This window comes from Tamandua tetradactyla, chromosome 2 (assembly GCF_023851605.1).
Source record: "Tamandua tetradactyla isolate mTamTet1 chromosome 2, mTamTet1.pri, whole genome shotgun sequence".
Lineage (NCBI taxonomy): Eukaryota > Metazoa > Chordata > Mammalia > Pilosa > Myrmecophagidae > Tamandua > Tamandua tetradactyla.
Window position 1 is genome coordinate 181,543,566 of NC_135328.1, and position 72,089 is coordinate 181,615,654.

A 72,089-nucleotide genomic window follows, 5' to 3' on the forward strand; every position below is an offset into this window, starting at 1 on the left:
TCTATACTACTGCATCTCTTAGAGTCCTCTTTAAAGTCTTTTACTAGTTAACAATTCATTCCATTGAAATAAGCCTGTTCAAAGTACTGGTGTGTTCTATCTCTTGACTGGATCCTAACTAATATGGATGCTAAGTCTATGAAGACTGAGTTTGATGAGAAACAGAATATTTACATGGTTACTAAAAATCTACCAGCAAATTACTCATTAACTAAAAAAAGAAAAAATAACAGCTATACAGTGGAAAGACTAGATGACATATTATCTGAGTGAACACAAATAATATTAAGAATAAGGAGCAAATTGACATGACCTGTTCTCCAGATGTGATATCTTAAGAACACATCACCTATGTATACTTCAGCCAAAAATGTAAAACGTGAATCTAATACTGAGGAAATGACAGCGAAACCCAAACTGAGAAATATTCTTTATGATAAACAACTTCTAATCTTCAAACATATTACTATCCTCAAAGACAAAGAAATGCTGAGGATCTATAATAGACACAAGTAGACTAAAAAGACAGCAACTAATGAACCATGCAATCCTGGAGGGTGGTATAAATGACATCATTGTGACAACTGATAAAACAGGACTAAGGATCAGATTAAAGCATTGCATCCTTATAATTTTTCTTTAATTTGATAACTACTGTGTAAGAGAATACCCTTGTTAGAAAATATCACTGAAATATCAAGGGGTAAAGGAACATGATATATGTAAAGTATTCTCCAGTGACACAGAGCATTATGACAACAATAATAGGTTTAGAGAGAGAGAAAGGATGATAAATAAAGAAATCAACAAGACAACAAAGAATGATCCCTAGAATAACAGGAAGATAACCACAAAAGAGACCATCTAAATGGTCATTAAGCAAGTGAAAAGATGTTCAACATCATTCTTCATTCAACAATTGCAAATTAAAACCACAAGGCAGCACCACTACATACCCACCAGAATGACTGAAATGAGCAATACCTAGTGTTGACAAGAGCAACCAGAACTTTCCTACACTGCTGAAGGTATTGTACATTGTACAATTCCCTTGGGAAAATGGCAGTCATATCCTAAAGCCGAACATATGCATGCCCCATTACCCAGAAATTATATTCTGAACTATATCATGCACATTCATATATTCAAAAAAAGACATTACAGGAATGTTACCAACACTATGAAAAATACTCATAATAGGAAACTACTCAACCATCGATTAACACTACAATGGATGAAACATTGTGGTCCATCTATACGGTAGAATGTTATATGGGAATTCATGAGAATGAATGAACCACAACCACAGGCAACAATATTGATGAATCACACAAACAAAATGTTGAGGGAAGAAAAAAAGCAAAACACCCAAATGATGTATGGTTTCACTTATATAAAGTTCAAAACAGGCAAAACTAACTTAATACGTTAGAAGCCAGAATAGAAGTCAGTTTTGGTTGGGATAGATTTGAAGGAGACTTCTGATCATTCCTGATCTTCACTCCCTTGACCAGTCTACCACCTACATATCTCTCAGAGCCATACCTTCTCTGTCAGTCAGGAGTCTATCATTTCTGCATCAGCCTCTGCCTGGTCTCCCAGCCTCTGGGTTCTCCTCCTTTAGTGCTTTCTGCATATAGACTTGTTCAAGCGATTGTTCCAAAATGCAACATTTTTCTGCCCTTTGTTTAAACACTTTACAGATGCCCATTGTCCCATCACTTGAGCTAGATGTATAGAAACCATTGTAAATGTTATCTACTTGCAGACTTCTTCAGCCTCAGCACCCAACTCTCTCTCCTCATTCCCAATCCCATTGCATACAGACATAATTCACCATACAACCACTCCCTGTTCCCTGTATGTCCTCTCTCATATCTCCAGGACTTTTCCTAAGTTATTTCCCCAGAATGGATGAGCACGATCCCCCACACCTCATCATCCACCCAGACTTCGTTGAGAGTCCATCTTTGATTCTTGAATTAGGACTCAGCTCAAGTGTCATGTCACCCAGGAAGCCTCTCCTGACCTGTCTCATTACCTCTTACTACCTAGCCTGGATTAGATGCATCTATTTCTCACAGCCCCTGTGCTTACTGGCAAGGTATTATGTTAACAATCTTAGCAGTCAATATAACTTAAATTGAAAAAAGTTCAAGAACATGGTAAAATGTTCTTCCCCTCCTGGTAATTTAATTCCCAGCTGTTGGAGTTAGAATATCTGTAGTAAAGTATGGATATTTGGGTGAGTTTTTAACTTCCCTTGAAATCATAGTAATAGCTTATATTTAATAAGTAATTTATTTGTGTCAGACATTGTTAAACTATCTTTATCTCATCCTCACAAAAACTCATTAAGGTAAGTAATATTGCATGGATTTTACAGATTTATAAAAACACACTTAAACTTGGGCTTAGTGTAAATGATTTGCTCTAGATGACATGGTTGGTAAGTTGTGGGTCTGGGCTTTAACAAGGCAGCATGACTCCAGAGGCCACTCTTAATCACTACCTTCTCTTGCTTCCAGTAAACAGGCTTTAAATGAAAAACTTGAAGACTTAGAACTTCCCACCATTGACACATCAATTTGAGCTTCTTGAGGTGTGTCACAAGATGCCATGAAATCATGTCATAGCCTATCTGGAATTTAGAGGATGAGCTAAGGCCACCAGACAAATAGGATGCAAATCCTACTAGGAAAAAGGGCTACAGTAACAGCCACAAACTATTTCTCATGACAAGGTTTCCTCTGCATTTTCCCAATGATTTGGATATAGAAGGCCATGGTTGTGTTGGAGGAAAGAAGAGCCAGTTTTTAAAAAATTTGGATATTGTTATCCTTTTGGATCTGTTAAATCTTTGTGAAAGCTCCCCATTCTGTGTCAGCCTTGAAACCTATGGAATGGAAGGCATTATTTAGTCATTAAAATACCACACACATACCCACCCACACACACACACAGTCTTGGAGATTCTGCCAGGCCAGGCCATGTCTTAAATTCTAAAGGTTAGGAGGGTAGAGTCGTGTTTGGCAGAGGCAGGGAGATAGCCCTAATTATCCTCATAATCCCTACAGTCATCACAGGCTTCTCACAGCATGACCATCATTGTCCTGCCCCAAATATATCTTTCCAGCAAGATAAGGAAATACCTGAGATCAGGAGATTGTATTTTAATCATGCCTCAATTTCTAGTGACCCACTGACCATCTCACCTTTCAGATATCCACAGAAACAATTCACTGAAATGCCATCAGTAGATATTAAAGAACAAGAGTTGTACAAGAAAACCCTTGAGTAACTGAGTCCTGTGAGGTGAAATTCCAGGCTACTCAGTCTCCAGAAAATTTCTAGGTTTCCAAGGATTTGAGAGCTAGAGCTCTGACCTTTACTCCATGGTATGGCTCTCTACACTTATATAGGCCAGTCTTGGCTCCTGTAGACCATTCCTTTTGGGTCCCTCCACATAGATAGAGGGACAGGGATCCCCTGCCACCCCAATCTCCTCCAGTAAACCAAGTTGCCAAGGCTTTGTGGTCCTGCTTCCTTACAAGATATTTCTAGGAGAGCTGAGGAGGGGTTTTCTCCCACATCTGGGGATTATGCATCCTTCCTCCACAGTGTCTGTCCCCAGTGGGAATGCCAAGATGGAATTCCCTGAACATTGTCAATAAGAGCTCTATTAGGTAGAAGACCTTGGGGACAGGGCAGGAGAAAGCAACACCCAAGAATGGAGAGAAAGAGTATAAGGACCTGTTTCCTTTTCCAGCCTTCTCTAGGGCTGTAATCAGCCCCTGGGGAGAAGGGAGTGGGACCTGGGCCCATGGTAGAAATGCTAAGAATTGAAGCCTTCATTCTCATTGCCTTTACCTATCAAACCCCTGTGCTCTGACTTATCAGTTAGACCCATGTTTGAGTCACATTTCTATTCCTTACTGAGCTACCTTGGGCAAGTGAAAATACTCCTACATTCCCCAAAAGTAAAATACTCTGGGAAAGTTACTCAGCCTCTTTGATGATAATTAAGAGTTGACCAGATTGGATTGTATGATGTGCAAATAAATCTGTTTAAAAATGAACAATGCTGGAGAAAATGTGGAGGACGAGATGTGTACCTATTCACTGTCAGTAGGCAAGCAGAGTGGTGCAGCTCCTCTGGAGAGCAGTGTGGGATTTCCACAGGAGGCTGGGGGAACCGGGAGTGGGGGCAGGGATTGCCATATGATCCTACAACCTCATTGCTAGGTATCTACTTGGAGGAACTGAGAGTGGAGACACTAATGGACATTTGCACAATGTTACTTATAATGGCAGTGCTTACAATTTGCAGTGGATGAAGGTAGCCTAAGGTACATTGAACCCAAACCTACGTTGACAGAGGAATGACTGAGTGGCTGCAAGAAGGAATGAAGTTGTGAGGCATGCAACTAGGTGAATGAAACTTGAGGACAGTATGTTGAATGAAATGTCAGAAACTAAAGGCAAATGCTATCATGTCTCACTCATGTGGACTAACGATAATATACAAACTCAGAGAATTAAAGTCAAGAAGATGGGTTATCAAGTTGGGACCTATTTATAAAGGTTCCTACACTGTAAACTCTAACAGGAACCATATCTCTTCTGGAGTTGTAACTATTTCTAAATTCTGAGGTATTGAACTACTTGTGTATAACCTGGCCATTCCAGGAAACTTTAGGTATTTATGTAACACCTGAGACTCAGGAGTTAGAGCTCTGAAGCTGTGAAAGTCAGCATTACCCATACAGCAACTGTTTAAAAAGTCAAAAATGTGATCAGACTTTAATTAGAGATAGGAATGAAGCTGATCTGGATAAGACTAAGGTAAATCAAAATACAGGGTAAAGGATGAGGTAGTCTCTATTTTAAAATTCAAACTTCTGTGTGAGACCAAAGGAAGGGATATTTATTTGGTACAAAATTTATATTTTTGGTAGCGCATTAGCTAATTTAATGTGTAGGGCCAATTTATTCAAACACTATAATTACAATGAAACCTTGAATATGGAGTGAGATCTTGTTGGTTTATACAAGTTAGTGTGATGCCCTGATACATCCCAGAGTAATTGGGGCAGAGAATAAAAATGTACTTGCAAAGTCACCTTGGGGGACAGGAGAGAAAGGAGGTAATAATAAACTTCCCCATCTGGGGAATTCCTGAGACTTTCACAAGTTCAGACAACCAATTCATTAGGCTGAGCCCTCGATCTTGGGTTTAGCCCCTATGAAACTTATTCCTGCAAAGGAGAAGCTACGCCTACTTATGATTATGCCTTGATGGTTTGAAAGTACTGTGTACCCCAAAAAGTCATGGTTTAATGCTGATCTAATCTTGTGAGACAGCCATTTCTTCCAATCTTGACTCAATACTGTATACTGTTCCCAGACTCAAGTCCTAAGATTCTAGACATATTAGGACAAGCAAGGGAGAATCCGTGAGGAGGAAGAACTGGAGGCAGTGGCAGCCCTAACAACCTGGGGAGCCTGGAGCCTGGGACTCCCTAATTAGTCCCAAGCTAGGAATGCCTCTGGGAGGGAACTGTGGGAATTACCTCTCATTTGGTAAAACAGGTACTCCAGAAAGTTTTCTGGGTTTGTCCCTGAAGAAGGGAGCTAAAGGGAATAGTAGGCATTGGTAATGATACTAATTATCAAAATCATCTTAGTGGTCCTTGAAGCCTCCTCACAGAACTTTACAGTTTACCAAGTACTTTCCTGTGTGTGTCCTCACATTCGCGGATTTTCCCAGCACTCCTGCGAAGGTGGCGTTTTTGCTGCCATTAGGTAGAGGAGGAGGAGGGGGAGGACGAGGACAGTCATGTTGAAGACGATGATGAGGACAGATACCTACTGGACACCTGTCATCGACCTAGCCCTACAGGAGTCTTGAGTTGGAAGGGCCTTTCAAAGTCAATATGCTCAGCTCCCCCTTTCTCTCCCTTTTTATAGCCAGGAAAAACGGACGCCCAGAAAAGGAAAGTCATTAACCTAAATGAGCACATGTGAAGCTCTCTCTGTAACAGGAGGAGGCAGACAATGAGGAGCCTTTACATCATGTAACGGGGTGGGGCGTGTGTGTGTGTGTGTGTGTGTGTGTGTGTGTGATCATCACACAGGGTAGGGGATGGTCAGGTCCGGCAGCTTGAAAGAGACCAAGATGCCAACACGGAACCTGAGCAGGCACAGGTAGTGGCTGGGTCCCACTGAGAGAACATGGCAGTGAACCTGTACTCGACATCAGTGACCAGTGATAACCTAAGTCGACATGATGTGCTGGCTACATCACCGAGTTTCTGCAGTTGAATTTGACAAAGATTGAAATTGTGCACAGGGACTACCTGTTATTAGTTTATAGACATGCTGTCCCCTGTCTCCACCGCCTTGAAGAAAGTGAAATTCCAAGCCAAGTTAGAACATGAATACATCCAGAACTTCAAAATACTGCCAGTAGGTTTTGAGAGAAATGGGTATTGACAAAATAGTTCCTGTGGACAGATTAATGAAAGGAAAGTTTCAGGGTAATTTTGAATTCGTTCAGTGGTTCAAGAAGTTTTTTGACACAAACTTTGATGGAAAAGACTATCTATGATCCTGTATCTAGGCAATTGGCTCCCTCCCTGTTGCTCCAGCTCTGAATAAACCAAAGAAACCTCTCGGTTCCAGCAGGGCAGCTCCACAGAGGCCCATTTCAACACAGAGAGCTACTGCCAACTCCGAAAGCTGGCCCAGGTGTGGTGACACCTGGAGTGGGTGATGGGAATGATGAAGCTGCTGAAGTGATGCAGCAGGTCAATGTATTGAATGTATTGAAACTTGCCGTCAAAGACTTGGAGAAGAAGAGATTTCTACTTTGGAAAACTAAGGAACATTGAATTGATTTGTCAGGAGAAGGAGGGAGAAAATGACACTGTATTACAGAGGCTTCTGGACATACTCTATGCCAGAGCTTAACTGGAGAAACAAGCAAAGATGAGGATACTGACACAGAGAATCAACATCTCAAGTCTCTCGGGCTCCCCCACACTCCCATGATAAACCCTTGTGCATAAACATCTGCCCTGCGGCTTTACGACCTTACAGCATTCTTAGGATAAGACCCTTTGCCCCAACATTTCCCCTCCCGCGGTTACAATCTTGCAGAACTAAGGCAGTGTTTTCACCAGTGGAAGTTGGCCAAACTTCCAAGGACCCACCGGTGAGAAATTTGCCTAACTCTACCTACAACTCCCTTTAAAACCTCTGCTTGAATCCAGGCAGGCGGGTGTTGCTTCTACGTTGGAGCCGAGCGCAAAGGATATTAAGGAATGACAAGCTAGACAGATGGGATCAGGGGGTCTGAAGCTCAGTGACAACAAGACAACTTTATTCTTAACTAGTTCCTGCTTATATACTGTAGGGTTCATGTGACGAAGAGCATTCATGCACCTGGTGAGAATACATTGTGCTTACTCTAAGATGACTGTAAAGAACCTGGGGCTAAGACAAAACAAACATTCTCTGTCTCCCAGACTGTTCTCCATTAAGCAAATAAGAATCTCCACAGATTACTACTGCCACCACTCTGATACCAGCTGTTCTCAACAAATTCTGCAGGTCTTGTTTTAACCCTTGCTTCTACATTTCCCCCTTTTTATTTTATTAGCCAAGGTGACTTGCCTGTCTTAGGTTGCACTTAAGCTCTGAAGAAAGGGTCTTAACTGTCATTGGCTGCCAGTCAAGCTCTCTGACTTTGATTCAGGAGAGAGCCAGGGGTCTTTACCAGGATTATACTGTTAGTGTGGCTTTACTTAGTGTTGCAGCTTTCTGCTTTGAACATTTGTTGTTTAACGCAGCTGAGGAGGAAGAGAAACAGTATAAACAGCCCCAAACCTAAGCCTATAGTAGTCAAAAAGTGATGTAAATTATACATTTGATCTTCAATAGGAACTAATGCTATTTCTGTATCATTTAATCTAATATTAATTTGTTCATCAATATGAGATTGACTATGCCACAGTTCACTGGCATTTCTATGCCAGTCTCTAACTTAATTCTGTGTCTGTATAGTTTGATGTAATGCAGATCCATCAACCGCAGCCACAATGATAATTCCAATGATTCCAATGACAGCTGCAACAATGAGTCCAGTTAGTCTCTTAGTCCTTTTTAGATATTCCATTGTCAAATGGGTTAGGATTCATGTTTCTGGAGAGGATCGCCAAGGTCTTGATATGTGCACCAGCAGCCAAATACCTCTTCTTCTCCTTGCTGCTTTAATCGTCTTATTTCCTGTAACATAAATGCTTAGAGACAAGTGAATAGAGAATAATTCTTGCAATTCTCAGGAAAACTTTATATAAATTTCTCTGACTAATGTTGTATTTATCATCCCATGGATTTGGTATAATCATCTTCTTTGTATTAAACTCTGATTTAACTTGCCTGTCCATATAGTCTCAGTTATCTCTGAGTTAGAGATGGGAGGCTCCACAGGGGGTGCATCTCTTGCAATTCCATAGGAATCATTAATTATGATAACTGCTCAATCCATATGACATAACTGCCATCCATTCCAACTTTCTTTCCCATCTAATAGGCAAGTATCATTTGATTCTGTAGAGTTTAAAGAAGTATATACATAAAGGTAATTATGAGAATCATTCTTAAACTTAAACCACGTAATTCAAATACTTATTGTTATACACGGTAGTTCATTATCTATGCATATGGGTCTTTCTCTAAAAATGGAAGACATAAATTTGACACCATTCTTCCCTCTTCCTTAAGTAGTTTTGGAAGCCTTGAATCTACTGGACCTGGGAATCTTAAACTAGTATTCAGATATATTGGTAAAGTTGGATCTGTCCATGTTAGGGCCTCCAGCAGAGGTCGGTTAGGAATATAAACCCAATAAGTATAATTATGTCCTATAATGTACATTACCCATTTAGTTATTTTCATCAGAGTCAGCATGTCTGGGTTTTATTCTTTTTGAGGGAATCCAAACCGAGTTTCCATCATCTGTAATGGTAAGAGCTAATCTTCTTCCCCACACCTTTATCATGCCTGGTTTCCATAAATCATCCTTAACATCTTTCCAATAGATTGGCTGCAGCTGTAGTTCTGTTTGAGTCATATCAATTTTTTTCCAAATTACTAAAATGTTTTTCTGCAGGAGTCTGTGATGAATTATCATAAATGTTTTAAAAATTTGAAGTAAATAGTGCTTTTGCTAATTGATCTGTAGGTGTACTTATTTTCACAACATCATCCTCCCTATCATCATCTTCCCCTTTTTGTTACATGAGCATAGAATTTAGTGTCCAGTTTGCTTGTTCAATCATTCCTTGCCCAGAGGGATTATGTGGAATTCCTGTGATATGAGTAATATGAAAAGTAGTACAAAATTTATGAAATTGCTTTCCTGTATAAGCAGGACCATTGTCCGTTTTAATAGATTGAGGGCATCTCATAACAGCAAAAGCATTAAGTAAATGTGATCAAACATGTCAGAAACATTCTCCGGATTTTGCAGTAGCCCAGATGAAATGAGAAAAGGTGTCTATGATAATATGTACGTATTGCATTTTACCAAAATGTGAAATATGAGTTACATCCATTTGCCACAATTCATTTGCCTTTTGACCTCAAGGGGATTAACCCCTGATGCGAATGGGAGTGCACAGCCCTTTACTATTAATATGAGTTAACTTGTGAAATGTTGTGGAATCTTGAAATATCCCCACAAGACAAGCGACCAGAGGAACCATAACTGATTTAATGAATTTTGAATCTTTTCTGGAGCTATTTGCATCCCATATTGAGGTGAAATTTTTGTAATTATGTATCCCAACTTAAGTTATTTATTTACTGTCCTTTTCCCTTGCCTCAGATTCACACTTCTGTATTTCTATTTTAAAGATTTCTTCGGATCTTCTAACATAGTCTCCATATCCTCGTTTTGTCTGTCCTTTCTCTACTTTAATTACTCCAAATATTCCCTCAATCTTTCTATCTTGTTTTTTGAGAAATAGCTCCTTTTTTGAAGAAGCTTTTTTAGCCTCTTTTTCCCAACTAGAGTTACCTTTTCCCTGGCTGTATTTCCTGACTGTGTCATCCTTGTGTTATTAACTATTTCCCTTTACTATTTTCTTCCTAACAATAAAACCTACTTTCTTTATTTTTCCTAAACTCCCTTCTGTTGTTGCCCCATGTGGCCTCTGTATTGTTATGGAAAAATGTTTTCAGCTCAGAACTTTATTCACTCCTTTTCCCTCAATGTCTCTCGTCTCACTATAGGGAGTCTGCCTTAGGCTCTTCTCTGCTTTATCCACAAAGCCTTTTTCTTCAAAATACAAATAACTCTTGAATGTCATCAAAACATTATTTTTGTAATGGCACCCTAACAATGTTTTCAACACACAAACATAAAAACATACTCCTCCAGCCACTTATTATGATTACCCGTTACCCTGATGCTACAAGGAAAATGCCTACTTTACCAATCTGGCTTATGTTACCAATATAACACAGGTCCTCTTCTATTCTGGACACATGTACCTCTAACAGAGACTTTTGCTTGATTCCTTAATATTGTTTTAGAGTCTTCTTCTTTGTACCCACGTTGGGTGCCAGATGTTGCTTCCACGTTGGAGCAGAACGCAAAGGATATTATGGAATGATGAGCAAGACAGATGAGATCAGGGGGTCTGAAGCTCAGTGACAACAAGACAACTTTATTCTTAACTAGTTCCTGCTTATGTACTGTAGGGTTCACGTGACAAAGAGCATGCATGTACCTGGCAAAAATACAGTGTGCTTACTTTAGGAAGACCATAAAGAACCTGGGGCTAAGACAAAACAAACATCTCTCTCTCCCAGACTGTTCTCCATTAAGCAAATAAGAATCTCCACAGATTACTACGGCCACCACTCTGATACCAGCTTTTCTCAACAAATTCTGCAGTTCTTGTTTTAACCCTTGCTCCTACAGGTGGGAGTTGATTTCTTGAGTCAACTCTCCATGCTGCCCCTCTGCTAATGAATCTTCCTTCCCCAACTGCCGATGTCATGTCTCTGTCTCTGCTGTGTGTCTCTGACCTCCACCCAGGCTGTCACTTTCACTCTATGCCAAAGAGGAAGGCTTTGTGATAATCTGATGAACCAGGTCCAGCGGAGTAACGAGAAGAGTATTAGCTGCCTGGACCAGCAGAGCAACAGCTGGATTCTTCACTTAAAATCATGCACTTATATAATTTAGGAATGCCTAGAATGTATAATGATAGTGACTAAATGTACAAATTTTAAAAATGCTTTTGCATGAGGAAGAACAAAGGAATGCCATTACTGCAGGGTGCTGAAAATAGATGGTAGTTAATATTTTAAAATTTTGCCTTCTGTGTGAGACTAGAGCAAGAAATGTTTATTTGGTACAAAATTTATATTTTGATCAGTGCATTTCCTAATAGAACTTATGTAGACAGCTTAACTGAACACCATAAATTCATGGAACCTTGGGTAGGACATGAGATTTTGTTGTTTTGTCCACAGTAATGCCCCTATAAATCCCAGAGTGATTTGAACAGTGAATAAAGGGGTATTTGCAAAGTCCCCTTTGGGGAATGGTGAGAAAGGGGGAAAATTCAACTTCCCCAAGTTGAATTCTTGATATTCTCACAAGCAGTGTGGACAATCAAAGCTATAGGCTGAGCCCCCAATTTTGGGGTTTGTAACCCCACAAAGGATAGATCAAGCCTAATTAAAGTTAGGCCTGGGGGTCACCCCCAGGGGAAACTCTTTTGTTGCTCAGATGTGGCCTCTATCTCCAGTCAATGCAACAAGCAACCTCACCACCCTCCCGCTATCTATGTGGGACATGAATCCCAGAGGTATGGACCTTCCTGATAACGTGGGACAGAAATCCTAGAATAAGCTGAGACTCAGCAACAGGGGATTGAGAAAACCTTCTTCTCTAAAAGGGGGAAGAGTGAAATGAGACAAAGTGGAGTGTCAATGGCTGAGAGATTCCAAATAGAGTCAAGAGGTTATCCTGGAGGTTGTTCTTGCACATTAAATAGATATCATCTTGTTAGTCAAAATGTGGTGGAGAGGCTGGAGGGAACAGCCTGAAAATGTGGAGCTGTGTTCCAGTGGTCATGTTTCTTGAAGATGATTGTATAATGATATAGCTTTCACAATGTGACTGTGTGATTGTGAAAAACTTGTGTCTGATGCTCCTTTTATCTGCCTTATTGACAGATGAGTAAAACATATGGAACAAAGATGAATACTAGGCAGACCAAATGTTAAAATAAATATAGAGTTGGGCGGGCCATGGTGGCTCAGCAGGTAAGAGTGCTTGCCTGCCATGCCTGAGGACCCGGGTTTGATTCCCGGTGCCTGCCCATGTAAAAAAAAATAATAAAATAAAATAGATAAATAAATATAGAGTGAAATCCTGGTGATCGGTAGAAGGGTGGGGAGCATGGTATGTATGAATTTTTTTCTGTTCTCTTTTTATTTCTTTTTCTGAATAGATGCAAATGTTCTAAGAAATGATCATGATGATGAATATGCAAGTATATGATGATATTGTGAATTACTGATTGTATATGTAGGATGGAATGATCAAAAGGTATGAATGTTTGTGTTTGTTTACTGTTTTATTTTTCTTGGTATTTTAAAAAAATTTTTTTAATTAACACAAAAATCATGTGCTTAGCTATAAAATACTCCCTTTCATTATTCTTAGAGGACTCACTGGTCTCTCTTCATAATCAAAAAGAATCTCTTGTTGGCGACAGTGGCCTCTGCTGATGGCTAGTCTGCATCAGTCTGTTCTGATGTGCAGGGCACAGGCTCCTTCCTGGGGGGTACAGGGCCCCTCAGGGGTGATGTTCTGGCGTGCACCATCATGGCGGATCACAAGGATCTCATCCATAATATGTCTTTCCACTTCCACGGGCTGCGGATGGTGACCTGCTCCAGGGACCAGAGCGTCAAGGTCTGGCATAAAAGTGAAAGTGGAGATTGGCATTGGACTGCTAATGGGAAGACAGTGGATCTGTGTGGTATGTGACGTGGGCCCACCCTGAGTTTGGACAGGTTTTAACTTCCAATTCCTTTGATGGAACAGTGGCTGTTTGGGAAGAAATAGTAGGAGAATCGAATGATAAACTGCAAGGACAGAGTCACTGAGTATTGAATAATATCATTAATATAAACCAATTCTACAAAGAGAACAACTTCAGTGGCTAGGAGAACATGAGTTTCTGCGATGTGACATTTGCCCCCCAAGCATATGGGTCTTATGTTAGCAACCTGTTCAGCAGATCATATCATGAGAATATATGAGGCACCAGATGTTATGAACTTCAGTCAGTGGTCCCTGAAGCACAGTGTGTCACATACACTAAGCTGTAGTTGTATTTGCTGGAACTCTTTAAGCTCCTGTGCTCATTCTCCCATGATAGCTGCAGGAAGTGATAACAGTTGTCATAGTCAGGTTCATGGGTCAACTTGGCCAAATTGTGGTACCTGTTTGTCTGGTGGGGCAAGTGCTGGCCTGTCTGTTGCAATGAGGATATTTCATAGAATTAGATCATGATCACATCAGCTGCATCCACAGCTGATTCCATTTGTAATCAACCAAAGGGGAGGGTCTTCTGCAATCAGTGATGCTTAATGTAATCACAGAAAACCTTTTAAGGAGGATTCAGAAGAGACAGGCTCTATTCCTGCTTCGGTGGCAAGCCTCTCCTGTGGAGTTTGTCCATCGGAATCATCGTCTTCACAGCCTGCCCTGTGGATTTTGGACTCTGCATTCCCTCATTCACCTGAGACACTTTTATAAATTTTATATTTGTGAGTGTTCCCTGTTGATTCTGTTTCTCTAGAGAACCCTAATACATCTTGGTACCAGGAGTGGTTCTTAAGAAACAAAATCTTAAAATGGGTTTTTATGAATGGTTTTCTACTCTGACTGGACTCATAGACACTAAGGACTCTAGTTCTGGTAATCAGAATGACACTCCCAATCCATGGACTGAGTTGGCAAAAGAGTTGTCAAAATATCACCATTCAATTCTCCTAATGCTTGGCTTGTATGAAGCCAGGCTCTGGAGGATAATGTTTTTGACACCTTTACAGAATTTTGTAGAAATAAGAAGTATAGAGATGTTGGTTGGTTGTTGTTAGATACACTGGCTACATTAATGAGTGAAAGGGATGGGCTTAAGGCTTCAAATGAGAAGCTTAAGCACCGTCTGACAGATGTAGAAGTTTCCATGAGTATCCTGAAGGAAAATCTTATTTCCTGTAGCCGTAGACTTGAGATCTCTGAAAATTAGACTCAGAATCTTATTATTAGAGTAGCAACTTTACAATGTAAGCTGAGATCTCAATCTTGCATGGTGTATGCTGTTAAAGTGAGGGCATGGATTGGAAAGGAGTGGGACCCTGAAAAATGGGATGGTGGCATATGGATTGAAAATGATGTCAGGGGTGAGGTTGAAACCCTAGATCATGCTGAGTCTTCTGTAGATAACCCTATAATAGTTGGCCTTAGGACATATCTACTCCACCTCCAGCCTGCCTTGAGGAATTGGCCAACCAATCTCCTCCTGAAAGGATTAGCTCTAGAGTGATTAATTCTGTTTCACCAATGAAACTGCAAATGAAGGCCCTGAAGCAAATGGCTTGGAAGATATTTCTAATTCTTTTCATGACCCACCCCCACCACCCCTCATTTCTTCCAGACTTATCTGGACAAATGTCCCAGCAGGCCCTTAAAGGTTATATTCCAAAAGAACTGTGTGATTTTTCCAATTTATATAGACATAAATCAGGGGAATATGTGTAGCAATGGATTTTAAGGGTGTGGGATAATGGTAGGAGGAATATAAGGCTGGATCAGGCTGAATTTATTGATATGGGCCCACTAAGCAGAGATTATGCATTCATTGTTATAGCTCAAGGGGTTAGGGAAGGTATTAACAGTTTGTTTGGATGGTTGGTTGAAACATGGATCAAAAGGTGGCCACCATTACCTGAGGTTGAAATGCCAGAACTGCCCTGGTGTGATGTAGATGAGGGAATCCAGAGGCGTAGAGAGATTGGAATGTTAGAGTGCATTTATCATGCAAAACCTGCTCTTAAACCCCAGGAATGTCTGGAGGATGCACATTTTACCAGAACAGTGAGAAAAATTTGTGAGACTAGCACCATCATCCCTAAAGAGCTCTGTGGTTGCACTTCTCTGTAGGTCAGATATTAGTGTAGGAACTGCTGTCACAGAGTTTGAATCCTTAAACACAATGGGGATGAGGGGATCCTAGGTTGGCAGAAGTCAGGTGGCAGCACTTAATCGCCAAAGACAGGGTGTATGTGGCTATTATAATAGACAGCAAACTCAAAGCAGGCATCAAAATTAAATGACTCACAGAGATTTGTGGTATTGGCTAGTAAATCATGGGGTACCTAGAAATACAATAGAAGAGTAGTCTACTAAATTCTTGTTTGAGCTGCATAAACAAAAGAGTTCTAGGTCAAGTGAACAGAAGTCTAACCTGAATTAAAAAAACACAGAGTCATGGCCCCTTAATCAATTTCCAGATTTGAAACAGTTTACAGACCAAGAGCCCCTCGAATGAAGGAGAGGCCAGGTCCCTTTGAGGGAGAACCCCATTACACTGCCACAAATTTATACTGCTAATTTTCCTCCAAACTTTCCCCAAAGAGACTGACAGCCTTTGACCAGAGTAACTGTGCATTGGAGAAATGGAAATGATCAGATATTTCAGGGATTATTAGACACTGCTTCAGAAGTGACATTAATCGCAGGGAACACAAAACGTAACTCTGGTCCACCAGTCAGAGTGGGGGCTTACCGAGGCCAGGTGATCAATGGAATTTTAGCTCAGGTCCATCTCACAGTGGGTTCAGTGGGCCCCAGATGCATTCTGTAGTTATTTCCCCAATCCCAGACTGTATAATTGGTAAGGACATCCTGAGCAACTGGCAGAATCCCCACATTGGCTCTCTAAATCATACAATGAGGACTATTATGGTGGGAAAGGCCAAGTGGAAGCCACTAGAACTGCCCCTACCAAGGAAAATAGTAAATCAGAAGCAATATCGGATTCCTGGAAGGATTGCAGAGATTACTGCCACTCTTAAGGACTTGAAGGATGCAGGGGTGGTGATTCCCACCACATCCCCATTCAACTCTCCCATTTGGCCTTGCAGAAAACAGATAGGTCTTGGAGGATGACAGTGGATTATCGTAAGCTCAATCAGGTGGTAACTTCAATTGCAGCTGCTCTTCCAGATGTGATATCATTGCTTGAGCAAATCAATACATCCCCTGGTACCTGGTATGCAGCTATTGATCTGGCAAATGCTTTTTTCTCAATAGCTATTAGTAAGGAGCACCAGAAATAGTTTGCTTTCAGCTGGAAAGGTCAGCAATATACCTTCACTGTCCTACCTCAGAGGTATATCAACTCTCCAGCCCTATGTCATAATCTCATCTGCAGGGACCGTGATCGTTGTGCCCTCCCACAAGACATCACACTGGCCCATTATATTGATGATATCATGTTTATTAGAACTAGTGAGTAAGAAGTAGCAATTACTGTAGATTTACTGGTAAGGCCATTTATGTGCCAGAGGGTAGGAGATAAACCCAACAAAAATGCAGGGGCCTTCCACCTCAGTGAAATTTTTAGGTGTCCAGAGGTGTGTGGCATGTCAAGATATCCCTTCTAAGGTGAATGATAAGTTGCTGCATCTGGCCCCTCCTATGACCAAAAAAGAGGCACAATACCTACTTGGTCTTTTTGGAGTTTCGCAAAAACTATTCCTCATTTGGGTGTGCTACTCTGGCCCATTTATCGAGTGTCCAGAAAATTTGCTAATTTTGAGTAGGGACCTGAACAAGAAGAGGCTCTGTGACTGGTGTAGGCTCCTGTACAAGTAGCTCTGCCACTTGGACTATATGATCCAGCAGGTCCAATGGTGCTGCAAGTGTCAGTGGCAAATAGAGATGCTGTTTGGAGCCTTAGGCAGGCCCCTATAGGACAATCACAATGCAGACACTTATGATTTTCGATCAAAGCCTTACACTTTGCTGCAGATAACTACTCTCCTTTTGAGAAACAGCTTTTGGCATGCTACTGGGCCTTAATAGAGACTGAATGCTTAACCTTGTGCCTCCAAGTTACCATGAGACCTTAGTTGCTGGGTGTTGTCTGACCCACCAAGCCATAAAGTTGAACACGTGCAGCACCACTCTATTGTAAAATGGAAATGATATATACGAGATAGGGCCAGAGCAGGTACTTAAGGCACAAACAAGTTACATGAAGAAGTGGCCCAAATGCCCATGGTCTCCACTCCTGCCACATTATCTTCTCTTTCCCAGACCAGATCTGTGGCCTCCTGGTGAGTTCCTTACAGTGAATTGACTGAGGAAGAGAAAACTCAGGCCTATTTTACTGATGGTTCAGCATGATATTCAGGTACCACCCGAAAGTGGACAGCTGCAGCATTACAACCCCTTTCTGGGGTGTCCTTGAAGGACAGTGGTGAGGGGAAATCCTCCCAGTGGGCAGAACTTCAAGCAGTGCATGTGATTGTTCATTTTGCTTGGAATGAAAATTGGCCATAAGTGCGTATGTATACTAACTCATGGGCTGTTGTTAATGGTTTGGCTGGATGGTCAGGGACTTAGAAAGACCATAATTGGAAAATTGATGACAAAGAGGCCTTGGGAAGAAGTATGTGGATAGACCTTTCTGAGTGGGCTAAAAACATGAACATATTTGTGTCCCATGTGAATGTACACCAGAGGGTGACTTCAGCAGGGGAAGGTTTTAACAATCAAGTGGATAAGAGGTCCTGTTCTGTGGATACCAGTCAGCCTCTTTCTCCAGCCACTCCTGTCTTTGCCCAATGGGCTCATGAACAAAGTGGTCATGGTGGTAGGGATGGAGGTTATGCATGGGCTCAGCAACATGGACTTCCACTCACCAAGGCTGACTTGTCTATAGCCACTGCTGAGTGCCCAATCTACCAGCAGCAGAGACCCACACTCAGCCCCCGATATGGCACCATCCCCCAATGTAACCAGCCAGCTACATGGTGGCAGGTTGATTACATTGGACCAATCCCTTCATGGAAGGGGCAGCAATTTGTTCTAACTGGAATAGACACATACTCTGGATATGGCTTTAATTTCCCTGCACAATTTGTTTCTGCCAAAACTACCATCCATGGGCTTACAGAATGCCTTATCCATCATCATGGTATTCCACATAGCATTGCTTCTGATCAAAGACATACTTCACAGCAAGTGTAGTGTGGGAATGGGCACATGCTCATGGAATTCTCTTGTCTTACCATGTTTCCCATCATCCAGAAGCAGCTGGATTGATAGAATAGTGGAATGGCCTTTTGAAAACTCAACTACTGTGCCAATTAGGTGGCAATACCTTGAAAGGCTGGGGTAATGTTCTCCAGGAAGCTGTATATTCTCTGAATCAGCATCCACTGTATGGTGCTGTTTCTCCCATAGCCAGGATCCATGGGTCCAGGAACCAAAGGGTGGAAATGGGAGTGTTACTACTCACTATTACCCCTCATGATCCACTAGGAAAATTTTTGCTTCCTGTCCTTGCGACCCTGAGCTCTGTTGGTCTACAGGTTTTAGTTCCAAAATGGGGAGTGCTTACTCCGGGATAAACAACAATGATTCCACTGAACTGGAAGTTATGACTGCCACCTCGTCACTTTGGGCTACTTATGCCACTGGAACAACAAGACAAGAAAGGGATTACATTATTTTCTGGGGTGATTGATCCTGACTATCAGGAGGAAGTAGGACTGCAACTACATAATGGAGGTAAAGTGAATTTTCCTGGAATATAGGAGATCCCCTAGGGTGTCTTTTAGTACACAATGCCTTGTGATTTAAATGAATGGAGAACTGCAAGAACCCAATCCAGGCAGGACTACCAATGGCTCTGAAACTTCAGGAATGAAGGTTTGGGTCACCCCAACAGGCAAAGAACCATGGCCAGCTGAAGTGTTTGCTGAGGGTAAAGGGAGCATGGAATGGGTAGTGGAAGAAGGTAGTGATAAATATGAACTTCGACCACGTGATCAGTTACAGAAACAAGTACTGTAATGCTGTTTTGTTCATGTTATACTATTTAAGTTGTAAGATATCAAGTTTAAGAGTGAGTGTTGCCAAGGATTTGTGCTCTATTCTGGAGAGATTTAATGTGTTTCCAGTTATATGCAGGACAGTTGAGTATTGTCAGGTAAAAGAAAAAATGTGTGCTTATTTGTTTTCATTTGGAAATTAAGTATGGTCTAAGGTGATATATATATATATATATATATATATATATATATATATATATACAAATGAAAGCATTGCACAAAGGAGCTTATTAGATTTGTACCTTTACAGGATAGCATCAAATTTGTTACCAACAGATTAGAAAATGTTTTAAATATACAAAATTAATATCTATTTGTGAAATTCATTCTGATGATTTTTTACCAACATTTCAAGTTTAATGGATTATATATATATATATATAGGGTGCCAAGTTGACAAGGGGTGGACTGTCATGGTTAGGGACAGGTGTCAACTTGGCCAAGTTGTGGTACCTGTTTGTCTCATTGGGGAAGTGCTGGCCTGCCTGTTGCAATGAGGACATTTCATAGAATTAGATCACCATCACGTAAGCTGTACCCACAGCTGATTCCATTTGTAATCAGCCAAAGGAGGGTGACTTCTGCAATAAGTGATGCTTAATGAAATTGCAGAAAATCTTTTAAAGAAGATTCAGAAGAGACAGGCTCTATTCCTGCATCGATGGCAAGCCTCTCCTGTGGAGTTTGTCCATGGGAATCATCATCTTCACAGACTGCCCTGCAGATTTTTGACTCTGCATTCCCACGGTCATGTGAGATGCTTTTATAAATTTTATATTTGCGAGTATTCCCTGTTGATTCTGTTTCTCTAGAGAATCATAACTAATACAACAGTGGTCCAAATGCCATGGTCAAGATGCGGATTTTTAAGTATAATGAAAACATCAGGAAATATGCAAAAGCAGAGACGCTTATGACTTTCACTCTTTCTGTACATGATATTGCATTTGCTCCAAATTTGGGGAGGTCTTTCCATAATCTGGCTATAGCAACCAAAGATGTGAGGATTTTTCCTTTAAAATCTGTGAGGAAAAAAATTAATTCCTCTGGTGGGCCAACAAAATTCTAAATCCATGTAGCAGCTCAGTTTGATAATCATAATTCCCAGGTCTGGTAAATGAGTTGGAATATAATGGAAACAGTACTAGCATCTTCAGAAGATGATAGCTATGTAAGGCTTGGGAAGCTAATCATGTGGACAACTGGAAATGTACTGGTATTTTGAAATGTAATAGGATCCCATGCAATAGGAGTTCTCAGTTGGGGAACTGAAACCCTTCCCTAGGTTCAAATATTCCAAATATACAAAATTCATTAAATGGATCCTCTGCTGGCAGAAAGCACAGCTGAGTACAAGCTAATGGGGAAACTTTGCAGTTTGCTTCTTGTGGAATGCACATGGGAATGGAGAATGAGCTCCTTTTCCCCTCCCTAGCACCGAGTGTCCTCTTCCGAGATACACCAGCAACCTGCTGGCTACTGAACACAGTCCAAAAGGATTTTGAACAACTGTATATTTCATTTTTTGTGTTAGCCAGTTTATTGCACCATTTGAAACTTTTGAAATATAAATGGAGAGCCTTGTTGTTGAGGCATTGCCACCAAAATGTTTTTTTTAATGTCCTTGAACATTCCTTAATCAGGAGTTTAAGCATGAAAAGGGTATCATCCTTGTAAATAATGGGGAGGAGGATAAATATCACTTGATTCCATTGGGAGAATATAGGCTTGTTTTTTTTAGTTTTCTGAAACAGTATGCTAAAAAGATGAGGTTTTATCATTTTAATTTGAAGACTGAATAAATAATTTTCATAAGATTGTCTAGAGTGCTAAATTGTTTACCTTTGTAGAATTGGTTTATATAAATACTGTTATTCAATACAGTTCTGTCATTTCCTTGTAATACTTGAAAAAATATTAGTAAAGAAGTGAAAGAAGTAGCAGTAGTAAAATGAAAGTAATTTGACTGTGCAATTTATAGCCAAGTTAAATATTTGGTATTGCTTCGTTTATAACTTGGTAGTAAAATGCTGGATTTTTTTTTGCACGGTCAGACACTGGGAAATGAACCCGGGTCTCCGGCATGGCAGGTGAGAATTCTGCCTGCTGAACCACCGTGGCCCACCCCCTTTTTAAGTTTTTAATTAGCAATCATTAAAAAAAAATGTTTCCAATATATACTTGTATATTTTTTATGATGTGATTCCATGGCTTAAAATTTCCTCCAAGTCAAAATTCGGAAACATACTATAATTTGAAATGCAGTTAAGACTTTGCTAAAATCATGCATGCAAATGGACTTCAACCTTCCATGACCCAGGATTTTCTTAGTTAGCTGTTTCTATTAATTCATATTCTCTGGAACTTGACCTTGATGACAAAGCTATAAATATTTAAGTTTACTAAAATATATATTATGGGTAAGTGATAAAATGCCAGAAGAATAACAATATGACATTCTTTGAACCCTTTTACTTATAAAAATTCTGTAGTTGTTCTAAAATTTTTGCAGAGGAACTACATAGTATGTTCAGTGATTATATTTCTTCAACAGTATGTTGCAATTGCTATTCATACTATGTGAAGTGTATTTGAGCTGGTTCTCAGTACCCTATATGCACAGAAAAAGGTGTGCCTGCAGCTGCTACAAATGAAAGCATTGCACAAAGGAGCTTATTAGATTTGTACCTTTACAGGATAGCATCAAATTTGTTACCAACAGATTAGAAAATGTTTTAAATATACAAAATTAATATCTATTTGTGAAATTCATTCTGATGATTTTTTACCAACATTTCAAGTTTAATGGATTATATTTCTTTCAAGTTTCTACACTTGCTAAGCAATCTTGATTTGAATAAGGGTCTTAATTTTTGCTATCATGTTCTGTTAGTTTTGGCATGAATATACTAAACTTTTTTTTCCAGCATGTGTTTTCTTCTCTTGGGTTCTCTTTGTATTTACTACTTTCTCTTTACTTCTTCTTTTTTCTTTTCTTCTGTTGTTGTTTTGTCTGGTTTTGGTATTTTGTTCCTGTCTTCATTGTTTTTGGTATTTCTTTCTCCCTCTGGATTCCCCAAGGGCTGGATCACAACACCCCAGTTCTGCCCAGCTCTCCTCCCCCTCCCCCAGCCCCTCCCTCTCCTCCATTGAATCAGGGTCTTCCTCCGAATCCACACAGAGCATGAGCTACATAACAATTTTATCTTAAAATACCTGCATTCTACACCCATTTTAGAACAAGCTACCACCCATGAATTGATACAGACTCTCATTTCTTGCCATTGCTTCTTCCAGGTAAAATGAACAACCAAATACACTGCTCGAATATATGCCCACTGGAAGGACCTCCCTTCACTACCAGAAAGGACTGTAGTAATTCAGGTACAGAAGGCAATGTATGGGGCCATGGGCACTTGGGCCACTTCCTCATACAACATACTTGTGCCTTAAAAACCTGCTCAATCCCAATGTCATATATGCCACTTTCATTTCAAATGTGCTGCTGCTGTGCAAACTCATGCCATGAAGCATTTTGCCTCTCTTTGATGATAGGAGGAGTCAGAATGAACAATTTACCCTTTACCTTAGACAGGATATCTCAACATATACCACACCATAGAACTTCTAAAAATTTCACGGATGAGGAAGACCTCCGAATTTTTGTTGATTTCATTTCTCACCCTCTGACATGCAAATGTCTTGCCAATATGCCTCCAGTAACCTTCTCACTGGATCCATTAGCATATTAGTGGGCCAGGGGTTGTCTTATGGGAGGGAAAGGGAATCAAGGTACCTGAGGACTCAATTATAACATAGGGCAGGATTTTTTATGTAACTCCGAGGCAGGGCATTGAAAAGTGTATTGCTGGTCTTTCTTGCTGAAAGAAAATTGCTTCTTATGGTCTCTTTATTTTAAAATTTTGTTAGAGAAATTGTAGATTTGTAGCAAATCATGCATAAAATTCAGGATTTCCATACATCACCATGGCATCCAAAACCTTCACTGGTGTGGAACTTTTGTTACAGTTGAAGATAGCACATTTTTATAATTGTACTATTAATTAAAGTCCATGGTTTAATTTGGGGGTCACTGCTTGTATGGTATGGTTCCATGGATTTAAAAAAAATTTTTATTCTGATCCCATATATGCAATCTAACATCTCCTTTTTCAATCATATCAGATATACATTTCAGTGTTGTTAATTATGTTCACAATGTCATCCCTGCTATTCATTACCAAAGCATTTTCATCAATCTAAATAGGAATGCTGTAAATTTTAAGTTTTAATTTCCCATTCCCCTATCCCCACCCCATTGCTTGGTAACCTATTTTCTAGATTCTGACTCTGTAAGTTTGCTTATTCCAATTGTTTCAAAACAGCTAGATCATATATTTGTCATTTTGTGTCTGGCTTAGTTCACTCAACATGTCTTCATCCATGTTTTCACATGTATTAGGACTTCATTCCTTTTTATGGCTGAATAATATTCCATTGTGTGTGTGTGTGTGTGTGCATGCGTGCATGTGTGTGTGTGTGTATACCACATTTTCTTTATCCTTTCATTGATTGATGGACACCTGTTGCTTCTATCTTCTGGCAACTGTGAATAATGCTGCTAAGGATATCAGTGTGAAAAACCCTGTTCAAGTCCCTGCTTTCAATTCTTTTAGGAATATAAATAGTAGTGGGATTGTGGGTTATATGGTAGCTCTATATTTAGCTTTATGAAGAACCACCAAACTGTCTTCCATAGAGGCTGCACCATATGTTCCCACAAGCAATGAGTGTTCCTCTTTCCCACATCCTCTCCAACACATTTTCCATTTTGGAGGTGGAGGGTGGGGTTGGGGGTGCATGGGCTGAGAATCCAACCTGAGTTTCCTGGCATGGCAGGGGAACAGTCTACCACTGTACCACTCACATACCCCTTCCATTTGCTTTTATAGCAACCATTCTAATGGGTATGAAGTGGTATCTCATTACAATGCAAATGCTATTTGCATTTCCTCGATGGGTAATGTGAGCATATATTTTAAGCAGTTTATTTAGATATATTTATATACCATACCATCCATCCAATGTATACAATCAATGCTATTAGTATAATTAAAGAGTTGTGCATTCATTACCACAATCAATTTTAATACATTTTCATTACTCCAAAAAAAAAAAAACCATTTGCCTTAGCAGTCACCTCTCAATCCCTCTATGCTTATCCAGCCCTTACATAACCACTAATTACATTATTAATTTATGTAATTACATAAATTACATAACTGCTAATTTAATTTATCTCTAGAAATGTATTTACAAGAGTAAAAACTGGAAGCAATCCAAATGTGAAACAACTAGGTGATCAAGTAAATGAATAGTGATCCTTTCACACAAGGAGCAATCTGCAGCTATTAAAAATAATTAGTACCTAAGAAGTATATTTATGATTAATTTAGGATTATCTTGTCAATTTTCATTAAAAATTCATTGAGATTTTTAATTGCTTTGAATTTATAGATGTGTATAAGGAGAACTGACATATGCAGGACATCAAGTGTTCCCTTTCCATCCATAAATGAGACTTTTTAAATTCAATAACAATTTGTTACATTATATATTTATATTGTTGTTATATATGTTAAATATGTATACACACAATCACATAATACATGTGTGTAAGTAACTTATTCCTAGTTTTTTGTTGCTTCTGTGCATATACATGTATTTTCTATTATTTGTTCTTATTGTGTATAAGATTGCACAGGTGAAAGGTACTCACCCTTTAGAACTGGAGCTTCCAATGCAATGTTGAATAGAAGTGCTGATAACAGGCATTTTCTCTTAACACTGACACTGAATAAATGATTCAAAAGCTTCACTATTAAGGATGATGTTCAGTCGCGCATCCTTATAGAACTCCTTCTTCAAGTTAAGGGATTTCCCTTTTGTATTCAGGTTCTTTAGAGAAACAGAATCAACAGGAAATATTCGTAAATATAAAATTTATAAAAGCGTCTCTTTTAACAGTGGGAATGTAGAGTCCAAAATCCATAGGGCAGGCTGTGAAGCTGATGATTTGAATTGATGGTCTGGATGAACTCCACAGGAGAGGCTCACCAGCCAAAGCAGGAAGAGAGCCTGTCTCTTCTGAATCCCCCTTAAAAGACTTCCAGTGATTAGATTAAGCATCACGCATTGCAGAAGACACTCCCCTTGGCTGATTACAAATGGAATCAGCTGTGGATGCAGCCAACATGATCATGATTTTATTCTATGAAATATCCTCGTAGCAACAGGCTAGCACTTACCCAACCAGCCAGACAAACCGGTACCACCACCTGGCCAAGTAGACACGTGAACCTGACCATGACAAACTTTATTCCTTTGAGATCATTTGAGATCCAATTCAAATGTTACACTTACATAAATAAAAATACATGCCCCCCAAACAATACTCATTTTGCAAGAACACATACAACCATAAAGAAAAATATTAAAGTAATCACTTTAGAATGACTGCCTATGGGGTGGAATTCAGGGGATGAATGGTTGTTAAAGGAAATATATAAACAAAACACAAGAGAGATTTTTGGTCTTTTTAAAATAAATATGTTTTTAATCTGTGTTTATGGGCTATGTTTGGATGAATTTCCCAGCGCTGTATGTTTTTTATTTACAGAACAATCATGTATAAAATACAGGATTCCCATACACCACCCCACAACCAATATTTACACTGGTGTGGAAAATTACTTAAAATTGATGACAACACTTTTTTGGGTAATTTTTCTATTTTGTTAACAATAGTTGCATCTGTTACAGTTGATGAAATATTATTAAAGTAATATGTATGGTTTTTACAAGTTATACATGTTCACAGTTTAGATAGGGATATTTTTCCTCATATTTTCAACCTATTGCTATTATTTTATATTTCTATGCATGTCTTTATTTTATTACTCATATACCCATACATTGGATAAAGGGAGTGTCAGTCACAAGGTTTCTACAATTGCATAGGTACATGATAAAAGCTTTTACAGTTATACAATCACTATCAATGATCAAGACTACTGGATTACAAATATTTCCTTCTAGTTATTCTAATACAACTAGAAACTAAAAAGAAATATCTATATAATGAATCAGTAGTCATACTCATTTGTTAAATCCCAATTTCTCAGTTACACCTCCTCCCTTTCATTTGATAAATATCTTGATTTTCAGGAAAATTTGGGCATGACCATCCTAACTTCCTCATGAGCTGAGTGTTTTTTGTTTCTGTATTTTGTTTCTGTAATCTCTTCCTGGCTTCTTACTGCTGCTTTCAGTTCATTCTCATTTTCTCCTCCACAAAAACACCCAGCTTTGATTTTCAAATCACCAGACTATACTATACAGTCCTTTCCTTTGTTCTAAACAACTACTCACACCTGAGTTACTCCCACTATTCTTTGAATATGTTAGCCCTTGAAATAAAACAGATAACAATCTTGCCCTCATGGAGTCTACAGCCTAATAGGAAGATACCAAGTTAGTAAGTAATATACATAATAAATTATGTATATTCATTAGGAGAACATCAGTAGATTTGAACTGGCAGAAGAAAGAATTAGAGAACTTGAAATGAGATCAATAGAGAATATGAAATCCCAAGAACAGAAAGACAAAAGAATAAAGAGGAAAAAAAGTGCCCCAGAGAAAACAGGACACCCTTAAGTGCTCCCATACATGCAGAATAGGGTTGCCAGAGAGGAAAGAGAGAAAGGAAAAAAAATATTCAAATAAATAGTGGCTAAAAACTTCCAAATTTTATTGAATAACACTAAACTACATGCATAGGAGGCTCAACAAACTCCAAGTGGGATAAAGGCAAATAGATCTAAAACCAGATACATAATACCAACAATGCTGAAAGTAAATGACAAGGAGAAAATTTTGAAAACAACAAGAGCAAATGACTTATTGCTTATAAAGGAACTCCAATGAGATTAGCAATTGACTTCTCAGCAGAAACAATGGACGTCAGAAGGCAGTGAACTGACATATTGAAAGTGCTCAAAGAAAAAAACTGTCAATCTAGAATCTTATATCCAGCAAATAAATAAAAACATTCCTAGCTAAATAAAAATAGGGAATTTATTGCTTGCAGACCCACCTTACAAGAAGTATTAAAAGAAATGTATGAAAGGAAAGATCCCACACAGTAATTCAAATCCTCATGAAAAAAAATAAAGAGTACTAAAAAAAGTATTAATGTAATTATAAAAGGCAGAGTACAAGCATATTTTCTCTCTTCTTCTTTTTATTGATTTCAAAAGCAACTATATATACAAAAAACTGCAAAAAATAATATTTATATAATATATCATTGAACCTACAGCATGTATTTGTTATATATTTGCTGATAACAATACAAAAGTGGTAGGTGAGATCAAAGGTGGATTGGGCCATGACTACAAATGGTAAAATACTAATTCTAACAAAGTATTGTTATATTCATAATGTGAATAGACTTAATATGGATAACAATACTAACAAAAAAATGAGTCAGAAGAATAGATATAGAGGTAAAATTACTATATCTCACTGGAATTAAGCTGCTATAAATATGAAGCTGATTCTGATGCATCAAGATTTATATAGCAAGCCTTAGAGCAACCCCTAAACAAAATATAGTGAAAAACAATTAAAGAAATACAAACGCTTCATTAGAAAATATTCACTTTATGCCAAAAAAAAAAAAAACACTCAAAGAGGTACAAGGAGAAAAAGGCATTAGATATATGGATAACAAAATATAAAATGGGAGTGGGCCACAGTGGCTCAGCCGGCAGAGTTCTCGCCTGCCATGTGGGAGACCCGGGTTCGATTCTCGGTGTCTGCCCATGTTAAAAATATATATATATATTTTAAAATATATATAATATATATATATAATGGAAGGAGTTCAACCCAACTATATGAATAATAATGTTCAATGTGAATGGATTAAATAGTCTAATCAAAAGGCAGAGACTGTTAAATTATATAATAAAATGAGATCCAGTTATGCTATCTAGAAGAGGCACACTTTAGATTTAAAGGTACAAACAGACTGAAAGTTGAAGGATGGAAATACAGGAAATATATATATATATATATATATATATATTATTGGAACAGCAGCCAAAAGAAAGCTGGGATGGTTATACTAATATCAGACACAATAGACTTTAAAACAAACTAATACTGTAGAGTTAAATAGAGAAAATGATAAAAAGGTCAATCCACCAGGAAGGTATAGCAAGTATAAACTACCTGCATCTAAAATTGAGCACCAAAATACATTGTGGAGATATGAAGCTGTATGTATGCCAGAAAAACATGTTCTTAAATTTAATCCATTCCTGTGGGTGTAGGACCATTGTAAGTAGTACCTTTTGATGAGGCTACTTCAGTTAAGGTGTGACCCACTTCATTCAGTATAAATCTAATTCTTCTTATTTGAACCTTTTATAAATGAAATTGAGAGAGAGAGAGAGAGAAAAGTATGGAAAAAAGAAGCTGAAAGCAATGAAACCCAGAAGAAAAGGGAGATACAAAGGAGATAGGGATCAACAGCAGCCAGTTTCAGGAAGAAAGCATCACCTTGAAGATGCCTTGATTTGGACATTTTTCCAGCCTCTAACCATAACTGAATAAATTCCCACTGTTCAAGACAAACCATTTCATTGCATCTGCTTTGAGCAACCTAGGAAACTGAAATGTACATGAAGCAAAAATGCTAGAAATGAAGGGAGAATAATAGCATTTGGAGATTTCAAAACATCAACTTTAACAATGGATAGAAAAACTAGGAAGTGGAGCAACAAGGAAATAGAAGACTTGAACACCACCATAAAAATCCTAATAGACATTTACAGGAAACTTTACCCAACAACAGCAGAGAATACATTCTTCATAAGTGCATATGGAACATTCTCCAGGATTTATAGGCTAGACTATAAAGCAAACCTCAACAAATGTACAAAGGTAGAAATAATACAAATTATGTTCTCTGACAACAATGGAATAAAATTAGAAAACAATAAAATACTTGAATATTCACAAATAAGAGGAAATCAAGCAATACTCTCCTAAATAACCAATGCATCAAAGAGGAAATTAAAAGGGAAATAAGAAAATACTTTGAAATTTTCCCACCCAAGGAGGTTTATGAGCAGGAAGCTAATTTAGCAGTGACTTCCAGAAAAGCACACTGCCCATGATAGCCTCTGGCCTCACTCAGAAATCCAAACCTAGATGCTGGCAGGCTATGGGGCCTCCTTGCCTCTTTGATAGTAACAATAGCAATTATAAAGTATGCCAACTTCCTAGGAATGCAAGGTTTGTTTAAAACAAGGAGTCAATTAATATAATACACCATTATCAATAGAATACAGGAAAAAACACATGATTATCTTAATGGATGCAAAATTCAGTCCTTCTACATGATTAAAACTTTCAACAAACTACAAACAGAAAACAACTTCTTTAATCTGATAAAGGACATCTATGAAAAACTCACAGCTAATATCATACTTAAAGTTATTCTTTCCCCCTAAAATTAGGGACAACACAAGGATGTCCATTCTCACTACTATTACCCAACTTTGCATTACAGTCTCTACCCAAGGCAATTACATAGGAAATGAAATAAAAGTCATCCAAGAAGAGGAAAAATTATCTCAATTTGAAGATACAATCTTGTATAAAAAAGTCCCAAGGGGTCCCCTAAAAACTATTAGAACTAGTGAATGTGTTCATGAAAGTTACAAGATACAGCAACAATACACAAAAAGCAATAGTATCAACAATCCAAATGAAATGAAAAGTATTTGCATTTAAATAGTATCAAATAGAATAAAATGCTTAGGAATAAATTTAACAAAAGAAAACCAAAATGCATACAACTTTGTTGAAAGAAATTAAAGAAGACCTAGGTAAATGAAAAGACATCCCATGCTCATGGACAGAAGACTTAATTCATTAAAGAAAGTAGTATTCCCCATAATGATCTACAGATTCACCACACTCCCTATCTATTCTGAGCTGGGGGGTTGTACAAATTGACAACATGACCCTAAAATTCATATGGAATTGAAGGGACTTAGAAGAGTCAAAACAATCTTGAAAAAGAAGAAAGTTGGAGGACTCACAGATACTGATTTCAAAACTTACTACAAAGTTCTAGCAATCAAGCAGTGTCATACTGGCATAAGGACAAACATGTAAATCAATAGAATAGAATGGAAAGTCCAAAAATAGACCCTCACAGTTGTCGTCAATTGATTTTTGACAAGGGTGCCAAGACAATTCAACAGGGAAAGAAAAGCCTTTTCAACAAATGGTGCAGAGGTAACTGGATATCTACTTGAAAAAAAATGAATTTAGAACCCTACCTCATGTCATATATGAAAATTAACTCAAAATGGATCAAAGACCTAAAGATGAAATCTAAGACTATAAAACTCTTATTAGAAAATATTAAGGGTAAATCTTTGTATTGGTTTGTTAAGCTTCCAGAATGTGATATACCAGAAGTGGAAGTTTTTAAAAAGAGGATTTATTAGGTTGCATGTTTACAGTTCTAAGGTTCTAAAAAATATCCAAATTAAAGCCTCCAGGGAAAGATACTTTAATTCAAAGAAGGCAGATGGGTCTGGGAACAGCCCTGTCAGCTGGGAAATCACATGGCTGGCATCTGCCCATCCCTTGCTCCTGGACTCCATTGCTTTCAGCCTCTGTTCCTGTGCGGTTTCTCACTTTGCTTCTCTGAGACTGACTTTCTCTTGGATTTGGTAGTTAGGTTCAGTTGTCAAATTGGCCAGGTGATGATGCACCGTTGTTTTGTTTCTGTGGAGTTAAATCATCAGTATATGAAATTCATCTATGAATAACATTTGCAATCAGCTAAGGGGAGTGCCTTCCACAATGTGTGAGGTTTAATTAAATTATCTGGAGGCTTAAAAGAGAGAGGTCAGAACAGAGCTTAGCAGCTCAGCATACCTTATTTCAGCACCCATAGATGCAGAAAGGAATCACCCTGGAGAAACCCTTTGGAAACCCGAAGCCAGGAGAGAAGTTCAGCAGACATCACTGTGCACCTTCTCAGGTAACAGAGAACCTCAGATGAAGCCTAGCCTTTCCTCTGAAAAATTATAAATTTTTAACAAAATAAATCACCTTATTAAAAGTCCATCCATCTCCAGTGTGTTGCATTATGGCAGCTTTAGCAAACTAAAAAGGGTTTCCTTGGCTCTCTCCAGGTTCTGGCTTGCTTAACATCACATGGAAAGGTACACGGCAATGTCTGCTGGGCTCCAAGCATCTCCAAACATCCATGTCTCTGATCTCTGTTCTCCAAATGTCTACCTCTGCTCTCTCTGTCAACTCTCTCCAAAATGTTTCTTCTTTTAAAGCACCCAGTAAACTAATCAAGACCATACAGAATGGGTAGAGTCACATCTCCATCTAATCATAAGGTCACACTCAAATTGGGGCTGCCACAACTCCACGAAGATAATCTAATCAAAACTTTCCACCTACGAGATTGAATCAGGATTAAAATGTGGCTATTCTGGGGTACATAATAGCTTCAAACTGGCACATTCCACCCTCTGGCCCCCAAAAGACATGTTTTTCACATATCCAAAATACATTCACCGTATCACAATATCCCAAGAGCCTTAAACTGTATTAGTAACAATACAAATACCATACACAGTTAAAAGCACTACAAAATCTCATGAAAGTCAGTTACAAGATGGTCTTTTCTAAGACAAAAAAAATTCTCCTTTGGCTCTGGACTAGTGAAACTCAGAACAAGTTATCTGCTGCAAATATACAAAGGAGGGACAGTCATAGGATACATATTTCCATTGCCATAGGGATAAACTGAAAGGTAAACAGGCATCATTGGACCCAAACAATTCCAAAAACCTGCAGGGCAAACCCCATTGGGTCTCAAAGTCTAAGAATCATTTATTCTTGGTGCTTTAGAAAGCGACAGTTTCATATTTTCCAAGGGCTTACACAGTGGCCTTTTTCTCTCTCCAAATGCTGAGGTGAATTACAATACTGGGATTCACTGAGGGGGACCAACTTTTTTTTCAGCTCCACCCTCTCCATTCATAAGGACAGCATTCAAGATCTCTGCTATCTCTCGGGCACATGCTCAACCCATCCAGAATAATAGGGTGGCAGCCAGAATCCATCCAATTCCCAGATTATGTGCTCCACCCACTCTGAAGTCTGAGGTGACACAAGTCTTCCTGAGCAACCAAGCAGAAGGCCAGCCCTCTGCTTCTGAGGCAAACTCACCTTCACCATGCATGTAGATGGGTCTGCTCTCCTGGCTGAGATTTCTTGGTTCTAGACCTTTAGCTTCCATGTTTCTGCCTCTGAAGCCATTTTTCCTTTTCCGCCCATTTCAGTCTAGACTAATATCTGTTCATACAGAGCTCACCAAAAATTGTCAATTTTCCATGTACTATGCAAGGATCAAAGCCATCAGACAATAGGACTTTCCACAAATCCTTTCTAGATAACTCCATCTCCAACCTTCACTTGTCCTGTAATAGCTGACTGCTTCTATGTTTGGTTAAATCCTCATGTGGGGTCTCACTTTCTAGAAGCCCAGAACTTTCCAGAACACCAGTTTCTGTTTTCCTTGTGTGCAAGAGTTCAGTTCTCAACTTACCTCTTTCCTTGTGCATTTTACTGTAAGCTGCAAGGAGCAGCCAGACTGCATTTTCCACATTTAGTTTGGAAATTTCTTCTGTTAAATATGCAAGTTCATCATTCTCCGATTCTGCCTTCCATCCACAAGGAATGCCTTCTTTCCAGTTTGCAACAACATGTTTATCATTTCTGATAAGAGATTCATATTTATAATATATACAGAACTCTTATAACTTGATAATAGAGACAAATAACCCAATGAAAAATAGACAAAGAATATGAACAGAGATATTTCTCCAAGGAAGATATACAAATGGCCAATAAGCACATGAAAAGTGCTCAACATTATCAGCCATGAGAGAAATACAAATTAAAACCACAATGAGATACTACTGCACACCCATTAGGATAGCTATAATCAAAAAGATAGATAACAGGTGTTGGTAATGAGAACCCTCGTACATTGCTGGTTGACATGTAAAACCATGTAACTTCTTTGGAAAAGAAGGTTCTTAATAAATTAAACAGAAAGTTGTCACATGGCCCAACTATTTCACTCCTAAGTATAAATCCAAGAGGAATAAAAGTGTGTTCAGAGGAAATCTTGTACACAAATATTCACAGCATTATGCATAATAGTTAAAAAGTGGAAAACATCCAAATACACAACAACTTATGAAAGGATAAATAAAATGTGGTATATCCATGCAGAGGACTATCATTCAGCCATAAAAAGAATAAAAGTACTGATACATGACACAACATAATAAAGTACCTTGAAAACATTAGGCTAAGCATAAGAATCCAGTCACAAAAGATCACGTATTTTTTTATACACTTATATGAAATGTTCAGAGTAGAAAAATCTTTAGAGATAGAAGTAGATAGTAGTTTCATGGGTCTGTGGAAAGGGGGCTTGGGGCATGACAGCTAAAGGACATAGGTTTCCTTTTAGGGTGATGAAATGTCTTAAACTTGATTATGGTAATGGTCAAACAGCTTTGTGAATTGTTAGGTCAGGGGAACAGGGAAAGGCACTGCAACTGGAACTGTGGAGGCTGTGTCGCCCCTCCCAACATGGCTTTTGGAACCGTCCCTTCTGGACACATGACTTCCAGAGAACTGCCCCTTCTGGACACATGACTTCCAGAGAACCGCCCCCTCTGGACGTCACCTGACTCCCTTGCTTAAAAACCGCCCATGCCATCACCCAGGCGCTGACTCACCTCCCTCCACCTTGGGTTTGGTGAGCTCAGACTGGGAGTGCAGAAATAAACCTGCCAGCTTTAAATTTCCCAATCTACCTTCCTTCTTTCTCACCCTTTCGCCTCCTAAACCTTTCATCTTTGTGCCAGAAACCCGGGAGAGGAGCACAGGTGCCACCTGCCTGGCCAAAGGCTCCCGGGCTTCCTCTCTCCTCCTTCCTCCACAAAGAGAGCAACAAGGGATCCTTCAGCCTGCCACTACATCCACCACAGATTGGGTAAGTCCCTGCCCTCTTAGCACTGCTGCCGGGTCTCATGGTTTTGAGAGAGCCTGTCCGTTAATTATCCTCCGAAAATCATGAATTCACATCAGGTTCTCTTCTGAGGGCTGAGGTGAACGGGGACACCTGCAAGCCTCACTCCCTTTCCCAGGACTCACAAAGTTGTGGGGACACCCCGCTTTTCGTTTCCCTCCCAAATTCATGTCCAGGACCTGAAAGGGCCTCAAACCAAGGTGAGACGTCCCCTGGGGAGACAAGCTCCCACTCGTAAGAGTTCAGAGGACTCTCTCAGGGCGTTGGGACACCGACATCCCCTGGGCCAGTCCTTTGTACAAAGAGACCCATCAGAATGGGCAATAAATCCTCAAAAACCAAACCTTATACTCCTCTGGGTTGTCTTCTGACAAACCTATCCACAATAGATTTACTTCCAGACATCCGGCCAAAATGCTTCACTTACTTTTGTAAAAAGGCTTGGCCCCAGTATCAACTGGATAATGGTTCTCAGTGGCCTAAGGAGGGGACTTTCAATTTTAATATCCTTACAAATCTCTGCAATTTTTGCCAGAGGAACGACAAACAGGCTGAAATTCCTTATGTCCAGGCTTTCTTTCATCTGCGCTCCCACCCCTCCCTTTGTACCTCCTGCTCCACTGCCCAGGTTCTCCTAGATGGAGAAACCCCCAAATCCCCAATTCTAAACAAGCAGCCTGATGAAACTTCCTCCTTTTTCACCCCCCTTGATTCATCTCCCTTTAAACAACCAGGGCCTCCACGAGGTTCAGAGATACTATCCTCTCCTCCCCCGCTCTACCCTCCTCTCCCTCCGGCAACACTTCCTCCACCATCTTGTCCCTCACTTTCTCCTTACCCTCCAGCAGCAGCTCAGCCACCATCTTGTCCTTCTCTCCCCCCCCCCCACCACTCCAGTGGTATTCCCACCACCATCTTTTTGTTAAACTTTTTTTTATTAATTAAAAAAAATTAACAAACAAAACATTAAGATATCATTCCATTCTACATATACAATCAGTAATTCTTAATATCATCACATAGTTGCATATTCATCATTTCTTAGAACATTTGCATCAACTTAGAAAAAGAAATAAAAAGACAACAGAAAAAGAAATAAAACAATAATAGAGAAAAAAAAGATTATACATACCATACTCCTTAACCCTTGCTTTCATTTACCACTAGCATTTCAAACTAAATTTATTTTAACATTTGTTCCCCCTATTATTTATTTTTATTCCATATGTTCTACACTTCTGTTGATATAGTAGGTAAAAGGAGCATCAGACACAAGGTTTTCACATTCACAGAGTCTGTGAAAGCTATATCACTTGTTCAATCACCATCAAGAAACATGGCTACTGGAACACAGCTCTACATTTTCAGGCAGTTCCCTCAAGCCTCTCCAGTACATCTTGAACAACAAGGTGATATCTACTTAATGCATAAGAATAACCTCCAGGATAACCTCTCAACTCTGTTTGGAATCTCTCAGCCATTGACACTTAGGCTCATTTCACTCTTCCCCCTTTGGTCGAGAAGGTTCTCTCAATCCCTTGATGTTAATTCTCAGCTCATTCTAGGGTTGTTCTCAGTCCCTTGATGCTGAGTCTCAGCTAATTCCAGGATCTCTGTCCCATGTTTCCAGGAAGGTACACACCCCTGGGAGTCATGTCCCATGCAGAGAGGGGGAGGGTGGTAAGACTGCTCGTCATGTTGGCCGGAGAGGCCACATCTGAGCAACAAAAGACGCTCTCTTGGGGGTGACTCTTAGGTCTAAATTTTAAGTAGACTTGACCTATCCTTTATGGGGTTAAGTTTCATATGAACAAACCCCAAGACTGGGGGCTCAACCTATAGCTTTGGTTGTCCACACTGTTTGTGAGAATATCAAGAGTTCAACTTGGGGAAGTTGAATTTCTCCCCGCTCTCACCATCCCCGAAGGGGGCTTGCAAATACTTTTCCAGTCACTGATCAAATCACTCTGGGATTCATTGGGGCATCACTCTGGACAAACCAACAAAATCTCATGCCCTACCTGAGATTCCAAGTACTTATGAGGTTCAATCAAACTATCTACATGAGATATATGAGGAAATGCTCTAGTCAAAATCTAAATTTTGTAACAAATAAACATTGTTTGCTTTAGTCTCACACATAAGGTGACATTTTAAAGTATTAATTATCATCTATTTTCAGCACCCTGCAATAATGACATTCCTTTGTTCTTCCTCATGCAAAAACATTTTTAAAATTTGTACATTGTACATTTCACTATTATTATACACTCTAGGCATTCCTAGATTATACCATCTCAATCTTTAACATTTATCTTTCTTTCTAATTTCATTTATGTCCCCAGCCCTCCTCCCTCTGTCATTCTCACATGCAGCTTCATTCAGTGTTTTAACATAATTACATTACAGTTAGGTAGTATTGTATTGTCCCTTTCTGAGTTTTTGTTTCCAGTCCTGTTGCACAGTCTGTATCCCTTCAGCTCCAATTACCCACTATCTTACCCTATTTCAATCTCCTGACAGTCTCTGTTACCAATGACATATTCCAAGTTTATTCACTAATGTCAATTCATATCAGTGAGACCATACAGTATTTGTCCTTTAGTTTTTGGCTAGTCTCACTCAGCATAATGTTCTCAAGGTCCATCCATGTTGTTACATACTTCAAAAGTTTATTCTGTTTTAAAACTGCATAATATTCCATTGTATGTATATACCACAGTTTGTTTAGCCACTTGTCTGTTGATGGACATTTTGGCTGTTTATATCTCTTTGCAATTGTAAATAATGCTGCTACAAAAATTGGCATGTAAGTGTCCATTTGTGTCTTTGCCCTTCAGTCCTCTGAGTAGATACCTAGCAATGGTATTGCTGGGTCATATGGCAATTCTATATTCAGCTTTTTGTGAACCACCAAACTGCCTTCCACACTGGTTGCACAATTTGACATTTCCACCAGCAGTGAATAAGTGTGCCTCTTTCTCCGCATCCTCTCCAGCACTTGTCATTTTCTGTTTTGTTGATAATGGCCATTCTGGTGGGTGTGAGATGATATCTCATTGTGGTTTTGATTTGCATTTCTCTAATGGCCAGTGATGTTGAGTATCTCTTCATGTGCCTTTTGGCCATTTGTATTTCCTCTTCTGAGAAGTGTCTGTTCAAGTCTTTTTCCCATTTTGTAATTGGATTGGCTGTCTTTTTGTTGTTGAGTTGAACAATCTCTTTATAAATTCTGGATACTAGACCTTTATCTGATATGTAATTTCCAAATATTGTCTCCCATTATGTAGGCTGTCTTTTTACTTTCTTGATGAAATTCTTTATGCACAAAAGTGTTTAATTTTGAGGAGCTCCCATTTATTTATTTATTTCTTCAGTGCTCTTGCTTTAGGTGTAAGGTCCATAAAACTGCCTCCAATTATAAGTTTTATAAGATATCTCCCTACATTTTCCTCTAACTGTTTTATGGTCTTAGACCTAATGTTTAGATCTTTGATCCATTTTGAGTTAACTTTTGTATAGGGTGTGAGATACGGGTCCTCTTTCATTCTTTTGCATATGGATATCCAGTTCTCTAGGCACCATTTATTGAAGAGACTGTTCTGTCCCAAATGAGTTGGTTTGACTGCCTTATCAAAGATCAAATGTCCATAGATGAGAGGGTCTATATCTGAGCACTCTATTCAATTCCATTGGTCAATATATCTATCTTTATGCCAGTACCATGATGTTTTGACCACTGTGGCTTCATAATATGCCTTAAAGTCAGGCAGCGTGAGACCTCCAGCTTCGTTTGTTTCCTCAAGATATTTTTAGCAATTCGGGGCACCCTGCCCTTCCAGATAAATTTGCTTATTGGTTTTTCTATTTCTGAATGTAAGTTTTTGGGATTTTGATTGGTATTGCATTGAATCTGTAAATCAATTTAGGTAGGATTGACATCTTAACTATATTTAGTCTTCCAATCCATGAACATGGTATGCCCTTCCATCTATTTAGGTCTTCTGTGATTTCTTTTAACAGTTTCTTGTAGTTTTCTTTTATAAGTCTTTTTTCTCTTTAGTTAAATTTATTCCTAGGTATTTTATTCTTTTAGTTGCAATTGTAAATGGAATTCATTTCTTGATTCCCCCTCAGATTGTTCATTACTAGTGTATAGAAACACTGCAGATTTTTGAATGTTGATCTTGTAACCTGCCACTTTGCTGTACTCGTTTATTAGCTCTAGTAGTTTTGCCGTGGATTTTTCAGGGTTTTTGATGTATAGTATCATATCATCTGCAAACAGTGATAGTTTTACTTCTTCCTTTCCAATTTTGATGCCTTGTATTTCTTTTTCTTGTCTAATTGCTCTGGCTAGAACTTCCAACATGATATTGAATAACAGTGGTGATAGTGGACATCCTTGTCTTGTTCCTGATCTTAGGGGAAAGTTTTCAGTTTTTCCCCATTGAGGATGATATTAGCTGTGGGTTTTTCATATATTCCATTTCTCATTTTAAGGAAGTTCCCTTGTATGCCTTCCTTTGAAGTGTTTTCAACAGGAAAGGATGTTGAATCTTGTCAAATGCCTTCTCTGCATCAATTGAGATGATCATGTGATTTTTCTGCTTTGATTTGTTGATATGGTGTATTACATTAATTGATTTTCTTATGTTGAACAATCCTTGCATACCTGGGATGAATCCTACTTGGTCATGATGTATAATTCTTATAATGTGCTGCTGGATTCGATTTGCTAGAATTTTGTTGAGAATTTTTGCATCTATATTCATTAGAGAGATTGGCCTGTAGTTTTCTTTTTTTGTAATATCTTTGTCTGTTTTTGGTATGTGGGTGATGTTGGCCTCGTAGAATGAATTAGGTAGCTTTCCCTCCACTTCAATTTTTTTGAAGAGTTTGAGCAAGATCGGTACTAATTCTTTCTGGAATGTTTGGTAGAATTCACATGTGAAGCCGTCTGGTCCTGTACTTTTCTTTTTGGGAAGCTTTTTAATGACTGATTCAATTTCTTTACTTCTGATTGGTTTGTTGAGGTCATCTATTTCTTCTTGAGTCAAAGTTGGTTGTTCATGCCTTTCTAGGAACTTGTCCATTTCATCTACATTGTTGTATTTATTAGCATAAAGTTGTTCATACTATCCTGTTATTACCTCCTTTATTTCTGTGAGGTCAGTGGTTATGTCTCCTCTTCCATATCTGATCTTATTTATTTGCATCCTCTCTCTTCTTTTTGTCAAGCTTGCTAAGGGCCCATCAATCTTATTGATTTTCTCATAGAACCAACTTCTGGTTTTATTGATTTTCTCAATTGTCTTCATGTTCTCAATTTCATTTATTTCTGCTCTAATCTTTGTTATTTCTTTCCTTTTGCTTGCTTTGGGGTTAGTTTGCTGTTCTTTCTCCAGTTCTTCTAAGTGGACAGTTAATTCCTGAATTTTTGACCTTTCTTCTTTTCTGATATAGGCATTTTGGGCAATAAATTTCCCTCTTAGTACTGCCTTTGCTGCATCCCATAAGTTTTGATATGTTGTGTTTTCATTTTGATTCACCTCAAGATATGTACTGATTTCTCTTGTAATTTCTTCCTTGACCCACTGGTTGTTTAAGAGTGTATTGTTGAGCCTCCACATATTGTGAATTTTCTGGTGCTCTGCCTATTATTGATTTCCAACTTCATTCCTTTATGATCCGAGAAAGTGTTGTGTATGATTTCAATCTTTTTAAATTTGTTGAGACTTGCTTTGTGACCCAGCATATGGTCTATCTTTGAGAATGATCCATGAGCACTTGAGAAAAAGGTGTATCCTGCTGTTGTGGGATGTAATGTCCTATAAATGTCTGTTAAGTCTAGCTCATTTATTGTAATATTCAAATTCTCTGTTTCTTTATTGATCCTCTGTCTACATGTTCTGTCCATTGCTGAGAGTGTGGAATTGAAGTCTCCAAGTATTATGGTAGATGTGTCTATTTCCCTTTTCAGTGTTTGCCTCATGTATTTTGGGGCATTCTGGTTCGGTGCATAAATATTTATGATTGTTATGTCTTCTTGTTTAATTGTTCCTTTTATTAGTACATAGTATCCTTCTTTGTCTCTTTTAACTGTTTTACATTTGAAGTCTAATTTGTTGGATATTAGTATAGATACTCCTGCTCTTTTCTGGTTGTTGTTTGCATGAAATATCTTTTCCCAACCTTTCACTTTCAACCCATGTTTATCTTTGGGTCTAAGATGTGTTTCCTGTAGGCAGCATGTAGAAAGATCCTGTTTTTAAATCCATTCTGCCAGTCTATGTCTTTTGATTGGGGAGTCCAATCCATTAACACTTAGTGCTATTACTGTTTGAGTAGTAATTTCCTCTACCATTTTGCCTTTTGGATTTTATGTGTCATATCTAATTTTCCTTCTTTCTATACTCTTCTCCACACCTCTTTCTTCTGTCTTTTTGTATCTGTCTCTAGTGCTCCCTTAAGTATTTCTTGCAGAGCTGGTCTCTTGGTCACAAATTCTCTCAGTGACTTTTTGTCTGAAAATATTTTAATTTCTCCCTCATTTTTGAAGGACAATTTTTCTGGGTATAGAAGTCTTGGTTGGCAGTTTTTCTCTTTTCGTAATTTAAATATATCATCCCACTGTCTTCTTGCCTCCATGGTTTCTTCTGAGAAATCTACACATAGTCTTATTTGGTTTCCCTTGTAGGTGATGGATTGTTTTTCTCTTGCTGCTTTCAAGATTCTCTCTTTCTCTTTGACCTCTGACATTCTAACTAGTAAGTGTCTTGGAGAACGTCTATTTGGGTCTAATCTCTTTGGGGTGCGCTGCACTTCTTGGATCTGTAATTTTAGGTCTTTCATAAGAGTTGGGAAATTTTCAGTGATAATTTCTTCCATTAGTTTTTCTCCTCATTTTCCCTTCTCTTCTCCTTCTGGGACACCCACAACATGTATATTTGTGCACTTCTTATTGTCATTCAATTCCCTGAGTCCCTGCTCATATTTTTCCATTCTTTTCCCTATAGTTTCTGTTTCTTTTTGGGTTTCAGATGTTCCATCCTCCAGTTCACTAGTCCTAACCTCTATCTCTTGAAATCTTCCATTGTAGGTTTCCATTGCTTTTTTTTTCATCTCTTCTACTGTATCTTTCATTCCCATAAGTTCTGTGATTTGTTTTTTCAGACTTTCCATTTCTTCTTTTTGTTCATTCCTTGCCTTCTTCATGTCCTCCCTCAATTCATTGATTTGGTTTTTGATGAGGTTTTCCATTTCTGTTCGTGTATTCTGAATTAATTGTTTCAGCTCCTGTATCTCATTTGAACTATTGGTTTTTTCCTTTGACTGGGCCATATCTTCAATTTTCCTGGTGTGATTTGTTATTTTTTGCTGGTGTCTAGACATTTAATTACCTTAATTAGTTTATTCTGGAGATTGCTTTCACTTATCTTACCTAGGGTTTTCTTGCTAGATGAGTTTATTATCTATCTGTACTTTGACCTTCAGCTCAACTTTTTCTGGGCCTCTAGCTTAAGTTTTGTTTAACAGAGGGTAATTTTTCAGTCCTTGTTTTCATGTTTCTTGTCCTGCTTGTAAGGTGCCTTTTCCCTCTCCACCCTTCAGAGGGTCTACATAGGTATTACAGACTCCAGCCAGGTTTTCCCGGACTAAACTGGCCTCCTATCAGGGGGAAGGAATCACCTGCATCAGTTTTCCCTAAGGGTTGAAAGACTTTCCCGTGAAGTCTCTGGGATATGTTTTTCTTGTCCTGCCCAGTATGTGGTGCTTGTCTGCCTGTGGGTCCCACCAGCAAAAGATGTTGTGGCTCCTTTAACTTTGGAAGGCTCTCCCTGCTGGGGGCGTGGTGGAGACAGAGGAGAGATTGTAGGCTGGTTTTAATGGCTTCAAATTGCCAAGCCCTGGGGTCTGAATTCCTTGAGAGAGGGATTCCACCTAAGTTGGGCTTCACCCCTCCCCTGGGGAAGGCATAGGTAGAAGACAGCCCTGAAAGCAGTCTGTTTCTGCCTGTGCCTGGGGCAGTTGCAGCCCATGTAGTCCCACCGCTGAATCCAGAGTCAGCCAAGCCTCCATAGACACAGCCACGAAAACCTCTGTTTCATCCCCTTTCCTATTTTTCAGTTAGCCCAATTAGTGACCTCCACCTTGACCAGTTTCGCTTGAGCTGGGGGTCTATTTTTAGTAGTCAGAATTTGTTTATTAATGCCACAATTGGCATTTGGTTGAACTCAGTGCCTGCTACTGTTTGAGTGTCTTTCGTTTCCCTCTGGGAAGCTGCCTGTGGGGGAGGGGTGCCGGGCGCCAGCCACCGTGGCTTGGGGAACTCACAGTTCCAGAGACTCGCAGCCAGTCCAGCTGGTCCAGACTGGGATATGCTGTGTGTCCGGTCACTATTGTGACTCTGGATGCTGTTCTGTACTGTTTCTGGTTATTTAGTAGTTGTTCTGGAGAATGAACTAAAACACGCACATTGCTAAGCCGCCATCTTGGCCCCTCCTATCCCCGCCGCCATCTTATCCTTATCTTCCCCCTTCTGGACTAGCAGCTATCCAGCCGCCATCTTAACCTTCCCTTCCTCCTCCTACTCTAGCAGCTCTCCCCCTACCACCATGCCCACACCTCCCGCTTTGGCTCTTCCGCTGCCACCTAGTTCCTCGCTACCCTCACCTGTAAGCTCCCATATCCACTCAAAAGGTACTTTACTTTGTCCCCTCCAGGAAGTTGCAGGACCTGAAGGGTTAATTCGAGTACACACTCCCTTCTCCCTGGCCAATCTCTCACACATTGAGAAACAGTTGGGCTCCTTCTCTAATGACCCAACTACCTATACTAAAGAATTCCAATATCTGGCTAACTCCTACGACATTACCTGGCATAATATCCATGCAATCTGCTCTTCTTCCTTAACTACAGATGAAATGGACCACATTTTCAATGCAGCCAGGGCTCATGCTAACCAGGTGCATATAACCGACCACACCATGCCAGTGGGGGCCGAGCCAGTACCAGATCAAGAGCCAGGGTGGGACTATCAGATTGACACCCCAGAGGGGAGAAACAGATGAATTAGGTGAGACAAAATGCTTACATGCCTCATAGCTGGCATGCAGAAAGCTTTCCATAGAGTCATAAACTTCCATAAGCTGAGGGAGATTACTCAATGTCCTGAAGAAAATCCTGCCACTTTTCTAAACTGGCTCACAGAAGCCCTCTCCCAATATACCTGCCCTAGACCCTGACTTGGAGCTGGTAAAACTGTTTTAGTCACACATTTTATATTCCAGTCAGCCCCAGACATTAGGTGCAAGCTTAGAAAAATCAAGGACGGTCCTCAGGCCCCTATTTGTGACCTGGTAAACACAGCCTTTAAAATTTTTAATACTCGTGATGAGTTGGAGAGGGCGGAAAAAGAATCCCGGGACCACCGAAGGACGAATTTACAAACCCAATCCCTGATTGCGGCCCTGCAGCCCACTTCAACTGACAAGATACTGGCTACGACTAATCTTCCACCAGGAAAGTGCTTCAAATGTGGCTTCGATGGACACTGGTCCCTCCAGTGCCCCAGTCTTCGACCACCCAAGGGAACATGCCCTCTCTACAGGAAAAAGGAACATTGGAAAAGTGACTGCCCCTTGGCCCTTGGCCATGGAGGGGCCATCCTTCCAACCCCTGGCCCACTGCTGGCAGTCCTGGGCCTGGCCACCGACGACTGACGACGCCTGGCCTCAGTGACCCCAACCACCCTCATTGAGCCCACGGTAACAATCAAGGTAGCAGGCAAGTCCACCTCCTTTTTAGTGGACATGGGGGCTACCTTCTCCATCCTCCCCTCCTACTCAGGTCAACTCCTTCCTTCCCAGGTCATGGTTATAGGCATAGATGGCCATCCTTTGCGCCCCTTAACTACTGGACCACTTACATGTTTAATAGAAGGGTACCCCATTGCACACTCTTTCTTGGTGATGCCTTCTTGCCCCAGCCCACTAATGGGGCGGGATGTTCTCACCAAGTTGGGGGTCTCACTTCACTGGATACAAAAATCCAAAACAAATTTACTACTACCCTTATGTGTGGTCTCCGCCTCCACTCAGGGTTCCACCCTTCCCACTCCTCCCCTACCACCTCACTTAGTAAACCCAGAAGTATGGAATACCTCAACTACCCTAATAGTTTCCCATCATAAACCAGTTCTTATCCGACTAAAAGATCCATCCTCATTCCAGTCTAGGCCACAATTTCCTATCTCTGTAACCCATCAGAAAGGACTCCAGCCCATCATTAACTGACTCAAGGGAAAGGGACTCCTAATACCCATTAACTCACTTTATAACACCCCCATCTTGCCTGTCAAGAAACCTGACAGTTCTTACCATTTAGTCCAAGACCTCTGACTAATCAATGAGGCTGTCATCCCCATCCACCCAGTAGTTCCCAATCCATGTACTCTTCTCTCACACATACCTCCTCACACTACTCATTATTCTGTCCTGTACCTTAAAGATGCCTTCTTCATGATCCCTCTGGACCCTGCCTATGCCCTCATTAATACTACTCTTACCCAGGTATCTGTCGACATTTCGCGAGCTGAGCAGAGCCTCTCCAGCCACCTTGCCCAAACCTCTGCCTCACCAGCCTCTCTTACATGGCTCCAAATTCTCCAACAAACCTTACTTTTCCTCAACCAAACACAAATACTCCCTAAAGTAACATGCTGTTTCCTCTGTGCATCATTAAATAAGCCACTATTGGCAGCTGTCCCTATAAATCTAACCCAAATATGTAATCATAGCCCTGACTCTTGCCATACCACTCTAAAGAACACCCCCTTATGGGAACCAGAGACTGAAAACCTTCCCTACCCCCTTAAAACCTGCTACCTCACACACACAACTGCAAATCAGACACAACTTCATAACAGATGCCAAGCAAACGTCACTATCCACAGCATCACCCATGCCCCCAAAGGACAATATTTCTGGTGTAATGGAACTCTTACCAAGTGCCTTAACTCCACTGCCCCAGGACCATGTTTCCTGGTAACTACTGTTCCTCAATTAACCCTCTATGGGGAGTCTGAACTAACTTGGCTACTACCCTCTCCCCACTCCAACAGTGCTGCCTTTCTTCCCCTGGTAGGCATCAGCCTAACTGCCTCAGTTGCAGCTGCAGCCACAATGGGAGGGGCACTGGGACACAATATTCTAAGTTCTCAAAACTTTGAGACTCGACTACAGGTAGCCCTGGAATCAACATCAGAATACCTCTCCTCTCTACAATGACAACTTACCTCACTAGCCCAGGTAACTCTTCGAAATCGACGGGCCTTAGACCTGCTAACAGCAGAAAAAGGAGGAACATGCATATTCCTCCAAGAAGAATGTTGCTATTACGTCAACAAGTCAGGTCTGGTGGAACAAAACATTCAAACCTTACACAAACTAAAAGAGGACCTCTACCACAGAAAACAAGGAACCAACTCTGCCTTAGACTGGTTTTCTTCCCCCCTGGTGACATGGCTCCTCCTGCTACTAGGACCAGTTATCCTAATCTGTCTCTTTTTTCTCCTAGCTCCCTGTCTCCTCAACTTCCTTCAGGGATGCATAAAGGAACTGTCATGGGTAGCAGCCAACCAAATGCTCCTGCTTCATACCACCACCTACCCTCCTCACCAGATTCCTGTAGCTAACCTTCTCCCTCCCCTGACCATGACAACCCCAGCCTATCACCCCACATTGCCCCAGTACAGCAGGAAGTAGCCAGAAGAACCTTGACACACTATTATCACAAAAAGGCTGGAATGTTAGGTCAGGGGAACGGGGAAGGGCACTGCAACTGGAGCTACAGAGGCTGTGTCACCCCTCCCAACATGGCTTCTGGAACCACCCCTTCCGGACACCTGACTTCCGGAACTGATGAACCACCCTTCTGACCACCTGACTTCTGGAGAACCACCCCTTCGAACCACCTGACTTCTGGAGAATTGCCCCTTCCAGACATCACCTGACCCCCCTTGCTTAAAAACCGCCCACGCCATCACCCAGGCACTGACTCACCTCCCTCCATCTTGGGTTCAGCGAGCTCAGCCCAGGAGCGCAGAAATAAACCCACCCACTTTAAATTTCCCGGTCTACCATCCTTCTTTCTCACCCTTTCACCTCCTAAACCTTTCATGAATAAACTAAAAATCATTGAATTATACACTTCAAATGGGTGAATTGTATGGCATATGAATTATATCTCAATAAAGCATAAATAATCAGCAGAAAAAAGAGAGTTCCCAGCTTGTGTCTAAATCCCAGTCGTTTGCACAGTAATTCTCTATGTGTTATTTCATTTGGTCCTCCCAACAACCCTCTTTCAGAGGAATTACCTCTACTTTACAGACATCACAGCTAGTGTGTAACCCTAACTCCAAAAGAAGAGAAGGAAATTTACCAAGTACAAGGTGCTATGCCAAGTTCTTCACAAGCATCATTTCAGTTAACCCGTGAAACAACCTGTGAAGAATTATTTATGGAGAGGTATAAGCCCTATACCCTAAGGTACACAGCTAAGCCTTGACATGGCAGGATTAAAACCCAGTTCTGTTGGATTCCAGTGCTAATGCCTTTTTCCCTGTGTGCACCCTTGGTTCACAGGGAGCTGGGTCCTGTGCCCTGGCTCCTGAGTGAGCCTGTTTTCTCTCACTACTGCTCTCCTCCTCAGCCCCCTGTTGCTACTTGGTGCATGCTTTCTGCCCACTCCTCTCACTCACCTGCTTGTCCCCATTCCCACTGCACACAAAGAACAAAGAGCTGAACTTTAAACCATGGGCAGTTGGCACCATTCCTGAGTGGAAGTAATTTCAGTGCGAAAGAAGTCCACTTGTACCCAAGAAAGTCCTGGGAGCTCAAGAAATGGAAGAGACACTCCTTACTGCAAATGGGCAGACCACAGACCTCTGCCTTGCATGCTTGAGGAGCCCCCTGAGGAAGGCAGAGAGAGAGAGGGATAATGCTCTTACAGGTTTCCTGGTCAGAATTCCCACCTTGGACAGATTTACAGAGCAGAGGAAAACTCCAGAATGGGACAAGGACATTCTCTGATGGGAGCAGTCAGGTGCTTGGAACTCCACTGTGAACCCAGACACTGGACTTCTAAACCAACCCAGATTCCCAGTCCTAACCTTAATCCCTCTTGGGAGGTTCACAGCAGGTTTAAAAAGAGGATGGCCCACACCAGGCTTCAACTACCCCTCCTTTCCATCAGCAATTAAGTGCTATGGAGTAAGCTGGAAGAAGGAGATTTCCCTAGAAATGAAGACAGTTAGATGGAAGCCAGGAATGCAGAAGATGAAGCCAAGGATGAGATCCAGTCATCTTGGATATCTGCCTGCCAGCCCATACCTCGAGGGTAGGGCTTCTCTGCCTGGGTCTGCCCATGTGGCCCTGGACAGACTGGCTGGATGAGGATCAATTACTTATAGGGTGGAGCTGGCTCCTGAAAAAGAGAGGGACAGCTGCCCAGGGTTCAGCATGAGCTGCAGAGCCATGGCCAAGATGTAGGGTAAGTAAGTTGAGTCTCTCCACTGGGTCTGAAAGAGAATAGTCTGAAGAAGGAGGTGCTGAAACACTGAAACAGGGAGAGAAATTAGATCATGAGGTGGAGTGGGACAAGGGGTTTGAGAGTGGACCGAGGATGATTCTAGGAATTGGGTCATTCACGAGGAAGGAGAATGGGGACTGAGACAGGGGATAGAAGGTCTTTCAAGGGGTAGAGATGGGTCAAGGTATTAAAAGTGAGTTAAAAGAATGGAGATGGGTCTGGACAATGAGCCCAGAAGTTGAGTCCATTCATGGGGAAGGAGGAAGGGGACTGAATCAAGAACAGTGATAACTCAAGAAGATTGAAAAATTTGTCAGAAATTGTAAATGGATTAGGAAAGTTGAAGTAGATCTGGAGGAAGGAAATGAGGCTGATGGTTACTCCTATCTTCTCTTTCCTGAGGCAGATCTGGAGGAAGGAAATGAGGCTGATGGTTACTCCTATCTTCTCTTTCCTGAGGCATCTCCCCTGCAAGAGGCTCTCATGGCACTGGGAATGGCCATTGGGAAACACTGGGTCTCCTGCCTCCCCTCAGTAGGTGGCCCCTGAATATCTCTTTATGTTTTTGAGTCTCAATTGTCCCACCTGTACAAAAACTACACTAAGAGGGTTCTCAACTGCCAAAAATCTAGGGCTAGTAGAAGGGGATACAACGTGTCATATTTCCTAGCTGTTCCCCTTTACATCAGGCAACACTGAAGAGCGCACATAGCCTCTCCTTTCAAACTCCAAGGTGGATTTCTCTGTACATCAAGGCTGTTAATTGTAGGGAAGAAAATCAAGCCATTCAGAACTTGTTGCATGCTATATAATAACCATTTGGGCAATGATTTCCAATTGTGGTTGTACCTTAGAATTATCTGGAGACCTTTGAAAACAAATACTGAGGCCAGAGAACAGCAACAAGACTGCCAGGATCCCTTGGGTCATTAGTGATCTCACCCAGGAACTGACCCTCCTGCCCCAGAGGATGATGCCTTCAAACACTCTTGCTTCCACACACATACACACATTATTATACATATATACATGTTCTCATAAATGCACCAATTCCCAGAGACTAGACACCCTCAAACCCTCCCACCTAGTCTCACCCTCAAAATACATATGCAGAATCAAACACAAGAACACAAGCACTCATATGCTCTCCAAAACTCATGCAAAAATATACTTTCCATTACCCTCACCCTTCCAAACCCAAGACAACACACACCCAGTTTCACAACCCATCTGGCCTTCCTGTTTACACACATTTACTCAAGTGCTCACACTGTTCCACAAGCACATGCCTTTATACAATTACAGACAGTGCCCAATCATACAGGCCAAACTCACCATGACAAAAACTTAAATCATGATCAGTCTCACAGAACATGCACATATGTACACAAAATTCCAGCCCCTTACACACTCACAGACATGCTTATACACATTCTTACAATCAGAAGCACGCAGTTTTATAGTCAAATTACAAACCTTTACACACTCATGAACTCACAATTGCATGCACACACATGAACTAGTCATTCCATATTCACAATCACACAACACAAGTTCACAAAATATATTCATTCCCCACACCATACAATCACCCATTCACCTACAGACCCACAGTCACAAGTACACATATTTGCAACCACATATTCACAGAAGACACTGTCCTCACCTTACGGCCCCTGATTCATCCACACAGCTATGGGTACCACGGTAGAGTGGGACTCAAAGCCTGGACCCCAGAAAGGCATCCCGCATTCCTTTCTCTTTCCTCAGGAATCCTAACTTTGGGGCTCTTGCTGGCCACTCCGAGCTGCCTTGGTTACTTTGAAGACCTGGCCAAGTGCTTTCAGGATCTTGATTATGAGTCTACAATCGTCACGGCCCAGGGTGTCCTCCATACCACACCCCTATCCAAGCGTGTGGTGGTGGTGGGAGTGGACATGTCAGGCCTGACAGCAGCCAAGACGCTGCAGGATGCTGGCCATCAGGTGAGGAGGACATGGAGGAGCCTCAATCTTTTGCCTTCCAGTTTACTTCCTTTAATACAAAAGGGAAAGGCTAGGATTTCAGCCAAATCTTGGGCAATTGCCCATCAGCCACTGGATCTGTTATCCCTTAATTCTCATTCATCAAAAATCTGGGTTCACCCATGAAACTTGACCTTAACTGTGACCTGTGTTCCAGTGGAAACAAAAATGGAGACTGTTATGTTGACCAAGGATATGTGTAGACATTTCTCAAAAAAAGATATGCAAATGGATGATAAGCAAATGAAAAGATGTTCAATGTCATCAGCCAGGAGAGAAATGCAAATCAAAACCACAATGAGATACCTCTTCACACCACTAGGATATCTCTCTCACCTCCCACAATGGAGACCTTCATTTACATTACAGCAGGGCCCTTCTAGAGAAGTAAATCCCAGCTTGGTTATTCCTAATGCTAGGAATTCCAGGCTGAAGTATGGGGGTGGGGGATCTAGAGGGAGGGGAGTAAAGGATGTGAAACAAAGAGAGCATGTTTCTGGCTTAACTCCTTAGCTATACTGAGGAGAACTGCCCCCTCTCCACTCCCTGTCCCTGATTACAAAACAAAACTCTACCAAAAACAAAACCCAACTAAACCACTCCAAACTAAGAGTTTTTAGATATTGCCTCAAACTTCCTTAAGAATGGAAATGGAACTTCAAATAGTGGCTGGCACAAAAGGCCTCTATCTCTTGAATCCTATAAACTGGGATTCCCTGAGGGCATTTATTCAGTGGTGAGTGAACTCTCCATCCTCTATCACCCTCAGGACTAAAAAGGAAGGGAAAGAACTAATACTGCAGTAAGGGGAAGCAAGACTAGAATTGAAGAAGCACTTAATCTGAGCTCCTTGGACACATTAAGTGACTGGTTTTCCTAGGAATGGGTTCTTTGGTGAGGCCTGAAAGAATGGGGTTTTGTTAGAACAAGGGTCATGTAATGTCTGTGTCTGTTCCAGGTTGGTCCATACCTATGTCAAGAAATTCAGCCTGAAGCTGAACAAGTTCATCTGATATGATGGCAACATCTGGCACCTCATCAATGAAAAACGCTACTGCACCTGGGAAGTCAAAGCCAATCCAGGGATCCTGAACTACCCTGTAAACTCTACAGAGAAGAGCAATAGTGCTGTGAACCTCTTCCATCAGTCTATCTCCAAGGTACCTCCTGCCTCACCCTTCCCAAGTTGGGGAGAGTAAAGGGTTTGGCTTAAAATCAGGTTAGTGGATAAACCCAGGTCACCAGACTCCAATCCAGTGCTCTTGGGACTGGTCAGCCTTCCTTCTAACAACCCCCACCCACCCAAGAATGTTTCCACCACACCACAGTGCCCATCCTCCACACTTCTCCAGGTCCAAAGGCCCATTGCTTGATCAGTGGCAGTGAAGGAAAAGAAACCACTAGATAACCTGATGCTTGGTCATGAATCAGTCCTCTTGGGTTACAGTGAAAGTCTTAACCTTAAATTCTAGGCTTCGAAAAGTCTTTAAATGAAGCTGGGGATACGTGGGGAAAGTGGAACATTTCAAAGCTCTTGGAACCACCAATGCAGTGGCCCTTTCACTATCCATCTCCTTTCTCCCACTCTCTTCAAAGGAACAGAGAACACTCCTGCCTCTGGCTCTGTACCTCTAATCTAAGACTCCTTTCCCTTTTCCCCTTCTACAGTTTAAACAAAGTCTAAAAAAGTTCAACCTTAGCCACTTGATGTCCTTTTATATCTTATATACCGGGCCTTATATACTGGCCCTGACTTGGCACTTCTACCTATGGTGACCTCTCCCCACAGGCTTACCTACTAAAGGAAGGGATGCTGAGCCAAGGAGCAGTAGAGATGATCGAAGATGTGATGAATGAGTATGCTGGATGCTATAAGTCCCTCCTGGAGTCCCTGCGGACTGGTATCATTTTCTCCAAAAGTGATGAGTAAGGGTGATCTGAGGCCAGACTAAAGTCTGTCCCAAGCCCCCTCCTTCAACTCTCAGAGCAGGGTAAGGTAACTGATTTATTGAGTATTTACTATGTGCAGGTACATTTCCAAGAATTATTACATTTAACCTTCAAGGCCACCTATAAGGTAGATTCTATTATTCAGAGCCATTTCACAGATGAAGATGCTGAGGCTCAGAGAAGCTATGTAACTTACCCAAATACACTCACTTAAGCCAGGGCTGAATCCAAATCCAGGTCTGTCCAACTCACCTGGGAAGTAGAATTGTCTGGTAGTTGAAGACATCGATATGAAGCTGGACTGCATAGGTGATTTTGGGTAAGACACTTTGGCTCTCTGTGTATCATCTTTCTAAACTGTAAAATTAGACACTAATTCCTACCTCAAGGGATTAATTAAGGTGAGATATATTAAATATCCAGCACAGGATGCAAGAAGTAAGTTTTCAACCTTCTCAGACTGGCCACACTGCTAACAACTCAGCATGTTAACCTAGCATGTGTCCCAGACTCACTTTCTCCTATTTACCTTCTGCAGCTTTTCTGAAACAACAGGTGGCTTTGACCAGCTCGCCAACACCCTCAGCACCAGCCTGAAGACTGGAACCATTATTTCGGAGTCTAAAGTGGTGATGGTAGTGAGGGATTGGCCTGAGGTCCGGGTTTACTACCGAGTGAGTGGACCCAATTCAGAGCTGCACACCATCACCGCCGACTTTATCATTGTCTCAGCCTCAGCCAAGGCCACTCACCTTATCACCTTTAAGCCACCCCTCTCCCCAGACAAGGTGGACACTCTCCGCTCTGTGCATAATACCAGTGCTAACAAGGTGGTTCTGCCTGTGAGGAAACCTTCTGGGAGTGGGGTGGCATCTGGGTGGAGCCTCTATCACTGACATGCCCTCTCACTACATCTACTACCCCAGCCACAGGCTCCCCAGTGGCAAGTGTGTCCTGATGGCCTCTTACACAGTGGATGATAATTCTATCTTCTTCCTGTCCATGAGGCATGACCAGGTGGTAGACATCATCTTAGATGACTTGGCAGCTGTGCACCAGATAGCCAAGGTGGAGCTACAGTGCAGGTGTCCCTCCTCTGTGGTCAAGAACTGGTCTCTGGATCCCTTCACCATGGATGCTTTTGCTGAACTCACACCATACCAATTTGCAGACTATTCACAAAAGCTTTTCCAAGCAGAGGGTTGTATCCACTTTGCTGGGGAGCATACTTCCCTGCCCCATGGCTAGATGGATACCGCCATCAAATCTGGCCTCCAGGCTGCCAAGAACATCCAGGCTGCTGTAGACAAGGAGGCCATGGAAGAATAGGAGCCTTTACAGAAGACCTTCACCAATGTAGAGGAGTATTTTTTTCTTATCCTGAGAAAAATCTCTCAGGTTATCTGATAAGGAGATGGGAAAAGGAAGCAGAGACCTAAGAGAGAGGTCACCATTAGCCCCTGGCTCACAAGGAGGAACCAAAATATTGCTAGACAAGGAAACTAACTGGCAAGAATACAAGGGACATCACCTCTTCTCTACCCTCTCTCCTGTGACAGCCATGTGCAGGAAGGAATCACGAGAGTCAGGGCAGATGGCAGGATAAGGTAAATATCAATGATGGAGAATGCTAGGATCAACTGTTAGCTGGAGAAAATTTTCTCCTGCTGCATAATGATAACAAGCAAAGAAGTTTCAAGAAAACCCCAATCTCTGTCATGTGAAATTAGAAGTTCCTACAGGAACAGAGAAATTCAAAAACCACAGTAACTTTAAACCACAGATTGACAGCAGAGCCCATAAGGCATGCAAGCCCTATTGTTGTCAACCTGAGCCAAGGGCCCCCACAAAGTATGACTTTTTTGTGTTTGTGTGACTTATTTTCAATTCCAAATTCTTGGACACTAAGGGCCATTCCTGAGTGTTTGGGTTTAATTAGGCAAAAAGAAAGAATAAGTAAACCATGTTCAACTTGAACTCTGGGTAGACGGAAGAGATAAATATTATTTCCCACTTTTTTTCAGTCTACAGTTGAGGGTTCTTGGTTTTCTAGAAAGTTCTTCTGATCCATAGATTATTCCCCCACTTCACCTTCACCACCCTCTTATCAACCAGAACCCCCTGCCAACGTCTGTCCAACCCATGGCATGTTCTGGGAGGACATCAAGCACAGTTCATGCCCCTTCCAATCCTTCTTCTCCTGGATCATTCTTTAGGGCCCAACTTAAGTAATTCTCCCTCTCCAAGTTCTCCTTAACAGTCCCATGCAATCCCCCAGGGACCTTTCTCCTTTGAACATAACATTTCCACTTTAAAGAACCAAATATTTGGACTATGAATCTTATTACACTATTATTTAATTAATTGTGAGACTTCATTATCTCCCCAACTAGGCTGAGAGTCCCCACAAGGGCTGGGACTAGATTTTGTATGATTTTGTTATGTGACTCATTTTCATTTCCAAATTCTTGGATACTAAGGGTCATTCATAAGTGTTTGGGACTAATTAAGCAAAAGAAACAATAAGTAAATCATAAACTTCTCCTTGGAGAATATAACCACCTGGGAGACCCAGGAGAACAGCATAATAAAATGCTTGCATGCAATGTTGTATACTTAAAATTATTATATGGGAGGAAGGGAATAGAGAAAGGAAACACAATTTCTTATTAGAATTTATCTGTTGTGAAACCCTGGACTGCTTTATTATGGTTGTCCATTTACCCTTATATTAGTCAGGACTTTTTCAGCTACAAGTTACAGAAATTGAACCCAAACTAGCTGAAGAACAAAGGAAATGTTTCGGCTCACATGTATGGGAAGTCCAGGTCAAAGCTGGTTTACTCCAGGGTGACTGGGTCAGGAAAAAAAAAAATGTGATTAAGTTTCTGTTTCTTTCCACCTCTTGGCTCTGCTTTCCTGACTTCCCTTTCTTCTTTCATCTTTTCTTCTGGCAAGGAACACAGTCAGAAGCAATTCCAAAGTTATATATTTCTAGGTCACCATCCAGGGGAAAAGAGAAGGTTCCTTCTCCCACTGTTCTGCCCATACATGGGCTTGATAAAGAGCCAACCCCTAGCCTTAGAAAGTGGCTTTTATGCCTGATAGCCCCAGCTGCAACCAGAGGTGGAAATGCAACAATCCCTTGAGAAGACAATACTGGGCAGATAAAAACAACAGGTATATACTACAAGCAACTTCTCCAGAACCCAGGGCTGGGCTAAGGAACAAACTTGAGCCATTTCAAGGCTTGGTTGAGCCAGCACCTTTGGGGCTTCAAAAGCTGGATAGATCACTACTGACAGAGTTACAATACATATGAGGAACTAGAAGCAAAGTAGACCACATCTTAGAACAAGGCTCCAACAAGACCGGAGTCTTTTCCCAAACAGTCTCTGCAACTGTTTTTATGTTTGGTAATCCCTGTAGTGTTTTAACAAAGGCTGTGCCTTTCTTGATACTTTCAGTACCTGGACATCAGCCTGCAGGTCTTCCCAGCCATGGGAGTCCTGACCCAAAGGTGTACAAGCATAGAAAATGGCAATAACCACAACCTGGGGAGAAGAACCCCGATGAAGAGGTCACTATGAATGTCCTTGGCTCAGAGCAGAATCTCAAAGAAACAAGTCATGGAGGAGTATATGCAAGAGACTGGCAGCAAGTCAACCAGAAATAAGTCCTTTCCAGGCTCTCTCCACTGGCTATCAAAATGAAGCCCCATGGGGTATGGAATCAGCTATGCAAACAGGAAAAAACAGGGTGAGGGGAGAATAGATGGTGGAAATCTAATTCAAACAGTCATTTGGAGGCAAATGATTCTTGGCATTTGGATAAGAATATTAGATGGAAGATGAAAAAGTTCAGAGCTATTGTTGGGATGCAGACCTGCCACACAGGGTTCTTGATTACAAACAAAGGAAACTAACTCAGGGTAACTAACTCATGGAAGATTATTACAAAGTTCACAAAATTCACCAGAATATCCAAAACCACACTTAAAAAGTGGGCAGAAACTAAAGGATACCATATGACATGAACCATAGTCAAGTCTTTGCCATAAGAGCAGCCTGAGAGTTGGCACTGTGGCCTCTGAACACTGCCTGTGACCTCTAGAACCACCACCAGCCCAAGATGCTCTCACTGTGGCCAGAACTAATTCTAACCTTTCTATTGCCTCCTTCAGATATAAAGTCCCAGATGGGAGCATTCAATTGGATGAATCTAGTTCAGTATCCAATTTCAGTGGTCAGGGGTCAGGAAGATCAAGTAACCAACACCCTTTGGTTTTTAAGGTGAAGGGGAGGGTTTTGTCACTTTTAAAACCTTACAATGGTAGATTCCCCGGAGATGAGAAGATCTTGATAAGTAGGCTAAGTCAAGGTAACACACAAAGGATTGGTTGGGATACAGACTACCTCTGCTATATCAGTCATTTAAACCCATCTAAGCCTCAGTTCCTCATCTGGCCAATTAGGATAACACCCCCACCATACTGTATCTGACGAGATTAGAAGCCATATATTAAAAAGCACCTAGAAGAAGCTAAGCCTACTGATAATTATGTCTAAGAGTCACCCCCAGAGAACCTCTTTCATTGTTTAACATGGCCTCTCTCTTTAAGCCAAATTGGCAGTTGAACTCACTGCCTTCCCCCCCCTACATGGGACTTGTAAATCTCCCTGACAATGTGGGACCTGACTTCTGGGAATGAGCCAGGACCTGGCATCATGGGAATGAGAAAGCCTTCTTAACCAAAAGGAGGAAGAGCGAAATGAGACTAAATAAAGTCTCAGTGGCTGAGAGATTTCAAACAGAGTTGAGAGCTTATCCTGGAAGTATTCTTCTGCATAGTATAGATATCCCTTTTTAGTTTATGTTGTATTGGAGTAACTAGAGGGAAATACCTGAAACTGTTGAACTATGTTCCATAGCCTTGATACTTGAAGAAGACTGTATAACTATATAGCTTTTACAGTGTGGCTGTGTGATTGTGAAAACCTTGTGTTTGATGCTTCTTTTATCTGGAGTTAAAAAATGAGTAAAAGAAATAAGGATAAAAATAAATAAACATTAGGGAAAGATAAAGGGTAAAAAATGGGTAGATAGAAATACTGCGGGTTAATGAGAGGGAAGGGTAAGGGGTATGGGATGTATGAGTTATTTTTTTTCTTTTCATTTCTCCTTCTGGAGTCATCCAAACATTCTAAAAATGATCTTGGTGAACAATACACAACTATGTGATGATTTGTAAGCTGCTGATTGTATAATATGGTTGGACTGTATGTGTGTGGATATTTCTCAATTAAAACATTTTTTAAAGTAAAAATAAAGCACCTGGAGGTACAATATGTATGAAGCACAAAGTAGGCCCTGGCCCTTTAATGCTCTGAGAGAGTAACTGTTCTCAGTTTAAAGATGAGATCACAGAAGCCCAATGGGGAATCTTGCTATGGAATTGCAGCCAAGGATGTCTGACTCACAAGTCTAACTCTTTCCATGCACAATGCTGGCAGTTTGGTTGGAAAGAAGAATGACTGACATGAAAATAGATGGGAAAAGAATCCAGAGAAGTAGCTGCTTAGGAGAAGAGGATGGCAAGAGATGTGTGAAGGCCTAAATGAACATGGGCCAGAACTGACCACCCAAGTAGGCCCTGCTTGGGTGACATGGGCCTCCAAGGGGCAGGGATTAGCCACAATTATACAAAAGGATGGGGGGAGCCCTAGTTCCTTTCCCTGTTCAGAGAGGACTCACATGCACACAAACACAGAATGCTTAGGTTTCTCTCACTTCCCTTAATGTCATCCATCCTTATTTCACCAAGCTCCTTCTTTCTAAAACTTTTCAGTCTACTTCATGAGCTAGGCTCCACACACCTAAAGACACCAGCAACTTCTCTGAAAAATTAATTCCTCTTAATGCTCTATTGAAAAGAATTTTGCTTCAAGGTAACTACCAAAATGTGAAAAATTATTTGTTTTACAGATTAGAGTAGATTCAAGTTATCCCTAAAACGTTGTACTTGCTCATTTTCTTTCCTACATGCTTCTTGAGAGGAAAAGAGATCGAACATACAGCTCATAAAACTCACTCTCTAATCCCTCCTACAAATAGTGAGCAGTCTTTCTTATCTTAAAACATCAAAATCAGAGAACATTCATAGAAGTATGTCCACATGTAAGTCACATGTAGCATGTTAGTTAACAGAAATAATAGTTGGTAAGGACTACAGTAACTATCAAGAGGTGGAACCATGAGCTAGCCTCCCTGGAATGACCCTGTTTTGACTTCTAATTGGAAGTTGTAACTCTGGGAATTCCTGACTGAAGCCAACCCTAGGGAATTTCACAGAAACCCTCACCTGGAGACCTTACACACAATATCTTCTCTTTCTGCCTCCAGGGATCATCTTAGAACCCAGTTATCACAGCAAGAACCAGATACCAGTTCTCCAGATTAGGAAACAAGGCTAGAATTTGGAGCTGGGTCCCTTTGGCTGCCAAGCATCCACTAAGTCCGAACGAAAGGATAAGACAAAAGGGGTAGAGAAGGAAAAGGAAGTGAACCCTATCAGGAGCAACAACTACTCCCTTACTGTTCCACATTTTCCAAGCCCTTCTATATCCATCATTGTACTTGACTTCTCCTGTTTGACAGATGAGGAATTGAGGCGCCAAGAGCCTCATACAAGTGGAAGGACCCAGGGTGATGATGATAATAATTGTCATCATTATTGAGTCTTTGTAGGCAATGACCTAGAGCCTCTCATTCATTTTCTAACTCAAACTACAAAAACTCAATGAAATAGAAACTATCATTATCTCCATTTTACAAATGAAGTCACTGAAAACTAGAAAAGTTGTTTTTCTCTATGGTGCATAGCTAAGAAGTAACAGAGATGAGGCTTGTGGTTTAAGTTTGTGTCTCTAAATACCTTATCTCACACCCCAGTAATACAACCTGCAAGATAAGAACCCCAACCAATAGTCCAAAGACTCTAGAAAGAACAGGATTCTTTATCTGGTACCCTACATCTTTACAGAGATTTAAATTTTTAGTCTAACATGTATATTAAATTAAAAGATATCCCAGATTCCTAGTGATAAAAAATGAATGGTCCAAACCAGGGCAAGACCTATTACTATCTTTAAAATGAATTAATCCAAAGGAATTGTAATTCTGCTTCTTCCTTGAGCCTCTGGCTGTCTAAAAGACCTCTATGCAATCCAGGGGCCTGTTTCCCCAAAGCAAGAAAAAAAAGAAAATAAACTATAGGGAGGTACTGCAAGAAGATGCAAATTGAAAAAGAAGCACTTTCAGCTGAACTACTGGGAAATTTAGAAATTGTTTTCTTTGGAAAAAGTTCAATCTTGGGGCCTCATGGGTATGGGGGTAGAAGGAGGAAAATCAGCCTCTGCCCCCCGGGGTTTTCTGTACCTGGCAAATATCTTGGACTTCAGCTTTCAAAGCTCATTTAGTACAACAGAAATGGCTCCTCCTTGGGTGGTGGTGCCAGACTGAGACTTCTTAGCCAACCCTAAGCTCTGAGATCTTATCTAACATCCTATCATCACCTGTGTGTCCCAAATCAACACGAGAAGAAGGAAAGAACAGTTTATGGACATGATTACATTGAAAGTGGTCTTAAAGAACATTTTAAAAACAGGAAAACCAAAAGACCCAATGTCAGGAGGGAAAGTGTGCTGTGCAGGAACACAGCAAGTAAATGGCAATGCTAGAGGACAGCATATGTCTAACCTTCTCGATCTCTCTATTCTAAGCCCCCCCCCCCCCACTTCCTCCTGATACCTCAATATCTGGTTCAATAAATATTCCTCACTCTACCTTCCTTTCCCAGGCCCTTTTCTGGGTCCTGAGCCCTCTAACCCCTTCAGGATGTTCCATTAACAATGAGAGAAATAAACTCTTCAGAAACTCACTAACCCTTCAGAGTAGCAGTGCAGTCTTTCACTAAATTGAACAGACTACAGGAAGTCTCTAAAGTATGAAGAGATACTAAGTCAAAGGGACAATTTAGGAGCCCCTGAAACCATCTTTCCCTGATCTTCTCATCCTGTCTTTCAATTTTCCTACCTCCACTTTCATCAAAGGTATAGGCAGAGAATCAAGAGTCTTGCCTATTACTTCTTGGCTCCAATGGGCCACTTCCCTTTGCCCCTCTCCAACTGCTGAAGCTGCCTGATGTTTTACTTACCAACAAGGTTTAGACAGAAGTAAGAATTCATGTGTAGATGTAGTGGGATTACCCCTGCCCCTTGCCTACCTTTACCACCTCTCCTCATCTACAATCCCCTTTTTCCCCCAAGATTTTCACACACCAACTCCAGTATTTTTTTACTAGCTTGGACTTTTCCTTATGAGCTGAACCACTATAGTAATGGCTCCTACACAGACTTTCTGTTTAAAGAAGGTTATCTGGATTTAGAAGTAGAGATGATAAATAATGTGATACATGAGAATATTGGATTAAATGGATCTTTCTTGAAGTCATTGAAAAGATACATCATCTTCTCCCACATAGAAGAGTGAATGATGTGGCCAAATATGAGTATCCATAAACCCAACTTCAAACATCTACATCAAAGCAATGGGAAGGAGAGGAACAAGGGACAAGATAAGGGCCAGAAAGTCACGATTTAGCAATTAGTATATGCTAGTCTGATGCATTGTATGCTAGGCACTGTGAGAATCACGTTACCTACAAATTCTCATTTAATCATCTCAATAACGAGGCTGATATTATTATGCATGTTTTAAAGATAAGGCTGATGCTTAGAGAATTTACCTGGCTCCCTAATGTTTCACACTAGTAATCAGTGGCTCTAGAATGCAATCTCAAAGATTTCCTTCTACAAGATCTGTATTTTTTTTTCACAATGCCACAATGAATAATGAGATGTGAAATGTATCTCCAAAGGAGCAAAATCAAGACCAATGAGTGGAAACTATAGGATAATTTCTGACATTTAATATTTAATAATTGATTAAATATCCAAAGATGGAAAGGGAAACAAAATAGCAGTCTCAATATTCAGAGAAACACTTCTCTATAAAATATACCTAAAAATGCTATATAAAATATCTCTAAAAATCTTTTTTAGCACAAGATTGAGCTGACAGGAAAGTAAAATTGTTTAGAAACCTTTAACAAAGGGAAAAGGCAAGTCCACAGGATCAATTAAGTGCTGAAATTGATCTTTGTTCTGAAAGTATCAACCAATCCTGGTCGTCTTGTGTCTAAGCTTAAAGGGTGACAAATGCAGGAGACAGAAGTCAAAGCCTAAGGTCTGAGCTGAGTGACAGGAAAGATCAGACTCATTTAAAGCTATAACCCCCAAGGATGAGTGAACTAGACAAAACAAACTTACCTCACAAAATGATATGGAGGAAATACTTGCCTGTCTTGAACTTGGCTTTGGGAAAAGTATAAAGAAAAAAGTCAGAAAATGAACCCCCTTAAGATTTCAATTCATAAGCCCATACTTACATAGGTCTGGACTTGGAAGTTTTATTACCTACACAGCATACTCCAGAATTTTAATTTAAAATCCAACTCCAGAATTTTAGGTTAAAAGGGTTCAATTTGGTTTTGTCTTGAGGATCTTATCAACATAAAAAGTAAACTCTCTCTAGAAGAAGCAAACTTTAAATCCACACCTCAAAGAATGAGACAAAATAAAATTCCAGTGGCTAAAATATTTCAAATTTGAAAGGTTATTCTGAAGGTTATTCTTATGCATTATATAGATATCCTCTTTTAGTTTATGGTATATTGGAGTGGCTGGAGGGAAGTACCTGAAACTGTTGAGCTGTGTTACAGTAGCCTTGATTCTTGATAGCCTTGATTCTTGAAGATGATTGGATGATTTTATAACTTTTGCAATGTAAACATCTGACTGCAAAAACCTTGTTTCTGATGTTCCTTTTATCCAGAATATGGACACATGAGTAAAAAATATGGATAAAAATAAATAAATAATAGGGGGGATAAGAGATAAAATAAATTAGGTAGACTGAAGTACTAGTGGTCAACCTAGAATTCTAAATCCTGCAAAACTGTATTTCAATAGCAAGGATGAAATATTTTTCAAGCACTAGTAACTGATACATTTTACCATAACAGGGTCTTTCCAAAGGATTCTGAAGGATGTGCTTCAGGAATAATGAAATTCCAAAAGGAAAGTTTGAGATGGAAAAAGAAATGGTGAGCAAATGTGGTGAAATCTCAACAAACACCAGCTGTGTAAAATGATAATTATGATGAATTTTTACTGTTAAAATTTCTGAGATAAAATCAAAACCTTGAACAAAAATCATCTATGACTCAAGGGGAATGCAGTTCCTCATAAAGTTAAGCATAGAATTACCCTGTGATCCAGTGTTCAGTTTGCTAAAGTTGCTGGAATGGCAATATACCAGAAATGGATTGGCTTTAATAAAGGGGATTTACTAAGTTATGATTCTAAGGCCATGAAAAAGCCCATATTATGGCACCAACAAGAGGATACCTTCTCAGAGGGAAGACAGCTGACATCCGGGATTCCTCCATCATGTGTGAAGGCATATGGCAATGTCTGCTCTCCTCCTCTCCTGCATTCTAGTTTCAAAGAGCTCTCTCAGCTCCTGTGGTTCCTTTTTCCTTCTCCTGGGGCATTTTCTTTCTTAGCTTCTCTAAAGTCGCTGAGGCTCCAGGAAAGGATCAAGACCCACCTTGAACTAAGTTGGTCACATCTCCATGAAAACAATCTAATCAAAAAGTTCCACCCACAATAGGTCTTCACCCACAAGAGTGGATTAGAAGAACATGACTTTTCTGGGGTGTGTAACACTTTCAAACCAGCACACCCAGAAATCCCACTGCTAGGTATATACCCAAAACAACTGAAAGCTGGAATTCAAATAGGTACTTGCACATTGATGTTCATAGGAGTGTTAGTCACAATTACCACAATATGGAAGCAGCCCAAGTATCAATCAACCAATTAATGGATAAACAAAATGTGGTATACACACAATGGAATATTGTCCATCCATAAAAAGGAATGAAGTTCAGAGACATGAATTGACATGGATGAAACTTGAAGACATATATTGAGCCACTAGAACAGCCTATATTTAAGAAACTGAAAGTAATAATGCTAGAGATCATGTGCAGAAAAAGGAACACTTATTCACTGTTAGTAGGAATGTAGAATGGTGCAGCTACTATTCAAAATAGTTTGAATTTCCAAGGTAGCTAAATATAGAATTGCCATACGATCCCGCAATCCCACTACTAGATATGTACCCAGAACAACTGAAAGCAGGGGCACAAACAGACATTTGCACACCAATGTTCATAACAGCATTATTCACAATTACAAAAAGATGGAAGAAACAGAAGTGCCCATCAACCAATTAATGGATAAATAAAGTGTGGTATATATATTGTTTTAGTTTGTAAGCTGCCAGAATGCAAAATACCAGAACTGGGATAGCTTTTAAAAAAGGAATGTCCAGACTAAGGCATGCAGGGAAAGATACCTTGACTGAAGAAAGGTCAATAGCTCCAGAACACCTCTATCAGATGGGAAGTCACATGGCTAGCATCTGCTGCTCCCTGGTTCCTGGGCATTGTTGCCTTCAGCCTCTGTTCCTGTGAGGTTACCTCACTTTGCTTCACCAGGACTGGCTTTCATCTCTTGGCTTCCCTTGGCTCTTTCCAGGTTATGGCTTGCTTAACATCTCATGGCAATGTCTGCTGGGCTCCAAGCATCTCCAAACATCCATATCTCTGTTCTCTGCCTGTCAGCTCTGTTCTGAAATTTCTGTCAGCATTGTCATTTCTGAGGTTTCTCCAAAATATTTCCCTTTTTTAAGACTCTAGTAAACTAATCAAGACTCTCCTTGAATGGGTGGAGTCACATCTTCATCTTAAAAGGCCACATCCACAATTGGGTGTCATTTCTCTGTGTTGATTATCTAATCAAGCTTCCACCCTACAGTATTGAATCAGGATTAAAAAAAACAGCTGTCCCCACAAGATTGAATCAGGATTAAAACATGACTTTTCTGGGATACATAACACTTTCAAACTTACACATATATACAATGGAATATTATTCAGCATTAAAAATGAATGAAGTCTCCCAGGGATGAACCTGACCCTGACACCATGCGAGCAACAATACCTTCCTGACCAAAAGGAGGAAAAGAAGTGTAACAAATAAGGTATCAGTGGCTGAGATAGTTCAAATAGAGTTGAGAGGCTACATTGGAGGTTATTCTCATGCATGTTTTAGTTAGACATTGCTACGTATTATAACTTATCCGACTCCAACCAAAACCATGCAGTAAGGGTAACTTTCCAAAACCTACAACTTCCAGATAGGTCCTTGGACCAGATAAGTCCTGAAATGTAGAGGGGCTAGCCTTTCCAGAATATCAATAGTTCCATCCCCCTATATCATATTGACAGCCCCTTTCAACATGAAAAAGTTAGAATGGGCATAGCCCCCAAACTCCTAAAAAGTGGGAGAAAGATGAAAGGTGATGGTGGAGTTATACAGAGAAGGTTGGGTTTGACAACTGAGTGTAAATCATTATCTTGATATTTCTTTTAGTCTCCAGTACCTTAGAGCAGCTAGAAATAAAAACCTTAAATTGTGGAATTGTAACCCACACCAAACTCTGATAGCTGTTCTACAACTAATTGTTCTGTTGAACTTTGAAATTTATTGCTTTTATGTATATATGTTTTTAAAGAGAAAGAGGAGTACAACAGAAGATAGGATTTAACAAATGAGTATGACTCATTTATATCATTATATTGATATTTCTGTTGGTCTCTAGCATCTTGCAGCAGCTGGAAGAAAAAACTAAAAATCTTGCTATTGTAACCCATACCAAACTTTAAAATCCATTCTAGAATTACTTGTTAAAATATATTTGGAAATTTATTTCTTCTTTATATGTATGTTGTATTTCACAATAAAAACAAGTTTAAACAAATGGAGTCCTGATTATATGCAACAACACAGATGAAACTCGAAGGCATCACGTTGGGTGAAATAAACCAGACACAAAAGAATAAATGTTGTGTGATCTCACTGATATGAAATAATTAGAATAAACATACTCATAAAGTTAGTATCTAGAAGATAGGTACTAGGGGATAGGATGCAGTTAGGGAATACGGAGCTAAGGTGTAAAATGTACAGAGTGCTAATTTGGAAAAATGGCTGGTGTTGCTGGTAAAAACAATCTTGCAGATGCAATTAACAGCACTGAAATCTATGTCTGCATGTGCATAAAAGGACAAATGTTTAGGCTGTATATATGGTAGTACAATAAAAGTTCTTTTAAAAAATCCATGAAACTGCACTATACAAACAATATACCCTAAGTTAAAGCACCAACCATAGTCAATAGTACAAGTATAAAACTGTGCTTTTGTCAACTGTAACAAATGTTCAATGCCAACAGGAGGTGCTAAAAAATATAAAGGAGTAGAATGCTCACTTTCCATGAGGGAGACCTGCTTTCAATTCCCGGACCATGCAGCCTCAAAAATAAATAAATAAATAAAATAGAATAATATATGGAAATCCGGAATTTCATGCATAATTGTTCTGTAAACCCACAACTTCTCCAATATTTTTTTTTAATCATACTCAGCTATATGCAAATAAATTTCAAACCCTGGATGAATTGTAATTTTTATTTAGAAAACAAAAACTAACAAAACTGTCTGTAAAAGAGACAGAGAAGTTTAAATGGATCAATCGCCACAAGAAAAATAGATATTATTGTCAAAGGCCCAACCTTCTACCCAAAAAGCAACAAACCATGATGTTTTCGCAGGAGGATTCTATCAAATCTCTAAGGAACAGATAATCCCAGGGTTATCTAAACTGTACCTGAGTGGAGATGAAAAACAGTCAATAATAGCACTAAAAGAAGGGTAATAAACAATAAAATGGAGGGGTTTTTTAAATCACAAATATAGTATGGATAACTTTCTGCCAATAAATTTGAAAATGGGTCATTTTCAAAGATGAGAATAATTTCATATACAAATATAATTTAGATAAATGGGTAATTTCATATAAGAATAAAATTTACCAAAACTGACTTTAAAAGAATTTTTAAAACCTGCACTGATCCATAAACTTTAAATAAATAGAATAGTTTAAAATAACCTAAAGTCCCCCGACAAAAAAGTCCCTAGAAGTTTTAAAGACAACTTCTACTAAATGTTCAAGTAATGTGTTACCCTATTTTACATATTCCAAGTCGTAGAAAAAAGGTAATGCCCCCAAATGCATTTTCAATTCCCAGTATAATTTGTTGCCAATACCAGAAACAGAAAGTTGAAAAAATACAGGTTATGGGCCAATCTCACTTGTGAATACAGATGTAAAGAGAATTGATTTGACTTAGCAAACTAGGGCAAATGTATTTTTTTAAAAAGATCCCTTAGCACATAAGGCTATATGGAAACTTACTTACCCAATAAAGGGAATCTTCTAAACTTAAAGAAAGATCAGGCTTCCTGGTGAAACATTAGATCTCATCCCCATAAAATCAGAAGAAAAAAGACAAATATATCCACAATCACCACCGCTTTTTACACTGTACTGGTATCCTAATTAGTGTAATAAAACAAGGAAAAGAAATATGAAGTATAAAAATTAGAAAGGAGCAAAACTGTTGGCAATCACAGATTACATTTTTATTTGCATAGAAACTCCAAAAGAAAATACAAATCACATAGTTCAATTCAGAATTAGCAATTTTGTGAAAGAGCAAAATGCCAAAAAGAACCAAAGCCATTTTTAAAGATATTAAGGTTTATTTAAATTTATAGAAAGTAAGACTGAGTGCCATTAGACAAGTGAAACAGAATAGAGAGTCCAGAAAAAGACCTAAAAGAATATTAATTTGACAAAAGCAAGCTTCCAAGTCAAAGTAGGAAAGAAAAGTCTACCAACATTTTATCTCAGGACAATTAGTTAACCATAGGAAAATAAAAAGGGTCCCTATATCACACAATACACATAAATCAGTCGCAAGTGGAGTTATGTTTTTATGTGGGAGAAATACTAAAAATAATTTGGATAAAAGAATTATAATGTGAACAGAAGGATACAAATTATTGTGAAAATGGTATTTATTTCTGGAGAAGAACTGAGACAATTAAAGCAAAACATTAACATGTACCAAATCTTGCTGATGAGAACCTAATTTTTTTAATATTTAGGAATAATTTAAACAAACACCAAAATGGAATAAAAAGAGGAACACCTAAATATTTTAAATATTTTAGAAATATTTTTAAGTGAACACCAAAACGGAATAAAAGAGGAAGAACTACCCAACTGAAGTGAATCAACTTCTACCAAACTCACTTCCAGTCTCTAATCTTCAAAAATTCAATCCCAAAGCCAGGTTCGTTTTTGATAAACGTTCTTAGAGAAGCTGAGTACAGACGCTACGTTGTAGGAAACATCAAACAAAACAATGAGCTTAGCCATAGGAAACATATAAACAAGGAAGACTGAAGATTTCTATAAATTAAGATAATAATCAGAATATGAAAATACTGGCATGAAACACTGTATACCAGTACAAAGAAAGAAAAGGAAGAGAAAAGAAATTCACATTTATTTAGCACAATAGAGACCACTGTTCAATCACCAACCTGCTTTTCTCAATAATCCTGTTCAGTGACTGGGAGCTTCAAGTTATGATATTGAAAGTGTTGATCTTTTTCTCAGACTTATTTAGATCAGCCCCTCTGGGCTTCCAATACACAATTGGGTCACAGGGCAAAAGGACATAAAAAAATAATTATGGCAGGTGTCATGGTCAGGTTCATGTGTCAACTTGGCCAAGTGGTGGTTTCTGTTTGCCTGGTTTCGGCAAGTGCTGGCCTGTCTGTTGCAATAAGGACATTTCACAGAATTAAATCATGATCATATCAGCTGCATCCACAGCTGATTCCATTTGTAATCAGCCAAAGGGGAAGGTCTTCTGCAATGAGTGATGTTTAATCTAATCAGTGGAAGACTTTTAAGGAGAATGCAGAAGAGACAGGCTTTTCCTGCTTTGGTTGGCGAGCCTCTCCTGTGGCGTTTGTCCAGTCCCTCCATCAGAATGGTTGGCTTCACAACCTGCCCTATGGATTTTGGACACTGTGTTCCTGTGATCACGTGAGACACTTTTATAAATTTTATATTTGCAAGTGTTCCCTGTATATTCTGTTTCTCTAGAGAACCCTAACTAATACATCTTGGTACCAGGAGTGGTTCTTAAGAAACGGAATCTTAAAAATGGGATTGGATGAATGGTTTTCTACTCTGACAGGACTCAAAGGCACTAAGGACTCTGATTCCCATAATGAGAATGACAACCCCAATCCATGGAGTGAGTTGGCAAAAGAAATAGTCAAAATATCACCATTTGATCTCCTAATGCTTTTCTTGTACGTAGCCAGGCTCTGGGGGATAATGTTTTTGACACCTTTACAGAGTTTTGTAGAAATAAGAGGTATAGAGATGTTGGCTGATTGCTGTTAGAAACACTGGCTACTGAAAGGGATGGGTTTAAGGCTTCAAACGAGAAGCTTAAGCACCGTCTGATGGATGTGGACATTTTTATGAGTATCCTGAAGGAAAATCTTATTTCCTGTAGCCATAGACTTGAGATCTCTGAAAATCAGACTCAGAATCTAATTGTTAGAGTAGCAACCTTACAACATAAACTGAAATCTCAATGTTTCAATGTGTCTGCACACAATGTGAGGGCATTGATTGGAAAGGAGTGGGACCCTGAAAAATGGGATGGTGACATATGGATTGATAATGATGTCGGGGGTGAGGTTGAAACACTAGGTCATGTTGAGTCTTCTCTAGATAACCCTGTAATAGTTTGCTTTGAGGACATAACTGCCTCACCTCCAATCTGCCTCGAGGAGTTGGCCACCCAACCTTCTCCTGAACGGATTAGCCTTAGAGTGATTAATCCTGTTTCACCAGATGAAACTGCAAATGAAGGCCCTGAAGTAAATGGCTTGGAAGGTATTTCTAGTTCTTTTCATGAAACACCACCCCTCATTTCTTCCAGACCTATAACTAAACTAAAGTCCCAATAGGCCCCTAAAGCTGAGGTACAAAGTATTGCACATGACGAGGTATGTTATACTCCAAAAGAACTGTTTGAGTTTTTATATAGACAGAAATCAGGGGAATATGTGTGGAAATGGATTTTAAGTGTGTAGGATAATGATGGAAAGAATATAAGGGTGGATCAGCCTAAATTTATTGATATGGGCTCACTATGCAGAGATTCTGCATTCAATGTTATAGCTCAAGTGGTTAGAAAAGGTATTAACAGTTTGTTTGGATGGTTGTTTGAAACATGGATCAAAACGTGGCCAACATTACCTGAGGTTGAAATGCCAGAACTGCCCTGGTATAATGTAGACGAGGGGATCTAGAGGCTTAGAGAGATTGGAATGTTAGAGTGGATTTATCATGCAAAGCATGCTCTTATACACCAAAAATTTCTGGAGGATGTACCTTTTACCAGAACAGTGAGAAATAAATTTGTGAGACTAGCACCATCATCCCTGAAGAGCTCTATGGTTCAACTTCTCTGTAGGTCAGATATTGCTGTAGGAACTACTGTCACTGAGCTGGAATCCTTAAACACAATAGGGATGATGGGATTCCGAGTTGGCAGAAGCCAAGTGGCAGCACTTTATTGCCAAAGAGAGGGTAAATGTGGCTATTACAATAGATAGCAAACTCAAAGCAGGCGTCAAAGTTATATGACTCGCAGAGATTTGTGGCATTGGCTAATAAATCATGGGGTACCTAGAAATACAATAGAAGGGCAGTCTACTAAATTCTTGTTTTAGCTGTATAAACAAAAGAGTTCTAGGTCAGGTGAACAGAAGTCTAACCTGAATTACAAAAACACAGAGTCACAGCCCCTTAATCAATTTCCAAACTTGAGACGGTTTACAGACCCAGAGCCCCTTGAATGAAGGGGAGGCCAGGTCCATTTGGGGGAGAACTATGTTACACTGCCACAAATTTATATGGTTAATCTTCTTCCAAGCCTTCCCCAAGGAGACCAACGGTGTTTTTACCAGGGTACCTGTGCATTGGGGAAAAGGAAATGATCAGATATTTAAGGGATTATTAGACACCAGAAGTGACATTAATTCCAGAGGACCCAAAACATCATTCTGGTCCACCAGTGAGACTGGGGGCTTATGGAGACTAGGTGATCAATGGAGTTTTAGCCCAGATCCATCTCACAGTGTGTCCAGTGGACCACCGGACCCATTCTGTAGCTATTTCCCCAGTTCCAGAATGTATAATTGGTATAGACACACTGAACAACTGGAAGAATCTCCACATTGGCTCTCTAACTCGTGCAGTGAGGACTATTATGGTGGGAAATGCCAAGTGGAAGCCACTAGAATGGCCCCTACTGAGCAAAACAGTAATTCAGAAGCAATATTGGATTCCTGGAGGGATTGCAGAGATTACTTTCACTCTTAAGGACTTGAAGGATGCAGGGGTGGTGATTCCCACCACATCCCCATTCAACTCTCCTATTTGGACTGTGCAGAAAACAGATGGGTCTTGGGTCTTGGAGGATGACAGTGGATTATCATAAGCTCAACCAAGTGGTAACTCCAATTGCAGCTGCTGTTCCAGATGTGGTATTATTGCTTGTGCAAATCAATACATCCCCTGGTATCTGATATGCAGCTATTAATCTGGCTAGAAAAAAATGCTTTTTTCTCAATAGCTATTAGTAAGGACTAACAGAAACAGTTTGCTTTCAGCTGGCAAGGTCAGCAATATACTTTCACTGTCCTACATCAGGGGTATATCAACTCTCCAGCCCTATGCCATAATCTTGTCTGTGGAGACCTTCATCATTTCTCCCTCCCACAGGACATCACACTGGTCCATTACACTAATGATATCATGTTGATTGGACCTAGTGAGCAAGAAGGAGCAATTACTCTAGACTTACTAGTAAGGCATTTGCAGATCAGAGGATGGGAGATAAATCAATAAAAAATTCAAGGGCCTTCCACCTCAATGAAATTTCTAGGTGTCCGGTGGTGTGGGGCATGTCGAGATATCCCTTCTAAGGTGAAGGATAAGCTGTTGCATCTGGCCCCTCCTATGACCAAAAAAGAAGCACAATCCTAGTTGGTCTCTTTGAATTTTGGCGAGAACATATTCCTCATTTGGATGTGCTACTCAGGCCCACTTATCGAGTGACCAGAAAAGCTGCTAATTTTGAGTGGGGACCTGAACAAGTGGAGGCTCTGCGACAGGTCCAGGATGCTGTACAAGTTGCTCTGCCACTTGGACCATATGATCCAGCAGATCCAATAGTGCTGGAAGTGTCAGTGGTAAATAGAGATGCTGTCTGGAGCCTTTGTCATGCCCCTATAGGAGAATCACAAGGCAGACCCTTAGGATTTTGGAGCAAAGCCTTACTATCTTAACTACTTTTCTTTTGAGAAACAGCTTTTGGCCTGCTACTGGGCCTTAGTAGAGACTGAACACTTAATCATGGGCCACCAAGTTACCATGAGACCTGAGTTGCCTATCATGAGCTGGGTGTTGTCTGACCCACCAAGCCATAAAGTTGGGCGTGTGCAGCAGCACTCTATTTTAAAATGGAAATGGTATATATGAGATAGGGTCAGAGTAAGTCCTTAAGGCACAAGTAAGTTACATGAAGAAGTGGCCCAAATGCCCATGGTCTCCACTCCTGCCACATTACCTTCTCTTTCCCAGATCAGAGCTATGGCCTCTTAGGGAGTTCCTTACAGTGAATTGACTGAGGAAGAGAAAACTCAGGCCTGGTTTACAGATGGTTCAGCATGATATGCAAGTACCACCCAAAAGTGGACAACTGCATAACTACAACCCTTTTCTGGGGTGTCCTTGAAGGACAGTTTGTGAGAGGAAATCCTCCCAGTGGGCAGAACTTCGAGCAGTGCACCTGGTTGTTCATTTTGCTTGGAGGGA

General features: G+C 40.2%; 1 protein-coding gene and 2 pseudogenes across 1 annotated transcript; all 3 read left to right on the top strand.

The window, feature by feature from the left end:
- Positions 1-6,234: 6,234 nt before the first annotated feature.
- On the top strand, positions 6,235-7,036 carry LOC143663305 (microtubule-associated protein RP/EB family member 1 pseudogene; annotated as a pseudogene).
- Positions 7,037-7,440: 404 nt separating this feature from the next.
- On the top strand, positions 7,441-44,172 carry LOC143658121 (nucleoporin SEH1-like; annotated as a pseudogene).
- A 1,562-nt stretch (positions 44,173-45,734) lies between these two features.
- LOC143658137 (L-amino-acid oxidase-like) lies at positions 45,735-53,346 on the top strand. Its single transcript, XM_077130428.1, is given in 8 exon segments — positions 45,735-45,759; positions 49,814-50,092; positions 50,974-51,262; positions 51,709-51,745; positions 51,857-51,993; positions 52,556-52,854; positions 52,857-52,889; positions 52,892-53,346. Coding segments are annotated over 8 exon segments (1,554 nt in total).
- The last annotated feature ends 18,743 nt before the right edge of the window (positions 53,347-72,089 follow it).